Source organism: Carya illinoinensis, chromosome 6 (assembly GCF_018687715.1).
Source record: "Carya illinoinensis cultivar Pawnee chromosome 6, C.illinoinensisPawnee_v1, whole genome shotgun sequence".
NCBI lineage: Eukaryota > Viridiplantae > Streptophyta > Magnoliopsida > Fagales > Juglandaceae > Carya > Carya illinoinensis.
This window is the reverse complement of record NC_056757.1, coordinates 25,107,943-25,168,890: the sequence shown is the minus strand read 5'-3', so window position 1 is coordinate 25,168,890 and position 60,948 is coordinate 25,107,943. Positions and strand designations below refer to the sequence as shown.

Sequence of the window (60,948 nt, the reverse complement as noted above, 5' to 3'; positions counted from 1 at the left end):
TCCGGATTTGAAATCCGGGCCGGAACCCGGGCCGGATTAGCCCGGGTCAGATTTGGGCCGGAACTGGATGAACCTGGGTTTTGTAAAACCCGAATTCCGGGTTCCGAATTGAACCCGGTTTTTTTTTTTTTTTTTTTTTCCTTTTCTGAGGCTTTAAAAGCATAAGTTTTTTTAAAAATAAAATCGAATATCATATTCAAGATTTTTAAAATCAATGTTGAAAAGTATAATTCTCTTTATGTAAAAGCCTATATTTATTATAGAATTTTTTAAAAAAAATGTTGAAAATCCTACTTTTTTAAAAAAAAAAAAAGCCTATATTTTGTGAAAATTTTTCTAAGAGGTAATGTTAAAAAGCATAACATTGTCCAGAATAATAAAATATATAAAAATGAAAAACTTAAATGCATGCAATCCACTATATATTACATTACATTACAAAATATAAAATTACAAAATATGAGTTACATATCAATAACATAGTCTTCCATGTGATTTAATTACGCCAAATAAAACTTCAAGTATATTGGTTGTAGCCACCCAAACGGAAGACAACCGCCACATTAAATTCCTAGTATATTATCTGCAGCCACCCAAACTGAAGAGTAAGAATGTATTTCAACAGAGAAAAACACAAACTATGGAAAAAAAAAAACTAAATTCTCCATTTACATAACTGGGTGAATAAAAAAAAGAGAGATAAAACTAAGGATATCAAGAGAAAAACAATCAAACCACACAAAATTAGTAACTATATTATAAATTCCAAATAACTACTAGAACCATTAAATACACAGGCTGGAGAGAGAAGATTCCTATTATTTTAGTTGAAAATTGTTCTGGATTTATCAGAAGCAATATATTAATAATTGTGTAGTATAAATGGCACATGACGCTTGAAGAAGTTGGAAGTTAGTGTCAATCTGCCTGATCCTTTTATGCTTTCTATAACTTTATCTGTGTTTTATCAACACATAGGACATAAGGCTATCCGGAGTTCAAAAAGGATGGAGAGGTAGTTTTCAAGCCATCAGTTACATTAGAGGAAAAAGAGACACCAAGTTCATATTTCAGGATTGGGGACTACAAATACATATCACGATTCGGGACTGTTCTTAGTCAATCCTCTTCCCTTATTTTTTGTTTTCTAGAACATTAGCTGGGTTTATAGAAACGCCATTAACAGTATCAAATCTATTTATCATGTGCTACACAACAGGAGAAAAAACAAAATGATACATGAAGCTAAGCAAGATTGACAATAGAAATTCTAAGAACATATTTTCTAGTCACTCATGCAACTGCCCGAAGCTAGTGTGCTCCTTATCAAGAGAAAAACAATACATATACACAGAACATAGATACATTGATTGACAACAGGCAATAATTCTCCAGGGTAAACTAAACTGACTTATGGTACTATAATGATTATCTTTTCCATGATATTGACACTTCTTCTCCCAAGCAAATGATGAACATCACCTTCTGATATACACATAAATGCCCACTTCCCTAAATCCTAATTACAAGCTATAAGTTCAATCAAAATATAGATGTTACTTGAGGCCCTCAATCAGCATAAAAATTATATTGCCCCCTTTCAGCTTGCACCAAGAGGAAACTTCACAGACAGAACTAGTAAAATAAATAAGAACATCAATAGCTCAATGAATTCAGTACGAGAACATTAGATGAATATTATATGTAGAAGTGACATATTAGAAGAAGCACATGGAAATAAGAAAGACTTACTTCTCTTTGTTCCGAGCTGGTGTGCACTCGGAAGCTGTGTTTTCGGGTGGTTTCACTTAGATCCTTTTACTACTATCCAAGCATGCCCAGACTAAAAAAGTTCCATTAATATTTACTAAAACACATGTGGATTGGTTCATAAAAATGAAATCAATATGCAAACGGAAGATAAACAACAAATTCATCAATGAAATCACCAGCTCCATTCCATGTGATCTTTAAAGAATATTTGAATCTTCTCTAAATCAATATTAGACCAAAACAGAGCATTTGATAAGTTACTTGAAGCTCACCCTCTGTTCAAGTTTAAGATGCATATCATGCATTTACCGACTAAATATTTTGCACACTATTTTTAATAATAATAACAACAGTTTACAATAAAATTCATTCACAGAAAACTAAAAAAGCACCACCAAAGAACCCCCAATGAAACCTCTTTATTAGCCCAACTGCAAATCATACCAGTGTTACGAAAACCACAAAATAAAACAGCTTTCCAAACAACTGTAGGACACTTATCAGGGTCCACTCAAAACCCATCACAAAACTCAAAACTCAGATGAATAGAACATCCTCTAAGCCGCAGATGAACAGCGTTGCAAAAAGAACCGTCACAGTTCCTCTAGATGAACACAAAGACCCTTGGTAAAAGAACACTCAAATTTTCTACACGCTTGACCTCCAACAGAAAAGCAAATACCCAAAAGTGTCGAGCATCAAATTTACATTATAAAATTTTTTTTTAAAAAAAAAGGAGAAAAATTGACCGAACGGCACACAACAAACTGATGAAGACGATCGCGCGACGTGAGGAAGAAGACGGCACGAGGATGAAGACCAGGCACGCAGATGAAGACGAGGCACGAGGATGAGGCACGAGGTTGAAGATGATGGCTAGGGTTTCGGAGAGAGTTCTGAGACTGATTTCGGCGTAGAGATAAGAGAGAGGGGGAGAGAGAGAGAGAGTGAGAAATGGGTTTTTTGCTTTAGATATATATAAACCCGGGTTAACCGGGTTATAATCCGGAACCCGGATTTCATACTCGGGTCCGGACCGGATACATGCGGTTTTGAAAATCCGGATTTCGGCCCGGATTCCGAAATCCGTAACCGGAAATCCGGTTATCCGGTTTCCGGTGTGGGCCGGATTTATCCGGCCCGTATGAACAGTCCTAACGATTAGCTAAAAAAGTTGAGTATTTGAAATTGAAAAGTATTTTGTATTTGACTGATACGTCGAAAAGAAATTATGAAAATTTTCGAGATTCTTATCTTATCTAAGTGTCCAAACATAACCTAAGTTTCCAAACCAGCCAATCACTCTAAGTCAAGATCAAAACTCTTTTTTTTACCCTTCTTGTTCAACAAATCATGTCCAAAACTACTTACGCAAAAATCCAATTCTAGGTTCTTCTACAAAGTTATCTTACAAGCCAAAGATTTAGATGTATTCGTAAAAAATACTACTTAAATACAATTATTTTATAACGAACCTTTCATCTAATGTTACATCATGTGATGATGAGAGGATAATGAATAGATTTTTTCTTTTATAATTATTTTAAATATTTTGTACATCCAAGTTATCCTATTTGGATCATATTGGGCTACTAGGGTATTATTGTTATTGAGCACTCTCATTGGAATAGACAAAGTCAAATCCAAGTTTTAATTAATATAACATGAATTTGCTTTTACCTGTTCCAGTCACATCATATCTCTACATTAGATTATCTATTTATTTTTTAGATAATAGTAAAATAATATTAATTTAATTTTTTTTAATTTTATCATTTTACCAATTATATGTTAATTGGTAATAATATTATAGCCCTAAAAGAATTTCATGTACCAAAAAAACCCTAGCCAACATTATAATTACATTATATAAAACTCACATCACTCTTCCCAAATAGAATATATGTTCTACCAAAAACTTGTGAAGTCAAAATAATAATAAAAATATTATTAATTTAATAATAATTTTTTTTTTCTAAATTAAGAGCTAGAGGGAAATATCAATGTTCTATCATTAATTAGATTAGAACACATATAGTACAAAAGCTGCACAAAACACCCCACTGAAAAAGAACGTATAACTTACACCAAAAAAAATAAAAAATAAAAAATTTTATTCCTTTTGGTCATGCTAAAGTAACCATCAAATTTGATTCAAAGAACTAATTCACTGTAGCAAAAAGTCATCTATTTTTACATTTGTCTAATCTAATACAACATATTTTTAGACTCTATTAGCCAAACACCACATTGAATTTACATTTATATAATCCAATGAGAGTACTCAGAATGAGAGATTTGGATAATGAGATGAGTTGAGATGAAAATTGAATAAAATATTATTAAAATATTATTTTTATTCTGAGATTTGAAAAGATTTAATTGTTTATTATATTTTGTTTAGAAATTTGAAAAAATTATAATGATTAAATGAAATAAGATAAGTTGAGTACTGAATCCAAGCAAGACAAAAAATTTTGGAAAATCAGAGTTGCATTAGCATTTGGTTCTAAGAGATGCCCAATCCTTTGGGTTGAAGAGCCAACAAACATTCTCTTTAAAGCCCCAAAACAAAGTTTTTTGTTTAGAGTCTAAGGTCTGGTTTGGATAGTAAAATTCTTCAAATTTATCACATCTCATTTTAATATCTAAATACTACAAATAAAAATATTTTTTAATTTCAAATCTTCAACTTTTTTATCTAATTATTTCAATTTTCTAAATTTTCAAATAAAATATAAAAAATAATTTAACTTTTTCAAATTTCAAAATAAAAATAATATTAAAAAAATAAAATTTTAATAGAATTTTAATTTTATAATATTTTTATTCAACTTTTTTTTTTTTTTTTTTATCTTATTTGCCAAAACTCCATAAAATATCTAAACTCAAATCATTTCATTAGTATTTTACTATTATTCATAAATCATTTTATCCCATCTAATTATTTAAACAATGGCTAAAAGTTGAGTAGATAGTGATTCATCAAAATCCCATACTGTATGAGGGAACAAAGGATAAAGCTCCCTTTATCAAAATGGTTCTTCCAGCTTGGGACAAGAATTTAAGATCTCGTTTAATTACACAGTTCATATGAGATAAGATATTTTGTTGAAAATTAAATAATATATTGTTATTATATAATTTTTTAATATTAATTTTGTTTTGTGATTTGAAAAATTTGAATTGTTTATTATATTTTTTATGAAAATTTAAAAAAATTGTAATAATTAAATGAGATGAGATAGTTTAATTTTGTATAACTAAACCAACCATAAAATATTTTAGGAAGTTGACATTTGTTGCTCTTAAATCTTTGGAAATAGGAGGTTTAAATTTGATATTTAAATTATTTTTTGATCATTTTTTCTATGGAGTCTAGAATAAGGGAAAGATGACGAGCATTTGTTAGAATTTAATGCTGTCCAAAATAAATAAATAAATAAATGAAATATTTATACGACTCTTTTAAAAAAGTTCAGGTAGAAAATCTTGAATTTATATCCCCATTTTTTCATATGAGAAATCACTCCTTTTATGCATGAGTCTTTGACATCCATTTTAGAAAAAACCTAACTTTTTTGGAATAAAATTTCAACTCCAATCTAAACAACATTTATGCAATCAAATTGGTTTTTAATCCTTTAAAAACATTTTCCATACAGTCATTTGTAGTGTCTTTCATAACTTAGGACAGGTTTAAGGGTGTGTTTGGGTGTTGAAGTCTCTTCAACACTTCTCAACACTTCTCACTACTATTCATTACTTTATTATTACTTTTCACCTACTTTTTTTACTATTCATTACTTTTTACCTACTTTTTATTACTATTCATTACTTTATTATTACTTTTCACCTACTTTTTATTACTATTCACAACTCTCCTCAACACTTCTCAACACCCAAACCCACCCAGACATTAGATGAGATACAAAATTTTAATCTAATTTCATTATATCTCATTCCATCTTATTTTTGAATATAATTTAAATATAAAATTTTCAAACGAATCATTACAACTCTTTTAAAATTTTAAATAAAAAATAAAAAATAAAAAATAAAAAATAAATCCAAAATTTTCAAATATCTAAATAAAAATAATATTATAAAATTATATTCTTAAAATATTTTAACTTTATAATATTTTTTATTCAACTTTTTTTTTCTTTCATTTTTCAAAACTTAAAAAATAATTAACTCGAATTATCTCACTACTATTCACAAACTATCTAACTACTATTTATAAAATTCTCATATCATTTTAATCCTTAAACCTACCCTTGGAAAACAAACTTTTCTCAAAAGAAAGACATTTTGCTATGACCCATCATTTTTAGTGAAACAAAAATTTATTTTTAAAAATTTTCTTAAAATAATAATTAATTACTAAGAATAATGCAAATTAAAAAAACGATGTGGCAAAATAAAAGTTATAAATGAATATAATTATATTACAATCTAATATAATATTTTTTATTTTGGAGAACTGAATTATATTTTGACCGTAATTATGAATTTTCAAAAAATGTGTAATTCAGCAGTGAAACTTTGTATAACTCTTGGAAAATCCCACCACAGCCTGTATGGTAAAACCTCTCTGCATCCCTCTTGGTAGCGGAAGGAGCAGACTAACGGACTCGCATTGGCTTTATGCTATGCGCATGCGCTAGACTCATCAGGTGTGCCCTCTCGTTACGGGTCCGCCGCTCTGCCTCCTCCTTCTCAGCTTCCTCGCCTTTCCCTCGTAAATTCTCCGTCCTCCGCCATTTCTCTTCCACGCCTCCGCTACTTGCTTCTATGGCCGCCAATCGCCCCAAAGACGAAGCTTACCTTAGTAAGGTCATCCCTAAACGCATCCAGCTCTTCGAGTCCATCCAAGCCCAGCAACTCACTCACCGTCAGTCCTTCCCCGCCGATCCCATCAAGTAAGAAATATATGACCAAAACCCGTCTATCCTCCACTAACATTGCATTCGTTGATTTCGTTGTTTTTTTTTTCAAGGATTACGTTGCCGGATGGGACTGTGAAGGAAGGAAAGAAGTGGGTGACGTCGCCGTTGGATGTGGCGAGAGAGATTTCGAAGAGCTTAGCTTCGAACGCGTTGATTTCGCAGGTGAATGGGGTTCTCTGGGACATGGCGAGGCCCTTGGAGGGCGACTGCGAGCTCAAGCTGTTCACTTTCGATAGCGACGAAGGCCGTGACACCTTCTGGCATTCCAGTGCGCACATTCTCGGCCAGGTATTGGCATTTCCATATTTTCTCGTGCATTTAAGTTACTTCTATCTTATTTGGAAACGACGATAAATTTTTAATGTTTGACTCGGTTGGGATGGTAAATTTGTTGTTATGGTGGCGCAGGCGCTCGAGCAGGAGTATGGTTGCAAGCTGTGCATTGGGCCCTGTACAACGAGGGGAGAGGTAAATTGCCATGTGTGCTGTAACTTAACTGTTTTCTTTGGCAATTTAATCATTGGTAACTGCTAGCATAGTTCTAACATAAACTCTTTTATCGCCCAAATTGTTTTTTGTTATCATATAGCTTTGATTATATTGCTAAATTTGAGATCTTAGTGTCTAAAACAGTTGTAAGGATTGTTTCGATGTAACTATCTTACAAATATAGAGTGTGAATTACGCCTTTTCCTTATGAAATGATGCAAATGATATTACAGGGTTTCTATTATGATGCATTTTATGGTGATTTGGGCTTGAATGATGAATACTTCAAGCAAATTGAATCAGGGGCAATGAAGGCTGTTACGGTATTTTTTACCTTCTCATCCAAAATATGATTTCACTTCAATGTTTCTGGTTCTGTTTTCGATGTTAATAGAAACCGTTGCTCCTAGGGTTGTAAATAAACAAAGACTATCAGTCTATTAGACAACTCGCTTGGGATCGGCTCAGCCAAAATCGAACATTGTCTGGTTCATTTATTAAATGAACTGTTTGCAAACTCAAATTATGATAAATTATTAAATGATGTAACTCGTATAAACATGGTTTTGATTTTTTTAAGCTCATATACCTTTGTATGTATTACTTTTTATAGTAAAAGTAAGTTTTCAATGAGAATATCATAATTATGTAAAAAGATAAGATGAAGTCATGTTTCGAATATGATAGGTGTTTTAGTTCTTATGAATATAATTATTGACATAAAACTACATTTCTAAACTATATAGAGATATTTGCTAAACTCAAAGTTGTTTTTTTTTTTTTGTCAAAATTTTGATAAGAAATCCATTTTATTAAAATTAACTAACTTGCAAAATAGCTCGAACTTATTCAGTAAATAGATGAACATGTTCATGAATTTAAAATATAATTTGGTAAGAAGCTTGTGTTTAAATAAAAATTGAATGAAAAGAGCTTGACCGCCAAAAACTTGTTTGAACTTGACTCGCTGTTGCTCTTGATGGACAAAATTACTTTTAACTATCCTGTTCCTGATGTACCTATCTGTAGAAGTGAAGAAAGTCAGTAACATTAAAGGGAAGAAAATTATCACATCGTGGAGAGGAGCCACGGGGTTGATTTTGAGTAGCCAGAATATCGTCACATTTACCTTTCTGCATATGAATATCTAAGAGTTTTGGTCTACTGGTGACAATGCTTTTAATATGTGTTCATATTGAGTTTTTAGCACGAGTTTTTGTTATCTACAGAAAAAAATAACTATGTTCAAAATGCTTGAAACATATCAAAGGCCATCATCAGATTGTGTTTTGTTTAATTAAATTAAAGGCGACCTATCTACAACAATTTAGGCGGGTTGCCTCTAGGCTTGTTCATACTTTTTCCATCTGTGATAAGTAGTAGACTTGTCACCTGTCACCAGTACCCTTTCAGAAATTCTAGGACCTTTCGTCTCTCTCTGTCTCTCTCTCCCCCTCCACATTAAGATGGATGCTCATTGATGATGGTAAAGCACATTGTCTTTTAAACTTTTCAGGATAAACAACCTTTCGAGCGCATTGAAGTATCAAAGGATGAGGCACTTCAGATGTTTTCTGATAATAATTTCAAGGTGAATAATTCTTTCGAATTTTCCTCATAAAAACCATATAATTCTTATCTTTTCATTTTGTAGTTATTCATTTCTGACATGTAATGCTTTTCAAACTATTTTAATCAGATCGAAATCATTAATGATTTGCCTGTAGACAAGACAATCACGGTGTACAGATGTGGTCCCTTAGTTGATTTGTGTCGTGGACCCCACATACCAAACACATCCTTTGTCAAAGCATTTGCTTGTTTGAAGGTGATGTTTCATGATATGTCAGTGCCTTGCCTAGTTATATATGCTTGCATTATTTTTCAAATATATATGTTTTTAATTCCAGGCTTCATCAGCTTACTGGAGGGGGAATAAGGATCGTGAAAGTTTACAAAGAGTTTATGGAATATCGTACCCTGATAAAAAACGTCTTCAGGTGCATTCCTTTCTTCAGCCCCTCAATAAATATTTTTTACTTATAAAAGAATTTTTTTTTACTTTTTTCACATTTGCTTGTAATTCATAAAAGCTGCTTAACCACTTTGGGTTGGCTCAAGTAGTAAGGGCCTTGGTCTAGTCATGGTGGTATGCTCCCTCTAGGTCTAGGTTCAAACCATTGGGACCAATTTCTAGGGGCCATCAAATTGGAGGAATTCCCCCTTGAATTACCCAAGGTGCACTTCTGGAAACTCTTTTCTGAGAGTTGTGCACCCCTGGGATTAGTTAGGACTTTCCTCCCAGATGCCTCTTGCCAATCAAAAAAATATAAGCTGCTTAGACTAGGCCATTGAGTCTGATTTTATATTTTCCCTCCTGTTCAATTGGAAATTGTACAGTATTCTTTATTTATTTTTTAATTGGTTTAAACATCTAAGACATCACAACTGGTGGCCCCGTAGTGTATTCAGATAAGCAGATGTACCTTGTATGAATTCTGTATCTGTATGTCATTTTGTGTGATAGTATCGTCATCACAACTGGTGGCCCACCCGTTGTTTATTCAGATATGGTAATGGTCTAAAACTGCCTTGTAGACACGGCTTTGTTAGCTCATTAAATCCTTCAAATTGTAGACATGTTTGAAAATTTAGTTGATCAATAATTGTGATTAGATAGGATTGTATTTGTTACACCATGTTGTATATAAGAAAAGTAAATACTTTAATTTAAATTGTCAAGGATTTGTGTGCTTGGGAAAAAATCCCTGTTTCTTTGAGCTGAGATGCTGAATCTTTTATGCCAACAAATTCTTTTGTCCATTTTTTCTCCATAATCAGTTTCTGTGGCTCATATCAACTGAAAAAGTACTTAGAAAAAATATCTTAATTGAAAGTGTCTTCTTTGTAAGTCTCCTCTCCCCTGAAAAGGTACTCAATTTCTTAACAAGAAAAACAAAACTCGTTCTTTTTTGAGAAGCCATAGCAGTATTATTGAACTAGATGAATTGTTAGCAAGCTTGTCAGAAGTTCATGGAATGTATTATTGAGCTCTGTGGATTGAGACCTGATGTAACTAAACAAAATCCAATGGCCCCGGCCAATACACCTGCTTGGCATAGCATGGTGTCAAAAATTATTGCGAAGAATAATTTTTAAATGGTAACTCCAATTTTTGACAATTTTTAAATAATTGTCAAAAATTATTCCGAAAGCATGGGAACTCCAATATCTTTCTTAAAATAGTAACTATTCCATTTTTAAATTAAATATATTTTCGATGCTGTTGTTACGGAGAATAACTCTGAAGCTTTAGTTGGGGAATTAGCATATGGAGGAACTTTTCATGTTTCAAGATGTGAGAAGTGGCATAAATGCGATTTGGATGTGCTCATTGTGCTGAATGATGTAACTCTTTTTTCTCAGCATTAGTCTTTTGTGCAGGAATATATCAAACAACTGGAAGAAGCAAAGAAATATGACCATAGATTAGTGGGTACAAAGCAAGAGCTTTTCTTTTGTCATCCACTCAGGTAGAGTATGGCTTAATATGTTTGATTTTTTTTTTTTAATAATTAATAAGAATTTTATTAACAAGAATAGGCACGGCCCAAGTCACAGGAAGTATACAAAATAATTACCTACTAGACACTAGAAAGCAGGAGACTACGAGACAGAAACAGATTCAGTACATTATCATCATTCCTTACAGAGATCCTAGCCCACAAACTCAAAGTAGAAAAGATAAAATATGAAGATCTTCAAAAGAATGCTTTTTTCCTTCAAAACATCTTCCATTCCTTTCCAGCCAATAAACACCACATTAAACACAGAGGAATCACTCTCCATCTGGCAGCAACACATTTCCTTGCCTCAAAACCACTTCAACATGCAAGGAGATCCACTACATCCTTAGGCATCACCCAATACAAACCTGTCCGACCAATAACCTCATTCCACAAAGACTTTGCCACCTCACAATGTAAAAAAGCATGATTTACAGATTCACCATCCTTCTTGCACATGACACACCAATCAGCTATACACAAACCACGTTTTCTAAAGTTATCCATGGCCAATACTTTCCCTAGAGCAACCACCCAACTAAAGAATGCCACCTTAGTCGGTACTTTCACCCTCCAAATGATTTTCCAGGGGAAAACACAGCCAGAATGACAATTAAGCACCTTATAAAAAGAGCTGACTGAAAACCTGAAATTTCCAGCATGATCCCACAATAGCCTGTCCTCTCTTTCCTGCATCACTTTAGAGTTATAAATTCTTCCCAGAAAATCTGGAATAACATTCACTTCCCAATCATTTACATCTATAATAAAGTCAACATTCCATAGAATATTATTATCCGTACATTGAAGATAATCTGCCACAGCAACATTTTGATCCCTTGCAATCCTGTAAAGAGATGGAAAAGCTGATTTAAGAGTTGATATTTTGATTTTGATTTTGATTATTATACTCATGGTTGCTAATGATAATGTTTTTGTGAATGTCAGCCCAGGAAGTTGGTTCTTCCTTCCTCATGGGGCTCGGGTATACAACAAACTAATGGAGTTCATACGTGGTCAATATAGGGAAAGAGGATATCAAGAGGTTGATTGTCAATGATTAAAGTGTTGTACCGCAGTAATTTTTAGGAACTGTGAACGTGAACCTACTAACTTCTTGGCTTTGGCAGGTCCTGTCACCAAATATGTACAATATGCAACTTTGGGAGACATCTGGTCATGCTGCAAATTACAAGGATAATATGTTTGTATTTGAGGTGTGGCTTATATTTATTGTAGAGCATTGATTTCTGATAGTTAACAACCCTTCATATCTCTGTTCATTATGGAGGAAACCAAGCATTGAGCATTAAGAATAGGGAAGCAAACCTAATGGGTAAACAAGAAAAAATTGATTATTTAGGGCTTCTATTATATTTTGATTCTTGTGTGTGTGTTTGTTCATGGAGCATTGGTCAATGGCAGTTTTTAGCTATAAACGTAGATGTCCGCCAACAAGTAGTCTGTCAACCTAAAGTTGTCTTAACAAGACAGCTTTTGAGAATTATTTGGCTATGGCCATGGCCATTTGCATATGTTCTGTTAGGTAGTATTCTTTTTGGAAGTCAGTTTGTCTGACCACAGTGGAAGGGTGTACTCTTGAAGTGACAAAGAAAATATAACACAATATTTGAAATCATAGAGAAAGACTGGATTTATTGTCTCATGTTTTCTTTTTGTGAAAAAAATCCAATCGAAAGGGAAGAGATTGTGTTCTGTAGAACACAGAAAGTATCCACAGAATTTTTTCATTTTTAGCACATGCTAATATGTTGCTTTGTAGATAAAAAAAGATATTATTACATTCTCTGGTTATTTGGTATGATAATATTTTGTTCTGTCACAGGTAGAAAAACAAGAGTTTGGACTGAAACCAATGAATTGCCCTGGGCACTGTTTAATGTTTCAACATAGAGTTCGCTCATACAGAGGTAAGTTCATTTGCACTAATATTACTCCCTAGTGTAGGGAACAGATATTATCATCTAGAACAGCATCTTATATTTTGTGTTCACTTGGACCCTTTGTCCAAGAACAATGTTATCATCTCTCTATTCATTTATAATGTGAGACTTTTGATGTGCTTCATGATTGAAACAGTCATGGCATATGATACTTTATCTAGTCATTTTGAGTTATAGAAAGATTAAGACTACATCACTAAGTAGATATCATTAATCACTGTATAAGTTTTAAATGATATTCTAAGTGTCCATGATTTTCTTGTAAACTTCCTGTGTACAAGGGCTATGCCTTTCCTCCTCATCAATAAATTCCTTTTTTAATTTTAAAAATAAAGATTTAAATGACAAAATCTTGTTAGAGGAAGGTTTTTTTTTTTTTTTTTAATGCATGACGAGTTTAGTTATGAAGGGCCCATTTAGACCCAGGTTGTCTTAAAGTAACCCTTAAAGCTACTAGAAGTATGAACCCATCTCTCATGTTTTTGTGACATGATACTATCACTATGTGTAAGTTGTTTCGTAGTGTATCTGTTTGGTACATTCTAATGTTGCTGGTATATGGTTGGATTATATAGGTTGATTGGTAACGAGATTTTTGAGTCATGAAATTAGTCTCAATAAAATCATCGTTCAACTTCAACTCTTTCACAATATATAAAAAGAAAACAAGGCGTTTCAACTGTAACGTTGACTAGTCCTTTTGGAATATGGGACCAGATGTGGCTTGAGTCTTCCATGAGTTGTTACAACTGCAGAGACAATACTGTAGGGGTGGTCGGTTTAGTTCATGTATATTGTGTTACAGCTGCCCCATGCCTCTTCCATTTCTTATTTTTATAGGTACATTTCATATAACATTGTAGCTATAATGGTCCCCTACATGAGGCAGAAGCAATACAGTTTATAGGACTTCTTTTTATTGTTGTTGACCTTATACATACCCTTTACCAGAAAGCTTATGTACATTGCTTTGCAGAACTTCCTCTTCGACTGGCTGATTTTGGGGTTTTGCACCGCAATGAGGCTAGTGGCGCACTAACTGGACTAACTCGTGTCAGGAGATTTCAGCAGGTGCCATTTTCAATGTGGTTGTTAATGAACAATATAATTTTTTGGTGATAAAATGCGTCAGGCCTATGCAGGGTTTTCCTAACTTTTTATTATTTTATTTTTATTTTTAAAAAATTAGGGTCTTGCTCTATTCATAGAATTTGAGTAGTTTTTTTTTTTTTTTCAATGGGCTTGAAGGTCCATTAAAGCAGACGTAGTCTATTGTTGTGGTGGACTGTTTTATACTAGTACCTTTGAAAAAAAGAAAAGAAAAAATTGTTGCCTGAGGAGACTGGGAATAGTTACCTTTAACTAATTTTAGTTCAAATATATATATTTTTTACTAACTAACTAAAATTAGTTAAAACTAAAACTAACTAATTTTAGTTCAAATCTTGGTACAGGATGATGCTCACATCTTCTGCCGGGAGTCCCAGGTGAGTTGAATTTAATTGACTTCTGAGGTAACTTATTTTTTTTAGGCTTCCTATGCCTGTTGTTCTAAACATGCTTCATCTAACAGATTAAAGATGAAGTTCGTGGTGTCTTAGACTTCATCAAACATGTCTATGATATATTTGGATTCACTTTTGACTTGAAGCTCTCCACGGTATGCTATTTGCTCCTTATTTGTGCTCACCATATTGTACCTGTTGATTGGATGTTTCTAAAATTGAGTTAATATGCTGCTTAAGATTTCTCCTTGATTATTACTGCCATTTGAATTACAGTAAGGACTTTCTATACCATAACCTTTTGAAGTCACAAGATTTCATCGAAATTTTTCAAAGGTTTCAATACAAGTTGGAGTTGCTTGTTAATGAATATTATGTGTCAATAACTATGTGCCTAGTGGGCACAATGGCAGAAATGACAATATTAACAATGTTTTTCTCACTTTCTGAATAAACCAAAAACAACAATTTCATGATCGAAACTACATTATGAAAATAACAATATTTGGTTATTGTAATGAATAAAACTTCTTGATTACTTCAATAAAATATCTTATTACTTATCAAAAACAAAAAAACTTCTTGATTACCTATCATTAAAAAAACAAAATTTGGTGTGTGATGGTGCAAGGGCAATATTAATATTGGTTTAGAAGGTCTTGGGGGAAATTTGCAAGATTCATCAAATGTGATGGGTGATGGATCAAGTGATTTGGTGCTATTTTTGGTGTGGGGATCAGAATCTTAAGGCAGCCTTCCCAGAATTATTCAACATTGCTTGTTAAATGAAGTTTCAGTTTTACCTAAAAGAGGAAGCTTCAGTTATGGATTCCTTGCAGTTGTTGAATGATACTCCCCAGTGGGCACAAGACTGGGGGTTTAAGCTTCTTACCTTGTTTTTGGATGTTTTTTGTATGGACAGTTGCTTTGGGTGAAAATCTTTACTTTGGATAACTAAGAAAAAAGAACATAATACATTGTTGTGATGGATTTGTAGTTGCATGTGTAGGAGTTGTGAGGTGGTGAGTGCTCTTTGGAATGCTGTTCTTGGTTTTGTTTGGATTAGATTGGGTTATACCTTGTTTTGTGGTGGAACTTTTGGCTTGTTTGGAAAGGGAGGTTTATGTGTCTATAGAGTGAAGCATTTTGGAGGATGATTTCGGGATTTTTATTTTAGTTTATATGGAGACAGAAGTGAAAAAAAAAAACCGATTATGACCGGATGTGTGATTATTTTGGTTGGTTTTCCTTTTTAATATTTTATTGGTAAAGATAAATATAAGCAAGAGTATATGCCCTGTCAACTTGGACAATGATTTTTGATTATTAATATAGTTTAAGTTATTAATAATATAAAATGCAAGTCCTTTATTTCAAAGTTGAATATGCACACGTCATTGTGCCTGGAATACACCCTTCCTTTGTTTTTAGATTGGAATGATGCCTTATCTGTTAGGTGTGGGCAGCCATCTTTTTACATTTGATATGCTGTCTCCATCAATACGCTTTTCCTTTTAGTGTGCATGTGCTTAGTGGAAATGACATTTTGTAATATGTTACCAAATATCTCCGTTGGTATGAATATTTTAGAGGCCTGAGAAGTACTTAGGAGACTTGGCTACATGGGAGAGAGCCGAGGCTGCTCTTACAGAAGCATTGGATGAGTTTGAGAAGCCCTGGCAGGTAAAATTTTCCTTCTTATGCTTAAACTGTAGCTCAGCATCTACCCACTCCTTATCAATGCTTTCAATATGCTACGTGACTATGTTGCAATGCCAAATATATACTATCATCATTCTGCTTGGGTTAGAATTCATCTTCTGCTCTTGTTCAACGTACATTGAGCTTGGCCAAAACTGGATTTGAAACTTTGATCATGCTAAAGTCACCTTTAAGTCAAACAAAATGTAGCTTGAAAATACCAATCCATTTTATGTTTCTTAGCGAACATACCTGCAATTTGAACGAAATCAATGGTATGATACTGTAGTTAGTAGAAATCTAATGACTTGGTGATTTCAGAGGGTTTTCTATCAATTGGATGGCTTGAACTTATAGACTTGATCCATTTGAGGGAAAGGGGCTAAATGCTTATGGTTAATTTATTTTCTAGTTACACATTTCCTTTCCTCTGTTTGAAGTACAGTTTATGAGAGCTTCTATGATTTGTAGAAAAATAATTTAACTGATGGATGTTGATTATTATATGCTGATCTCTGTTTGAGCAGTAGCCCCATTCTCTCAATGCTTATGTTTGCAGATAAATGAAGGGGATGGTGCATTTTATGGACCAAAGATAGATATCAGCGTTTCTGATGCATTGAATAGGAAATTCCAATGTGCAACATTACAGGTTCATGGCGTTCACTTTATTTGTATTATGTCTTCAACAAGATTTGGTATTGCAGGACTAACACTTTAAAGATCAATGCCTGTGGTTGCAGCTGGATTTCCAGCTCCCTGCTCGTTTTGAATTGTATTACTCAGCAGAAGATGAAGCCAAGAGGGAGAGTCCTGTTATGATACACAGAGCTGTTCTAGGATCTGTTGAGCGTATGTTTGCTATACTGTTGGAGCACTACAAAGGGAAATGGCCCTTCTGGCTTAGTCCACGCCAAGCAATTGTTTGCCCAGTGTCAGAGAAATCTCAGCCATATGCACTAAAGGTAGTTTTTCAATGCACTTTTCAGCAGTCATTATATTGGATAATTTTCATGTTTTTAGTAAATATATGATTGCACAGAGTTGTTCTCAGTAGTTGGTAGCTTGAGCTCAAGTTTCAACCTTGGACTTATTTTGTGGATCTTGATGAGTTTATATCATGTCAAACTCGAGGAACTCAAACTTTAAGGTAAAAGATCTGGTTGAGTCAAGTGATATGTTGGTTGAGATCAGCTCATGTATGATATAAACAAGCATTGGGCTGCCAGAGTAAACCCAGTGACAATCGCTTGAATTATTTTTCCCAATTTTTTAAGATCTCAAATGATTAAGCCTTTGTTATTAGCTTCCCAAGTCTTTTTTCAGTAGCTATAATGATATAATTATTTATTGCTTACTAGCATATTAAGATGCGTCTGTATATTGAAGGGATTCATAACTGTTGGAAGCACACCTTCAATGGCGTTGATAATTTATAGTCATGAAATGTATGCATGCTTGTGTAAGATATGCTCTCATGTAGAAGTTATTTGAGGTTTATTTGAAGTTCTTTTCTATACTCTTACTGCTTTCTTGTAGGTGCAAGATCAGATATTTAAAGCAGGTTATTATGTTGATGTTGATACTACAGATAGAAAGATCCAGAAAAAGGTGCATTCATAATTCCTATCTTGCATGTTTTGTTTTTCTATTACACAACCAAGAACTCCATTTCTTGTGAATTCTAGAGAGAAGACATGAGATGCCCCTAGAAAACTAATGTTCTGCCTCGTAGTGTTATGGAAAAGAGAGATACATTATTCACTGTCTCTCTTTCCCTTATACTTCTCTAACGTGCAGCGCCACCCACCCAACCCCTCCCCCACCCCCAGGGGCCTGAAAATAATTGCTACTAATTTTCCAATAATGTGGTATAAGTAAGAGATTCTTTTCATTTACTGATAGCTTTAGCTTCCTGCAGGTTAGGGAAGCTCAGTTGGCACAATACAACTTCATATTGGTTGTTGGGGAGGAGGAAGCCAACACTGGACAGGTTCTACCTATACATTACTAGTTTAGAATTCTTATTTGCTGGAGTGTACCCTATAGACAGTTTAATAGAGAAGGTTTTCCTTTAAATTTTTAATTTAGGTCCATGTACCAATGCATTTGCTGCTCTTTATATATGAATTGTGGGTGAACTGTTTTATTCTCTGCTTGGATTTTAAGATTCAGTAACCATGGTACACAATTTAGGTCATCGATTTCGGGCAAAAATTTACTAGAGTTCTTATTGTTCCAGGTGAGTGTACGAGTCAGAGACAAGGCGGATCATTCGGTAATGAGCATCGAGAACTTACTGAAACACTTTGGGGAAGAAATTGCAGCATTCCATTAAATTTTTGTTCCATATGATATTAACACATGCATTTCATTTCATTCAAACCAGAATATTAAAATGGCCTTTTACTTGGGGTTTAAATCTTGTTGATTAGTATCAATTCTTCTTTTGGGATTGTATCTTCTGTGTGGGAATGAATTTTTGTTTGGTTGACTTTCCCTCTATTTTTATTGCTTGAAAGAAACTGGGAAAGAAAAAGCGGATTTGCACTTTCTTGTCGCTGGCTCTTATAATTCTCCTCGAGAGAGTTTGATAACAGGTATCAAAAGTACCAGAATCTGCTTTATATGTCTTGTAATTTGAGGCATTATAAACCCCGACATCGGCATTCACTTTGTCCAGGTCGTTTTCTTCCGTTACGTTTTTCTTCCTGACATGAACTGTAAGATAACTGTAGTTCTTGTGGTGCGAGGCTGCGCCACCAAGACAAGTTAAGCCTCTGTCTTAAAAGCTCTAGCCTCAGTGGAACCCTCTTTGTAAAGTACGGACCATATCTAACGCTACGAGCACAAGGGAATGAGTAAACACATAGTATAGTTTTCAAATATGAATCAATTCTTTCGTTATTTTAAAGAAATCACTCTAAATTCACGGGGAGAAAAGAAAAATCTCTCAATAGAGGTTTGAGATTGAATGAGTCCATAAAACAATAACCAGTTTGTCAAAAGCAAATCCCAAGTCATTAAGTATGATAAGAATCAAACAGGAAGTCTTAAGTTACTAAAATTGTAATTTTGTATAAATCAAATGGAAGTGAAGAAGTTCGCGCTTCAAGAAGACTCAAATGGTAACTCCCGTTTGGACCAAGTGAATTCTTTGTCTGATGCTTCTTCGATTGAACTTATAGCGTGTTTCCTTTCTTGTTGTTCTTCCTCCCCAAACCCTTTCTTGGCACTTTTAAGTTGATAAAGGCTTGACTATTGGTCTAAAAGTTTCAAAACTACTAGACTTTAAGTTGATTAAGGCTTAACTTAAAGTCATAACATTCCACCATGCTTTTGAATTTAATACCCATGACGGTCTCTTCTATTGATACTTACCTAATAGTAGTCATTTATTTTTTGGCGAATGGCTACTCTACTCATTTATTAGTATTCAATAGACACTGCTTATATATAGTATCAAAACTTTATAATCTTGCCTTAGCCGCTTTTCTGTGACTTGGACTTATGACATTGTCCATACTTTGAGACTAATTGTTAGACTTTTGCTGATATCATGAACATGATCAATGGTAACCCACGTAGAAAACTCTTTAGAACCTCCACGCCACTTAACTAAGAGCTCAATTAACATATAGTTTTGGAATCGAATCATTTGATGTTGAAGTATGTGCTTAGGTTCATTAAGAAAGGCCCCACGAGGATCAATAGAAGACAAAGAGGCTGAGGGTGCAACTGATTGACCCAAATGCTCCTATAAGGCACGACACATGCAAGACCGAGTGGACATATGAACCCGCTAGCAATTTGAGTCAATACGATGCAAAACCTTGACGGGACCATAGTATCTAGCTAGGTGAAAGTTTAAGACTATATATGTTTAGTTGTCAAAGTGATCTCAACCATTCTCAAACCAATTATTAACGGGACTCACTATATTTTCATCTTCTCATAAAAAGGTTAAACTTATCTCAACCTACTTCATATATTTAAGCACATATCTAAACTTATTTACATTCAAGCACATCTCAATAGGACCTACAAAATACCATTACTCACAGAACAACTCATATCATTTGAAATCACTTAAGTATCCGAACATAGCCTAAAACTTTGATAGTTTGGCTACACTTTGCTATATGTACTTTTGCAACTTGAGAAATACCAAATCACCTACCTCAAATTCCCTTTTGGTATCATACTCTGATGCTTCATGGCTAATTGTGCAGACAAAAGGTTCTGCTTCAATTAACAAAAATTCCTCTCAAGACCTTAATTAACAAAAGGTTCATGAAACATATTGCACGAGATTGTAATGCTTGCCAGGTCTTTAAAAACTAAAGTTGGGCCTACACGAGGTCCAATAAGTCTTAAAAATGAATCGGGCCGAGAGTCTCTATCTAGGATGCAAAGAAACCATTCTTATTTCTTGGCATCCGAAGAGACCAAGGTAAATACGAACAAGTGAAGGTTTAAAAACAAAGGCCAATGGGAAAGATGTATATAAAATATAATAAATAATTTAAATTTTTCAAATTTAAAATAAAAATAATATTAAAAATTAAATTATAATAATATTTTATTTAACTTTTAACAAAATATCTTATCTCATTTTATCTGAACTGCGTAATAAAACAAAACCTAAGCCAACTTATAATGGAAAATATTAGCATATTAAATATACTATTAATATTGTAGCAGTTCATCACATCAATTTATATATAAAAAAAAAAAAGATATTAACACTCTTTAACTCTTTCGATAAATATAATAGCTCCTATAATAAATAGTGTATCACACATCTCACTTGTGAATAACACAACTCTTTAGATGGTTTTTAAACTCAAACAGGAAATTAAATCACCCGTCAGACAAGATCACTTGGAGCAACAACTAGGATAAAACCTGGAAACAACAGCTAGAAATTTAATTATAAGCAATTTGAAGTTGTTGCCATGATCAACTAAACTCAAATTGGTTCAAAAACGAGCATTTTTCAAATGAGTAATGCTATATACATTAACTTTTACGTATTTCTTGTACTCTTTATTGATAATTAGATTGGCTGCATCAATTTTGTTTAATACATAACCAATTACATCAATAGAGTGCGCAATAGAGTATGTAAAAGTAATTGTACATAGAATTTTTATTTTCAAATTATTCAAATAAAAGAAACTAAGGAATGATACTGCATGGGGTATAATGTATATAAAGACTACAATCCCAGACGTTATTTTATCTTGGTTTAGCTTCTTGCCAAATCTTTACATCTTTCTTTTGGTGTCATCCTCATTTATCTTAGTTTACCCTTTTTTAATTTTTTCTATTTTAGGCAAAGTCACTTTCATTGGTAAGATGTTTTGTTTTGTTTTATTTATTTATTTTTATTGTGAGTACTTTTGAGTGTTTTTTTTTTTTTTTCTCAAAATGTAATGATCAGTCCAATACCAAGACTGATAAAATAAAGAATTTATTAGGCCTTAATATTTTTAATTCGGAAATTTCTAGGTTTCTCCAATGAGAGGCAATCAATTTCAATTTTAATGTATATAACTTTTATTTTTTGCTTGAGGACTGCAATATCGGGGGCCTATAGCTTAGATGGGTAACCTTTACTGCAAATCCCTTTAATTCGTTTCCTTCTTCCTCTCTCCCGCACACAAACAGACTACAGACGCAACGAATGCATGCATGCACGCGCTCTCACCAACATATTAGGAAAAATCTAATTGTACGGATAATTATGTATTAATATATATTAATATAATGTGATTAATCAAAAAAGTAAATTTTATTAAAAATAATATTAATTTAAATTTTAAATATAAAAAAATTAATATTAATATATTACATAATTTAATTTACTTGTACGTGACAAAACTTAACATATTATTGTTAATAATGCTCGTTCACGAGAACTGGGAAGATCAAACTTACATAAAGCTAAAGCTTAACCTAGTAGACCAGGAACCCCAATGTTAGACATGCATCGAGCACTCAATTCTCATACATTCTAATAATAACCCAGTTGCCGTACCGATAGTTAGTCCTAAAATCCATTATTGCTGTTGGTCCATCGCCGGTTTTCACATTCTAATCTTGGTTCTGATGGAAATGCTTTTGACGACGATTGGCGGCCATGGAACTGCTGCTCTCACCCATTTCGAGTTCAGGCCTATATATCTCTTCATCAATCTCCTCCTTTGCTACTTTTTCCATTTCAATAAATTCCAATGTCTTCTGAGATGATGATATAAACTCGTGTGACTGTGGCGCTGTGGTTGGCGGCACAACTGAGGGAAGCTTGGAGAGAAGGGCTTCAAGGCTGCTCATGGAAGGAGTTATTTTCAAAGGCTGGTTGTATTGGTGATCATAGAATTCAGTTGGGGATGCAAGAGCAGTGCCTTGGAACTGCCATGCTTCTGGGGTTCCGTATCCATCCACGTTGAAAGGGAATGCAAAGGAGGATGGATGGGGTAAAAGCACGCCTGGGATGCTTTCAATGTAGCTGAATTTCTTTCTTAGTGAAACAACGTAGCTCAGGTCTTCAATCACCTTGAATATTATACCAAGAACATTTAAAAAAAAAAAAAAAATGCAGAAGGAACGAGTTTGAAGGACATTGTTGGATTGACTTGTTAAAAACTGAAAACCAAGTGAGAAGAGAGACCTTGTGAATGGCTCCTAACTGAACAACACCTTCTCTAACTGCAATCAGTGCTATGGTCTGAAAGATATTAATTAATTGAATTAAACCTAGATTAAAAGTAGGTCTGGCTAAAAATTTTGGAGGTTATCAGTTTTAAATGGAATACCTTTATACCAGTCTTGAACTGTGCTTCCCATGTTCGAGGTTTCTGCAAAACAAAAACATTGAGTTAGAAAAAAAATAAATTTTACTGGAGGAAACATGGCACTGAACCACAGGATCATTCATTTAAGTGGACAATTTTTTCTGCAAGCAATTACTATAAACTTGTTTAAGCACAAACTTGAAGAAATCAGAAACATGTTTAAGCACTGTTCATCTGGATAAATGATGCTTACTGACTCCGCCGAGTTGTGCCATGCTTTCAAGAAAGTGATTTCTTGGTCATTTGGTTCTTTGTATATCCACTTATGACCATGATCTGCAGCCACTTTTCCTATCAAACTGCTCTATTTGGAAGCAAAGCACATCATATTGCTTTCTTTCTAAGTGATGTATGTATATATAGGGGGGCTAAAGATATAATTCATGAGAGTATATGGATTTATATATAAAATCTTTAACTGTCACTTACCCTTCTCCATAGTTGTAGATCTCATGAGACATCTTGAAAAAGAGCTCTGGTTGCAGCCCCTGGTAGTTTTGAAACTCACAATTACCATAAATTGATGAGCCAGGACCATCCCCCGAATTTACCTCAGCTACTGATGAGGCAGCAAAATTGCAGAAACCATCTTCCCAGACCAATATCCTGACGTAAATGTAAATATATATAATGATACCAAAGACCCAATTTATATGCATAAATGCTAATAATACACCGGCCAGATTTGCTTGGAAACTAAAGGAAATACCAGTTTCTCCTGTTTCCTCTTGACCTGTCACAAGCTCCTTGACCATCCCATCTGTAGTCAAAACAATATAGCATGAAATTTAAACACATAGTGAATCTGTATTTTTGGAATAAAGATGTATGATTAGTCTATGCTTGTGGTGGATTAACATGGGAGTATGAATGCTTGTAAATATATCTTGTTTTTCTTGTTGAAATATCATCTGTTTCTCCTCACTTGGGTGGGGGGTAATTTCTGGGTAGGATTCTCCAGAAGACTGCATAAACCCACTGGGAATTTTCATGAATGCACAGACTTCGTAGGGTGTGTTGAAGGAGATGAGTCACAGCTAATGAACTGAGATGTTCTTCCATATCGACTCCTCACACTAATTCTCACTTTCCCCTATTCCTCTCCTTTGCATATCTATCTTCAAGAAAAGAGAGACGCAAACATTCTACCCTCTTTTTATAAGCGGCCTCTACCAACTATTGTGATTTCTTTTCCTGAGCAAACTATCTAGGAAATTATTGAGACATTTACATCCTCTTTACCCCCCAGATTTTATTTTATTTTTTGTTTCCTTCTAATCCAGCAAATATTTCATTATAGGAAATCAAGACAAATGAGCAGGGGCAGGATTTTCCAACAAACATCCCGTTACAACAAATACAGTGTAAAAGTGAAAATTAATATATTGCCGCATTGAAATGCAACAATGACTACATGTGTTGTACCAGTAATTTTATCACCTCAAGATCTTTTAGATTTGAGTCACCCCATCTCACTATTATCGGTGTATGGACTCCAATCGATATCGGTCATCCTACTGTGTTTCTATTTTCCCTGAGTGAAGATGGTAGGGGATACCATTCTCTTCTAAGAACATCTCGGGATAATAAAATGCAATGCACTATCAATATCCACCGCTTTTAACAGTAGCAACACAGTTTGCACAGCTACATGAACTATAAAAAAAAATCCTCATTCAAGACAGTGCCCTCTTTACCGGAAATGGGTGGAATCAATTTTTGGTCTCAAAATCTCTGTGCTAGTTATGTATCTGTATGGCTTTGGAATTGTATTAATTTTACCTCATCTCATTATTACAACTTAATGTCAAGTTAATTGCAATAGGGAAGAACCTTTTTGTTTTTTTTTTTAATTTTTTAATTTTTAATTTTTAATTTTCATCCCCATTCCCGAGTACAGTCTCTTTTTCAAACTCCATTGAAGATTACCCTCCCATGGACCATGTCACAACCTTTTTCTCGCCAACTCTCACCCCAATTATGAATTATCAGAGGAGGACCAAACCTTATTATTCTCAGACTACATCATGAGCATTCATGAGCAGTTCCATTTATGTGACGATCCGTCTCCCTCAGGCACAGTGATTTTTTTTTTTATCTTTTCTTTATAAGTAGGTACGTATTAAAGCTGCATGGGCTAATATGTAATTTACTAATTAGAATTTAACTTATTGTAAATTAGTTGTTCGAGCATGTTCAGCTCCGGGCATTCCCCACTTTTATCGTTCGCATTCTCTACATCACGTTGACTCGAGCTGTCGAGCGAATTTTCTATTGTCGTAATTTGACTCACCTGGTCCATACTTAACAACACTTAATTAATTTCTACACAAATATTGATTCATGGCTCGATTAATATATACTAGGATTTATCAACATAAATGTTTACATTAACAATATTAATTTCTGTTGAATCCGGTTGAGTGAGATTAATTTGTTTAATCAAAAGACTACTAGATCTGGTCATAATTTGCCCTTAGAGCACCTATTCTTCGTTGGGGTGTCAATTCATGTTCGTGGGCGTGTTTGCATCCGTTTTGATCAGTTTAATAATTAACTAAAAATAAGTCAACATGGCAAAACACATTTTGATCCGTTTCATGTAAATGAGTTAAACTAATTAACCCACATAACCAATTCGACATGATTAACAAAATTTCATATAAAAGTTAAAATTTATATTTATTAGTAGCCATAATTTCTCATAAAGAAAAAAAAAAAGACTATATATACTAACAAAAAAATATCAATATTTTTCATATTTTAACGTATAATAAAACTAATATTATTACAAATATATATATATATATATATATATACACAATAATAACAATATGAGTATAGGTTTAGAATTACAATGCCAACAATAAAATATAAACATATTAAGAAATATCAATATTACAACCTAATAATAATAAAATTATAATTTTGAAATAAAATTTAAATAAGTTATTACGGGCTGATTCCTGGTTAAGTGGATTGACCAAGCCATTATTGACCAATTTATTAATAATATTTTAACAAGTCAACTTGTTTTTACTCAAACTCATTTATAATATTTCTAAATTCAAACTCATTAATTTCATGTCATGTTAGTGTTGAATTTACAAATTATTTCACATATTAAGAGCGTAGTCGATCTTCAATACCTTAGCTATTCATATTTGGGTATTAGTTGGGAATGGATTTCAACCTCTATTTATTCATGATTTGGCAATATGAAGAAGTCCCAAGTGCACGCGCAGGCCAGGGAGGGGTTTTGGTAGGGCATTTTTTGATCATCAAAAGCATCTTTGCCGGAGATATATAAATTCATATGTGAGAGGGTTTTTGACAGGGTCCAATTTTTTTACTCTTTTCTCTTTCTGTTCATGTGTCTAAAAGCTATCGAGATGTATTATATATCATTAATGATGAGAGAAAGGCAATACTCGGTATAGAAGAATTGAGAGAGTGAAAACTCAGAATATATTCCATCAGAAAAGTAAAACAAAGTATTTATATTTACAGTGTGTAATACCTTAATTATGGTGCACGTGCTTACATGTGATCAAGAAGATTAAAAATAATCTTATACACTAATAGCCCCCCTCAAGCTGGAGTGTATAAATTAAGTACACCCAGCTTGCTAAGGAGAACATGAAAACGATCTGTCCCTAAAGGTTTGGTAAAAAAATCACCTAATTGATGTTCAGAAGATACATGTAAGGTAACTATAGTTCCAGCCTGAATCATATCTCTAATTAGATGACAATCTATCTCAATGTGTTTAGTTCTTTTATAAAAAACAGGATTAGCAGCAATATGAAGAGCTGCTTGGCTATCACAATACAGTACAGATGGTGAAGAAAAAGTAATTCCAAAATCAGCAAACAAGGCAATAAGCCATTTTCTTTCATAGCAAGTAAAAGCCATAGAATAGTATTTAGCTTCAGCAGATGATCTTGAGACCGTGACTTGCTTCTTAGACTTCCAGGAAATCAATGAGTCACCAACAAAAATGCATAAACCAGTAACAGATCTGTGAGAGTAAGGGCATGTAGCCCAATCGGAGTCATAAAATCCCTTCAGCTGCAGAGAAGATGAACTAGGAAAGAATAGGCCTTGACCAGCAGTGGCTTTAACGTATTTGACTACTTTAAGAGCAGCATCATAGTGTAATTGTCGTGGTTGGTCTATAAACTGGCTCAAAGTATTGACAGGAAAAGAAAGGTCAGGACGAGTGAGTGTCAAATAAAGCAATGACCAATTAACCTTCTATAAGATGCTGGATCAACAAGTAAAGAGCTAGCAGATTCAATTTTGGACAACCTCAGATTTTGATCCATAGGAGAAGTAGCAGGTTTACCAACTAAAAGATCAGAATCAAATACAATTTCAAGGGCGTATTTCCTTTGAGAAAGGGAAATACCTTTCACAGATTTGGTCACTTCAAGACCCAGAAAATACCTCAAGGTTCCCAAATATTTCAACTTAAAATGCAAGTGCAGAAAATCCTTAAGGTCAGCAACAGATTGTGAATTGTTAGAAGCAATGATGATATCATCAACATATACTAGAAGTGCCATAAAAGAATTACCAGAATGCTTGGTGAATAAAGAATAATCAAATTTAGACTGATTAAAACCATAAGCAATCAAGGTAGTAGAAAATTTAGAGAACCATTGACGAGATGCTTGTTTTAAGTCATACAAAGACTTAAGAAGCTTGCATACCCGATTGTCTCCAGGGTTAGAAAAACCAAGTGGAAATTTTATATAGACTTCTTCATCCAGATTTTCATGAAGAAAAGTATTATTTGCATCGAGTTGATGTAATTCCCAATTGTGAATGGCAGCCAAAGCAAGAAAACAACGAACAGTAGTAAGCTTGGCAACAGGAGAAAAAATGTCAAAATAATCAATGCCCTCACGTTGAGTATAACCTTTTGCAACTAATCTAGCCTTATATCTCTCTAGAGTGCCATCAGATTTCAACTTGCACTTGTAAACTCATTTACAACCAATGGGCTGCTTGCCAGGAGGTAAGTCAGTTAAAACCCAAGTTTTATTAGCTTCAAGAGTAGCGATTTCAGCTGACATTGCATCCCTCTAATGAGGAAATTTAATAGCTTGATGGAAAAATTTAGGTTCATAGAGAGAATCAATAGAACAACAGAAATGTTGGTATGAAGGAGAAAATTTGGAATATGATAAGTATGAAAAGATAGGATATGGTGTACCTGAGTTAGAAGAACCATCAATCAGAGGAGATGGAGTAACTTCATTATTACAAATCAAGGAACAATGATAGTGCTGCAAGTAATCAGAGGGTCTTCTATTTCTTGTAGATTTTCGGGTTGGCATAGGAGCAGGAGAATTTTTTGATGTGTCAGAATTATGGGGTAAGAGTGAAGGAGTATGTGATGAAGAATTGAGGGTAGCATCAAATAGTGGAGTTAGTAAGACAAGGTTATGTGAAGATAAGGAATGAGAGATTGTATCATAAGATGGAGGATTAGTCTTGAAAGGAAATATGTTCTCATGAAAAATAACATCTCTAGAAATGAGAATTTTGTGAGTATGGATATTATAAAGTTTATACCCTTTTATGCCAGCTAGATAACCAAGAAAAACACAAGCTTGGGCACGGGGAGAGAACTTTGTAGATGAACCACCAAGAATGGAGGCATAACAAAGACATCCAAAAACTTTAAGATGCTTATATTGAGGCTTGGTAAAAAACAATATTTCATATGGTGATTTATTTGAAAGAACAGGTGTTGGGATTCGGTTTATAAGGTAAACTACAGTTAAAATACAATCGCTCCAAAAATTTAAAGGAATATGGGATTGAAATCTAAGGGCTCGAGCAACATTTAAGATATACTGATGTTTTCTTTCAACAATAGTATTTTGTTAGGGAGTATATACACAACTAAGTTGATGTATAACTCCTTTGTTGGCAAAGAAAGACTTCATGTCAAATTCCAAAGCATTATCAGTACAAATAGTTTTTATTTTAGAATTAAACTGAGTCTCAACAAAAGAAAAGAAAGATTGTATGTAAGAGCGAGTTTCAAATTTGGTTTTGAGTAAGTATATCCAAGTACACCTACTAAAATCATCAACTATTGTTAAAAAATATATGAAGCCATTATAAGAGGGTATAGAAAAAGGACCCCATACATCACAATGACTGATTTCAAACACATCTTTAGAAGTAGACGTGCTTAAGGGAAAAGGAAGCCGTTTTTGTTTGGCAAGGGGACAAATTTCACAATGAGTATTGTGAGGATATGTAAAATTGGACAAATCAGAAGCTATATCATTTATTCTAGAAGCAAATATATGTCCAAGATGATTATGCCAAAGAGTATAATTGTTTGTAGCAAGATTACAACAAGGAAATGAATCAACTGAAACAGATTTACAAGAAACAGAATTGGTGCCTAGTACTTGCAGTAAATGATATAATCCTTGTGAGCGCTTAGCTACTCCAATCGTCCTCCGATTGGAAAGGTCTTGAATGTAACAAAAATCATGTAAGAATAAGAGAAAACATGATAATTGTGAAACTAGTTTACTAACTGAAATGAGATTGAAGGTAAAATCAGGAACATAGAAGACATTAGTTAGAATAAATGAGTCAGAGAGTCTAACTGTGCTCATATGTGTGACTTGAGTATATGAACCATTAGGTAATTTAACTGAAATATTGACAGAAGACTGTATGTAAGAAAAAAAATGCTAAAGAACCAATCATGTGATCGGTTGCACCAGAATCAAGGATCCACGATTGATTGTGGAAGACATCTCTATTTTGTTTAGAGCAATAGAAGAAAGATTAGTACAGATACTTGAAAATGGACGAACAGATGAAGTAGAAGGTACAAAGGAATTAGATTGTGCATAAACTGTACTTGCTTGATTCACAGATGAAATATTAGTTTGAGTTTGAAGGAATGCAATAAGTTGTTGACATTGCTCTTGAAAGGATGGAAAATTTGGAGTTAAAACTGAATTAGAAATAGATTGGCTAGTAGTGACCTAGTTAGCATTAGTGTTTCGAGATTTTGGTTTGTATGCTGGTGGATACCCATGAATCTTGTAGCATTTATCAACAATATGCCCTAATAAACCACAATGTGTACAGTAGGGCCAATCCTTCTAAGAAACAAAGGGCTTGCCATTTTGAGATCTATGAGATCCAGCAGATCCACGACTAGAATCATGAGTAGAATCACGATTAGAAAGCATGGCAATAGATTCATTGGAAGGTAAAGACTTAGTAACAATTTCTCTCTATTTTTCCTCTTGCAGAATAATGGAAAAAACTTTATTAATTGGGGGAAACGGATCAGACAATAAAATCTGACTCCGTAGGTGTGCATATGTCTCATTGAGACCCATCAAGAACTGCAGAACATAGTCTTCTTGTTGGAAATCAACAATTTTCTTTATAGCTCCACAGGTACATGGAGGCATGGGACGGAAATGAATCATTTCTTCCCAACAACCTTTCAAACGGGTAAAATAAGAACTTACAGAAGCAGTTTCTTGAGTCAGAGATGCAATATTCTTTCAGATCTGAAAAATATGGGGTCAGTTGCTTTGAGCAAACCTTTCCTTTAGATCATTCCACATCTCCTCGGCAAAATCAATGTATATAATAGAGGTAGCAATCTCCTTCGACATGGCATTAAGTAGCCATGAGAGAACAATTGTGTTACATCTAATCCATGCATTGTGCATCGGATCAGAGAGTGGAGGTGGTGGCAAAGTACCATTCACAAAGTAGAGCTTATTTTTAGAAATAAGGGCCATGGACATGGATCGGTTCCATGTTAAGTAATTGTCTCTATTAAGAGGTTGAGAGGCGAGAATCGCACCTGGATGATCATCGGGCTGAAGATAGAAAGGATTGGCTCCAATCCTCGGACGGACGGTGAGAAGTGGCGGAAGAATCATCAGAATCGGTAGGCATGATGAACGACACTGAGAAAATGAATCTATAGGGTTAGGGTTAATTTTCATCTGATACCATGATGAGAGAAAGGCAATACTCGGTATAGAAGAATCGAGTGAGTGAAAACTGAGAATATATTCCATCAGAAAAGTAAAACAAAGTATTTATATTTACAGTGTGTAATATCTTAACTATGGTGCATGTGCTTACGTGTGATCAAGAAGATTAAAAATAATCTTATACACTAATAATTAATCTACTATATATTTATTTAATCGTGTTACGTGAAATATGTATACAATAATTATGGATCTCATTTTAAGTGCATGTCTATATTTTTTTTCGCTTAAAAAGACCCCTAGCTCAATTGTGAACAAGAATTTGAGATAATCTTTTTCATTTTTCGTGCCCCTTGATGCTTCTAGATCACTACGTGCCCATGTGGTGTGGCTGATTTCTGCACAGTTTTATTTCCTATTTAAAAAAGGCCGTTCGATGCTTTTATTTAATTCGAAGTTCAAAAGTATGTGCATGCGCAGTGTAAAGGCAAAAAGGAAAAAAATAAAAAAATAAAATAAAAAAGGATAAAAATCTGTTTTAATACGAAAGTCAAAAGAGTACTCTGGATACCTATCTCCAAGTGTAAATCCAACTGTAATGCATTTTGCTCTAAGGTAGTAGAGCTTAAATGTTATGGGCAGAGGATCTGGTGCACCATCATATATACCATATCGTGATCATTGATCACTGACTATTTGTATATTATCAAAATGTATGCCAACTAGCATGCATTTAATGCCTGGACTTCTTCTCCCATGCATGCATGCGTGGAATTCTTTTTTTTTTTTCCACACGACGTATGTTGACTCTCCATTCTGTAGTACATCTATTAAAAAAGAGTTACTTAATTTGTGATCTATACAGACGAGAGTTTGCATCGGTATCAGTACTGTTATGATCAGCAGGGAGCCAAGGACCCCACAATTAGGCCAGAGAGAGTTAAAAGCACAAGAATCACGTATACGTACATGATTATTAAATTAAGATTATGTTATTATTCTTTAACAGTTCTGATATGGAAAGATCAGCATATATTTAATGTCAAGTCATGTCATGAGAAGGTAGAACACTTACTTAAGCTTTATAATCGCAGTATTTTTTTACGATAAACTTTGTTAATTGTTATATATATTAAATGTCTTGAGTAGTTCAATGATGGCGAAATGGAAATTTTAGTGCTTTTCGTTTCCCCACCCTGACATCAACAAGTTTTTGAGTACAGAATATCATTACTCTCTCTGATCTAGTGTTTGGCCGTCTGGTTAGGAAAAAAAAAAAACTTTCCGTTGAATATAGATATCAGATGCATAAAATAAATGAATTAACCTTTAACGTACATGAGTACTACGTACTGGCATTTGCCATACACCTTTAATATTTGATATTGACAGGCATTGCCATTCATTATTTTCTCTTTGGCTTCTAATAATTCCGGCCTTGACTTGAGATCTAGCTATCAAATAAAGGGTATGATCATAAATGGGTTCTGTTAATTAATTACATTTAAATGTTAACTATGGAGCAAGCAAGTGGCCGATCGAGTGATACTGTGAAATGATAAAAAAAGTGTTAAGGGGACAGATTCTGATGGTGGTAGTGATGTAAGCAGACTGAGAGGTGTTTGAAGCGACGAAGGGATGAGGTTTGGATTTTATTGATGGAGGTAATGGCAGCAGTACTGGGATTATACTGTTTTGGTTTTTTTGTTCTTTTTTAATAATTCTTGCAGGCCAGGCTTTTTTATTTTTATTTTATTTTTATTTTTTATATTTCTACTTGAAGGATGGTATGGGAGGAAGGAATGGCACAAGAGTCTTTGTCGAGATAACAGGTACGTGTTGATTGATGCCCCCACTCTTTTTCTGCACTAGGGAACTGGAATGGCTGATCTCTGTGCCAGTTTCCCATTGATATTCTAAATTATCCAGCCCAACAAAGAACCAAATTAAAGAATTGGCTCGGAAAGTATGTGATGCGCGTGCGCCCCTTTGAACTTAAGATAGAATAATCATGCAATAAAACACAACATTTATAATCATCATGTATTGGGTAGGGCAAATCTGTGCCTCAACTCCAGAAAATTAGCAGAATATTTTATGAAATGGTTGGTGGGAGAGCAAAGAATTCATGTATAGAACGCTAGCTAGTTTATTTCATCTTTTTTGGGGATTCATGTTTGGAATAGTTTGTACTATATTGATCACATGAGTTTATTGAGAGGTAGGGTTAGGTTGCCATTTTTGTCTCAAAAGAAAAATGGAAGGAAGCTAAAGCTCAGTGACTTGTTTGTTATATATAAGTGGTCGTTGTTGATTAGTTATGTATGGATGGTGGTCATGTATACGTGAAGATCTAAAATAAATGCAATGTTTCTTTGGGGGGGATGTAATATTATCGAAGGCCCACTTATAATTAATAAACTATTTATTTCTTTGAACATTGATGCATGGGATCCACATGATTTCCCAAATGGAGACATATGTTCTTATATTTACACACTAGGTCGACGTTGCTGAGAGTTGAAGAAAAAAGGTACTGTGCCAAATTTCTGAAAACAGTACTGATTGGAATTCTATGTGGACAAACAAAACTACAGAGAATCAATTAAAGGAATTGCTGGTCACAATCTTTGGCCCAAAAGAGTTTGTGGACCCATCCAGAAACCCCAAGTAAAGCTGAAAATGTAGGGACTAGCTGCACGTAAAACGGGAAAAATAAGAAGTCGAAAACATTTTAAAGATCATCAAAACAAATGATTTTCATTAGTATTTTTACAGTTATATAAAGAGATTTTATAAAAGTAAATTTATATGATACGTTAGTTTTATTTAAAATAAAAAATAACTTTACAATCCAACGTTTTATATCAAGTCACATTAATTTATAGATTTATTTTTATGAGATCTCTCTTCGTAATTAAAGTATTTATCTTTTCATTATAACGGTGTGGAGACTAAAAAAATGTTTCGAAAATACTTAATTTGGGACAATCGATAATTGATATATGGAAATTAAATATATATATATATATATATATAGGACGACCATGCCACCAACCAAAAGAATTTTGCCACCCATTTTCTATTATATATACAACGTCTACCACAAATTTGTTGGAAGCCTGCATCCCAATTCTGACGGCCAATATCAATTCTCGAACACCAAGTCTCCATGGATCGAGGTAGAAATGATTTTTGCGATGAGATTTGAATTGACTGAACTATTTGAAATGAATCGGTCTCAGCTGGTTAATTGGGTGCATGTCAAAGCATTTTCAGAATAATTAATTATTGTTTATTATTTTATCATTATTTTTCACATATTTTTTTTAGTTATTTTGTACTATTATTCAATATTTTTTCATTACTATTTACAGAATATCTAAAATTATCTCACCACCCAAACAATCAAGTGAGTTGGGACGGATGGTGTATTAATATTTGGGATCATAGAAGTGGAAAAGGGAAAGAGGAGGAAGATCAGTTAGAGTCTATCGGAGTCAAATCCCATATCAACTTGATCAATTGATGATCACCTGTGATCATCAATTGATTGGCTTGGGGTGTTGCGGGGTGTGGGTGGTTGGTTTAGCCAACAGAACATTGAGAGGGATTCAAAATCATAAAGAGATGGAAGGAAAATGATAGAGACAATTATCTTTTTACAACCTTTTTATAATTATTAGGTTTTAAACGAATTAAAGATGTTTTCTAAAATATTTAATGATACTTTTATAATTATTTAGAAGTTATTGTTACAAAATTACCACACATGCATATAGAAGGGATGACGATTTGACAATATTGGAGATGATATATGGATAATTTGGGATGCGTTTTGGCGAATGAGGGTTGAGAACTTGAGCATGTCTAGATTGGAAAATGCTTTGGTCTCGATAATGGTCTCCGTTGTTTTTTTACTTATTATTATTTAACGATTAAATAAATATTTTTTAATGATATTATAATTTTTTAAAAATATTTAAAGGGATTAAAAAAATACATAAAAAAAGGAAAATAAAAAAGGGAGAAAGAAAAGGTGGACGGCGAGTGAGCCTCAGGTCAAGATCACAAGACTTCAAGTCATGAGCTGGGAGATCAATGATCATAATTCACAGAAGGAAAATGATAGTCTTGATAATTCACAGAAGTTTCTACAGCTTGCTCCAAAAATATAATTTCACTGAAAATAAGGGGTGGGAATTTTTTAAATTCAATCATTTAATTTACACACACATGCATGAGTACTCAGCTTATAGGGAAAATCTTTCCTTAGATTCGTGGGGGTTTTGAAGAAGGAAAATGATACTTAAGCCCTCGTTTGTTTTTAGAGATAAGATGAGATGAGATGAGATGAATTGAATTGAATAAAATATTATTAGAATATATTATTTTTGTATTGAGATTTGAAAAAGTTAAATTATTTATTTTATTTTGTATGAAGATTTGAAAAAGTTGTAATGATTAAGATGAGATAAGAGTTTTGTGAAAGCGAACAAGGAGTTTCATGATTTTGTCCTTTAAAAAATACCATTCAATTCTTTTAATTTTTTTTTATAATTAAAGAAGTGACTATTAGTGAAGCTATGCATATATTTAAAAAAATATTTAATAACATTAAAAAATGTTTAAAAAAAGAAAAATATAATTACAATAATAATAAATTTAATGAGACAAAATTATAGAACTGAGTAGCTGCACCCTTTCAAGAATTTGTCCATTGGTTACCAAAATCTAAAACATTCCATCTCATCTCATCTCAATTCATCATTACAACTTTTTTAAATCCCCATATAAAATATAATAAACAATTTAACCTTTTCAAATTCTAATATAAAATTAATATTAAAAAATTATATTATAACAATATTTTATTTATTATTATTTAAAACATCTCATCTTATCTCATCTATATAATCAAACAAGTAAGTCTTCTATTCACAAAAGAAGGAAAAAAATAAATAAATAAAAAAAATAAAAAATAGAAAAAAGTACGTAGTTGTTAACCACCAATTCACTCACCATCATCAGTAGTACTGCCGTCAGGCCATGCAGTACCAAACATCATAGTGTTTTGGTGGGTAGTAGCGTACGATTTCTCATCCAAATATCCCAACCTTGCACAACTAGTTGATCATATAGTACTTTATGAGAGCAAGTAGTTATTTTGTAGTGAAGCTTGCTTTTAGTTTAATTTCCAAATTAAACGAAAATATAGGTTGTTTATGCAGCATGGTTGGGATGAATGAAAATACTACCTGAATCAAATGAAAATTAGTACTAATTTGCTTATATAATATTTCTCATCCTTGCGATAATGTTTACAGCTTCTTATATATCTTCAAGCTTAATTAACAAAGTGGTTTTCTTAAAGTACTACTACTTTGAGGATTATATATATATATATATATATATATGAAATGTGTTAATAATTCACACAACAAATTAGGACGGAAGAAAGAATAATTATCTCCAACCCATGAGGGTGATTTGTGTGTCGATGCAGTAGTGTTCTTTGCTCTTATCCATGGCAGTAAATAATAAATAAGTATATAAAAATACATAGAGAGAGAGACAAAGATATTTGCGTGATTTTACATAAAAGCTTATGTCCTCACGTATCTCTCAATAAAAAGGAGGAATTTAAGATTTCGAGATTTCAAATTTAGGATCTTTGATCTGGCTAAATTCTTGAGTACTATATCTCTAGTCTAGATATAGTCATAAATTGTGTAAACACCGCACATTTCTTTTTTAAAAAAGTAAATACCATTAAAATTTAATTTGTTCATGTAACCAATCCAACATTTAATCAATTTTTAAAATGAGTGTATGGTACTTGTGCACTCTAGAACTGCAAATATCATTTCTCTTCAATAAAATTAAGTCTTTAATTTTTTTAAAATTACATATATATTTATATAATATGTTTGTAAAGCAAATTGGATGTTATGATCAGTACTCAACAAGAGCATAGTACATGATCTGCTTCAAGAATTATTTTCATTTAATATCTTACGCATTGTACAAATATGCACCTAATATATAGTTATAAATGCATAGTTTTCAATTGGCAAACGATAGGATATATGACTCTCAAATGTACTCATTCGTGTATTTTAATTTTTTTTTCTTAGTAGTTAAGGAACTGATTATTAATTAGTAAATTTATAATTTTTTATTTTTTTCTTAATAATTAAGGATGTTTAAAAGATATTTTTTAAAAAAATCCATTTGCACTAGTGTTGCAATTAACATATAAAGGATCATGATCTGACATGCGAACTTATAAGTTACCAACGATTTTGTGTATAATAATTAACGCGGATAGATATATTCGTTGCAAAATGAAAATATATTAGCATCGAGTCATTCCTCCTTCGCAATGACAAATTTTCGTCGTAAACAACAAATACATATTAATTACAACAATAAATGTTGGTTGCAAATACTTTAGACAAATGATTGGCGACGAGAAACGGTATTATTAATTACGAACTAGCCATGATTTCTTCGTACTTAATTAATGGTACTTGCTTGCTAGCTAGCAGCCAATTCATGGGTTAGACTGATGAGAAGTCCTTCTCCGTCCTTGTGCTTCCAAACTTATAAAGAAGGAGCTACAGACTGGGGGGTGGGGGGTGAGGAAGGGAACAAGCCATGACGACTGTTTTCTTCTTCGATCCATCCACAGCCCCTACCATTATGGCATGTATGACTTCCACGTGTTTGATCAGAGCGATTCTAACATGGGGAATGACACCGTTGATTGGGCGCGCGGGCTGTGCGAGCAGCTAGCTGCATGCATCGACAGCGATCTTTGCGTACGTACGTTGGGCAAATTATTGATCCTTGCATGGGGTACTACTACTGATTAAAAGGTTTTAAGTACTTACTGTCTTCTTATCTATCATCTAATTCCCTTTAATTATCAGCTCTACTCATTTTGATTTGTAATCATTATAAAATGTAAGAATTTCTCTCGTCAAAGCCATATAAGATTTATACATTCACCACTTCTCGTACGTATTACGTAAACGTTAAAGCGATAACCACCATTTGTTGCACTAGCATTTCATTCATGTTGGTGGAAGAACTATTCATATTCAATAAATATTTCTACCCAACATCTGGCAAAAGTCTAGTTTCTGCAAGTTGGCTACAATATTCCAATAAACTTTATTGAATCTAAAAGGTGTGCATCCTCTTCCTAAGTTTGCCATTATTTGAAACATTTTACCCTCATTTTGCTTGGTTTTTTCTACTGTCACCAAGTATCCTGTCTGTTCACTTTTCCATTCTACCGGCAGACAAAATCAACGACAAGGAATTAAAGTTCTGTTGGCTATCTAATTTCAGGCCATGGCCAATCTCATCGAAAAGCAGCACAAGCTGGACGGCCTAATGGATGGCAGACAGGACCTGGCCTGAGCTTAAGGGTGTACATATTGGGGGACTGCAACCACGTCGGTTTCTACTTTTTAAGTGAAATGGGTCCAAAAATCATGTGGCTCTCATGCTCTCTGAAGCAGTAACTTTGCCTGACATCAAAATTTTACATGAATATATTAATAATATTGATATCACCGAATTAGATTGCTGGACATACATCCAAGGAGTGCCTTCCAGAAGATGATCAAAGAGTGGAAAACAAACATATTTGTCAGAGTTCTAGCTAGCCATTCAGTTGGAGGAAGACCCAATATATTTTTTTATCTTTACTATAGTTTTTATGGGGAAGGAGGGCGAGGAAAGGATGGCGTAATCAATAAAGCAAACAATCTCCTAATGGACAGATGAATGATCTTGTGCAATCAATCAAAATCTTGCAGAAGCACAACAGCTAGCATTAACATGTTCAAAGTGCTGCAGAAAAGCTAGCAGCCTGATTATTTGACAAATAGTACTGTCTACTGCTATGAAATTTCGACCACTTAAATTTTATCCCATCAGGCGACAAGCAAGAAGAGAAAGAAGCACTGTTACTTATAATAACTGAGAGCTCACTCTTTCCAACAGTGGAAGATATGAGACTGTTGAACTCAAGATTTCAAGTTTCATGTGATTATAAATCTACACATGGATTTTGATGATAACAAATGAATTCAAAGAATAAAGAAGTCTCAAGCTCAAGTTGTCTACACAATGGAGTCAAGCACATCAAGAAAACAAGCATGAGCAAGAAGGGAACAAGTTCACATTAAAATTATAGAGTAATGTTGTAAATCTCTTCAAAATTCGAAATTAGGATTAATGCTCAAAATTAATATTTTATCATAAAGCGTTAAAATACATTTTCCACATGTGCATGAATATTTTTGAAAATTAAATTTGAAAATTTTGAAAGATGATTGATTGTCATCTTTTGCATGTGCATGCCTTGATTAAAGGGTTGAACTTTGAAAATATTAAAGATGATTGATTGTCATCTTTCACATGTACATGTTTTATTTGAATATTTTCAAAAGTGATTGATGCTTTTTTAGACTTATACAAAAAGTAAAAGATTAGGTTTGAATTTTTTGAAAATGAAAGTGTGCTCATTTTGTCATATGCCAAAAGTAAAAGATTAGGTTTGATTTTTTTGAAAAAGTGAATGATGTTGTCTTTGACAATTGAGAAAGAAGAACCTTTTATTTGAATTCTTTGAAAAAGTGAATGATGTTGTCTTTGACAATTGAAAAAGAAGAACCTTTTATTTGAATTTTTTGAAAAAGTGAATGATGTTGTCTTTGACATGTGAATCTTTTTAAATTTGAATATGAAGTCTCATATGCCTATAAATAGATCATTTGAGAGCTTCACATTTACAACACCAAGAGCATACAACATTCATTCAAAGCTTTCATTCTCTCTTCTCTAAACATTGAGCCTTAATCCTTGTTCATTTTGAGAGATATAGCTTGCGCTGTATTGTTCTTATTTCACTCGTTGAGGAGTGTTTTCTGATAACCTACCCACTATCAGCTTTTGTATCAGAAAAAGGGTGTGTATAACCCTTGTGTGTGTAGAAAGTATTCTACACAGGGAATAGTTGAATCACCACGTGTAAGGTGATTGCAAGTGTAGAGGGTGTTCTACACGGATCCTTTGTAGCGGTGTTGTTCAAAGGTGTAATAGGTTTCTATCTCCACCTGAAGGAGGTTGAATAGTGAATTTGGGAATCCTCAAGGGGTAGCTTGAGGCGAGGACGTAGGCAGTGGGGCCGAACCTCGTTAACATACTGAGTTTGCTTCTCTCTTACCCTTACTCTTTATATTTATTGTTATTTCATATTTTGTTTATATTTTATATTATATATTTGATTTATAATTGTTATTTTTTTAATACAACTCAATTCACCCCCCCTCTTGTGTTAGTCATCTGGGCAACAATTGGTATCAGAGCTAAGAGCTCTATTATAAGATTAACTATCTTTTGAGTTAAGATCTTATGGCTAACATTGCAGCTTCATTTGGTGAAGGTCAATCTAGTAGTCGGCCTCCACTCTTTTGTGGAGATAATTACTCATTCTGGAAAGTTAGAATGAGAATATTTCTTCAAGCTCAAGGTAGAGAAATATGGAAATGTATTGTAAATGGACCTTATATTCCAACAAAAGTTGTTGGTGGAGTAAAGGTCAAAAAGGAAGAAGAAGAGTTTGATCGTGAAGACGATAGACTTTATACTTTAAATTTAACTGCTATGAATTTATTATATAATGCTCTTAATGGAAATGAGTTTAATAGAATAATGAATTGCGCTACGGCAAAGGAAATTTGGGATAACTTGGAAGTAACCTATGAAGGAACTTCGCAAGTCAAGGAATCAAAAATTTATATTCTTACTCATGAATATGAAATGTTTAAGATGAATGATGATGAATCTATTTCTAGTATGCACACTCGTTTTACTAACATCATAAACAGCTTGACAGCTCTTGGCAAAGTTTATTCCAAGGTGGAGATAGTAAGAAAAATTCTCAACTCTTTACCAAAACGTTGGGAATCAAAAGTTACAGCGATTCTTGAAGCTAGAGACCTCAAGAAGCTCGAAGTCAATGAACTCATCGGGTCACTTATCACCCATGAGTACACATTGAAAAGAGGAGAAGAAGAAGGAAAACCAAAGAAGAGCTTAGCACTTAAAGCTGTTCCTCATGAAAGTGAAAGTGATGAAGATGAGGACAATGACGATAAAGATGAAGAAGTTGCGATGATAACAAGAAGAATTCAGAGGTTCTTGAAGAAAAATAGAACTTCTCCGAGGAAATCTTTCAAAAAGTTTTCCAAGAAAGATTCAGGTAAAAACGACACTTTAATTTGTTATAAATGCAATAAACCTGGTCATATCAAGCCAGATTGTCCTCTGCTAAAGAAAGATCGAAACAAGGGCAAGAAAGCAATGAAACCTACATGGGATGATGATTCAAGTAGCTCAGATAGTGAAGCAAGCAATGAAGAATCAGCAAATCTTTGTCTTATGGCTAAAGATGACATTGAGGTAACAAATCTTGATAATATTGAAAATCCTTCATATGAAGAATTGCAAAATGTTTTAGAAGAGATTTATGAGGAATTTGAAAAATTGGGTATCAAGTATACTGTTTTGAAAAAGAAAAATTCTTCTTTAACAAACGAAATTGAAATTTTAAGAAAAGAAAGTATCATTTTGAAAGATGAAAATCTTGAATTGAATAAGAAGAAAACCGATTTAGAAAATATTATTGAAAACTTTACGAATGGAAAAAGAAATTTTGAAAAACTTCTTGGTAGTCAAAGATGTGTTTTTGACAAGGCAGGTTTGGGATATATGCCAAAACAAAAATACAAACCTTATAAAAATTTCTTTGATAATCATTCTACCTCAAAGACTAATATTCAAAATTCTTTTCATAAAAATAATTTTGTCAAAAAAGGATATTATTATAATCATTCAAGTTTTTCATATATGTCACATGCTATTTGTAATTTTTGTAATAGAAATGGTCATAATTATCATACTTGTCCTATTAGAAGAAATCATACAATGACTATTAGGGCCATATGGGTACCTAAAAATCTTGTTTCTTCTAATACTAATAAATAAAGGACCCAAAGAACTTGGGTACCAAGAAAAATCATTTTAATTGTTTTTATAGGTATGCATGAAGTCATCCACAAGCAAAAATAAGTGGTTTTTAGATAGTGGATGTTCAAGACACATGACGGGAGACAAGACTAAGTTCTTTGATCTTAGATCTAAAGAAGAAGGACACGTGACATTTGGAGACAACTCGAAAGGGAAGATCGTGGGAATAGGTAAAATTGGTAATGAATCTTCTCTCATAATTGAAGATGTTCTACTTGTTGAAGGTTTAAAACATAATCTTTTGAGCATAAGTCAATTATGTGATAAAGGATTTACAGTTACTTTTAAAATGGATAAATGCATTATTTTGAATGATCATGATTGTAATATTTGTTTTATTGCTTTTAGAAACAATAATGTTTATACAATTGATTTTGAAGAAATTACCTCACAAGATGCTATTTGCTTGTCAGCTCAAAATGAAACTAGTTGGTTATGGCATAGAAGATTAGGTCATGCCAACATGGAACTTATTTCCAAACTTTCAAAAAATGATCTTGTGAGAGGTTTACCAAAAACATATTTTCTTAAAGACAAAATTTGTGATGCATGTCAATTTGGTAAACAAACAAAAACTTCTTTTAAAACTAAGAAACATATTTCCACTACTAGACCATTGCAACTGATACACATGGATCTTTTTGGACCAAATAGAGTTGCAAGTCTAGGAGGAAAATATTATGCATTTGTTATTGTTGATGATTTCTCTAGATATACTTGGGTCATCTTTCTTGCTCATAAAGATGAGGCACATAATGCCTTTACCAAGTTATGCAAGAGAATTCAAAATGAAAAGGGCTATACTATTTCAAGTATCCGAAGTGATAGGGGAAAAGAGTTTGTTAATAAAAATATTGAAACATTTTGTGATGAAAACGGTTTTATTCATAATTTTTCTGCTCCTCGAACTCCTCAACAAAATGGGGTAGTAGAGAGGAAAAATAGATCTCTTCAAGAGATGGCAAGAACAATGCTCAATGAGAACAACTTGCCTAGTTATTTTTGGGCCGAAGCGGTAAGTACTGCATGTTATGTTATAAATAGAGTTATGTTAAGGTCTAAATTAGATAAAACCCCCTATGAGCTTTGGAATGAGAAAAAGCCCAACATTGGTTACTTTCATGTATTTGGATGCAAATGTTTTATTTTGAATGACAGAGATAATTTAGGCAAGTTTGATGCAAAATCTGATGAAGGTATTTTTCTCGGGTATTCTACTAATAGTAAAGCTTATAGAGTATTCAACAAAAAGACTTTAACTGTACAAGAATCTATGCATGTAGTATTTGATGAATCTAATTCTCCACTCTCCAAGAAATCTATTGATGAAGAAACAGAAGGTATAAATAACACAGAAAGTCTCAATCTCAACAAAGAGAAAGCAATAGAGGAAGTTCAACATGGAGCCATCAGGAAAGATCATCAAAATTTAATACAAGATGCAACCAAACAGTGAAAATTTGTGAAAGATCATCCAGTTGAACAAATTTTGGGAGAACCTTCACAAGGTGTAAGTACTCGATCATCTCTTAGAAATATTTGTAATCATACTGCTTTTCTATCTCAAATTGAACCCAAAAATATTGATGACGCACTTCTTGATGAATCTTGGATTCTAGCTATGCAAGAAGAGTTGAATCAATTTGAAAGAAATGATGTTTGGACACTTGTTCCTAGACCCAAAAATTATACTATTATTGGAACAAAATGGGTTTTTAGAAACAAGAAAGATGAGTCTGGAGTCATTACTAGAAATAAGGCTCGACTTGTAGCCCAAGGTTTTAATCAAGAAGAAGGAATCGATTATGATGAGACATATGCACCTGTCGCAAGATTAGAAGCTATTCGAATGCTACTTGCATATGCTTGTTATAAAGATTTCAAACTTTTTCAAATGGATGTTAAAAGTGCTTTCTTAAATGGTTTTATAAATGAAGAGGTATATGTTGAGCAACCTTCAGGTTTTGAAAATCATATTTCCCCAAATCATGTTTTCAAACTCACAAAAGCACTATATGGACTTAAACAAGCTCCTAGAGCTTGGTACGAGAGACTCAGTGGTTTCTTGATTGAAAAAGGTTTTTCAAGAGGAAAAATCGACACAACTCTTTTCATTAAATATGAAAATGATGATATTCTTTTGATTCAGATTTATGTTGATGATATAATATTCGGTGCTACTAATGAAAATATGTGTCAAGTTTTTGCTAAGACTATGCAGGAAGAATTTGAGATGAGCATGATGGGTGAACTTACATTCTTTCTCGGATTGCAAATTAAGCAAACAAAAAGTGGGACATTCATCAATCAATCAAAATATATTAAGGAATTACTGAAGAAGTTTGGGATGGAAAATGCTAAGGAAATTGGAACACCAATGAGCCCATCAACTAAACTTGATAAAGATGAATCCGGTAAGCCAGTTGACTCGAAGATATATCGAGGTATGATTGGTAGCTTATTATATTTAACAGCCAGTAGACCAGATATTATGTTTAGTGTGTGCTTATGTGCACGTTTTCAATCATCTCCAAAAGAATCACATTTAATTGCAGTTAAGCGCATTCTTAGATATCTTAGTGGTACAATTAACCTAGGGTTATGGTACCCTAAGCACACATCTTTCGATCTAATCAGCTACACAGATGCAGATTATGCTGGCTGTAAAATAGATCGAAAAAGCACTAGTGGAGCATGCCATTTCTTAGGTCATGCATTAGTTTCCTGGTTTAGTAAAAAACAAAATTCTGTTGCACTATCTACTGCTGAGGCAGAATATGTTGCTGCGGGTAGTTGTTGTGCTCAAGTTCTCTACATGAAGCAACAACTTGAAGATTTTAAACTCATGTATAATCACATTCCAATCAAATGTGATAATACAAGTGCTATAAATCTTTCAAAGAACCCAATACAACATTCTAGAACTAAGCATATTGAAATAAGGTATCATTTTCTTCGAGATCATGTGCAAAAAGGTGATATAATGTTAGAGTTCACAAACACACACGATCAGTTAGCAGATATTTTCACAAAACCTTTACCAGAAGATAGATTATGTATGATCAGAAGAGAAATAGGTATGATGCATGCTATGAATATCTCTTAAAAGATAGACCAGAGTCAATAAAAATAGAGATAGATTTTTTTTAATACTTTTACATAAATTTGAGATTCTTAGCCTCATGTTTGAGACGCTCATTCTCTTCATACAATATCATGTCATTCTTATTCATGGGAACCGGCAAGCGGAATGAAGAATCTAATAAAGATTTCAACTATTTATTCTTCTGCCGAATGATTCCTTCCCTTGTGTGAGACTCTTGAACAATTTGTTGAAGTACAACAATTTGTTCTTTGAGCTTTTCAACTTCGTGATTTTTGGCTTGTAGCCGCTGAGAAAAAGCCACAATAGAGGAAGAGTAGCGAGTCCCAAGACTCACCAAGTCATAAATAGCATCAGAATCTGACTTATTAGTCAGATTATTATTTTCTTGCTGCAACATGGCACCAATGGTAGCTGCAGAAAGAACAGGAGGTTGAGATGCAGAATGCCTCATGGATGGATCTAGAGAAATGTTAGAAGAATGAGCCATTGAGAAAAGAATAGAAGGCTTAAAACGAGAATGCTGAAGGAATGCAGATGAGTTATAGAGATGAGATGAAAACTTGATGCGGATTAGATGAACTTCAGGACTGATTTTATAGAGATAGCATAAAGAATAAGACAAACTATTTTATCTTCAAATCTTATTTAGTCAAAAGAAATACAAGATATGCTGGACACACATTGTCAAAAGTTTTCTTACTAAGCCAGCGAGATTAACAGTAGATTGTCCCTATTTTTCTAGTAAACGATGAACCTCTGCTGTTATCTGCCGATGTTGACCTTGTATCTGAACCCTTTCTCGTTCCAGCTCTTCTATTCGTGGTTGCAGATCATGAGCATACCAATCTGCAAATTTTTTCAACTCTTGGTTTTCTTGCTTTAGCCTTTTATTCTCACTATCCTTATTAGCAAGCTTCTGTCGTAACTCAGATATTTGCATGTTAAGATGATCAATCTCACTCACCCTCGCCATTAACCTTCGAGACATGATCGTAACAGAGGCAGCATATTGATTACTGAGCATTCTTGATTCTGCAATAATCTCAGAATCAGCCTTACTAGAAAAACGGTTCACTGCTCCTATCATGGTATTGACGGCCTCAGGAGAGAAGATTGATGATTGATGCGTCAAGGGTTCCTGATTCAGGTCTGGAACATTAGTGGAAGAGAATTGCTCAGCCATTCTATCGTTGTGGAAAAACAGAACTCAGGTCAAGAAGTGATTATTTTTTTGGCATCCGATAGATGAAAATGATCATTTTTTTTATGGAAACTCGGAGCCTTCAATCCCGTTTGTCAACAACATCAGGCGATTGTTTAAATCTTCAGCCGTATTAAACTCATAGAGTTAGGCCTCGAGGCTTTGCAGCACTTGTCGGGTCACGGACGGCTCCATTTTTCAACTATCTACAGTGACTATTAAACGCATCGTTTTCTTCAGTCCATTTACTTGTTGCGGATCCTTTTTAATGATGCCAAAAGGGGGAGAAGTGTTAGACTAGAACATTAACATTGTTTAAATTGCTAAACTTGTTATATATGCTTGGAATTATATTTATACTTTTGCTTGAAAAACTAACGCATATTTTCAGGGGGAGCTTAAGTATTAATATAGGTTTCAAGTTCTATCAAATATTTGTCATCATCAAAAAGGGGGAGATTGTTGAACTCAAGGTTTCAAGTTTCATGTGATTATAAATCTACACATGGATTTTGATGATAACAAATGAATTCAAAGAATAAAGAAGTCTCAAGCTCAAGTTGTCTACACAATGGAGTCAAGCACATCAAGGAAACAAGCATGAGCAAGAAGGGAACAAGTTCACATTAAAATTATAGAGTAATGTTGTAAATCTCTTCAAAATTCGAAATTAGGATTAATGCTCAAAATTAATATTTTATCATAAAGCATTAAAATACATTTTCCACATGTGCATGAATATTTTTGAAAATTAAATTTGAAAATTTTGAAAGATGATTGATTGTCATCTTTTGCATGTGCATGCCTTGATTAAAGGGTTGAACTTTGAAAATATTAAAGATGATTGATTGTCATCTTTCACATGTACATGTTTTATTTGAATATTTTCAAAAGTGATTGATGCTTTTTTAGACTTATACAAAAAGTAAAAGATTAGGTTTGAATTTTTTGAAAATGAAAGTGTGCTCATTTTGTCATATGCCAAAAGTAAAAGATTAGGTTTGATTTTTTTGAAAAAGTGAATGATGTTGTCTTTGACAATTGAGAAAGAAGAACCTTTTATTTGAATTCTTTGAAAAAGTGAATGATGTTGTCTTTGACAATTGAAAAAGAAGAACCTTTTATTTGAATTTTTTGAAAAAGTGAATGATGTTGTCTTTGACATGTGAATCTTTTTAAATTTGAATATGAAGTCTCATATGCCTATAAATAGATCATTTGAGAGCTTCACATTTACAACACCAAGAGCATACAACATTCATTCAAAGCTTTCATTCTCTCTTCTCTAAACATTGAGCCTTAATCCTTGTTCATTTTGAGAGATATAGCTTGCGCTGTATTGTTCTTATTTCACTCGTTGAGGAGTGTTTTCTGATAACCTACCCACTATCAGCTTTTGTATCAGAAAAAGGGTGTGTATAACCCTTGTGTGTGTAGAAAGTATTCTACACAGGGAATAGTTGAATCACCACGTGTAAGGTGATTGCAAGTGTAGAGGGTGTTCTACACGGATCCTTTGTAGCGGTGTTGTTCAAAGGTGTAATAGGTTTCTATCTCCACCTGAAGGAGGTTGAATAGTGAATTTGGGAATCCTCAAGGGGTAGCTTGAGGCGAGGACGTAGGCAGTGGGGCCGAACCTCGTTAACATACTGAGTTTGCTTCTCTCTTACCCTTACTCTTTATATTTATTGTTATTTCATATTTTGTTTATATTTTATATTATATATTTGATTTATAATTGTTATTTTTTTAATACAACTCAATTCACCCCCCCTCTTGTGTTAGTCATCTGGGCAACAGAGACCACCATTGAAAGATTTGGAAGTAAGCATCTCAAACATTAGTAAGCATCTCAAACATTGCTAATACTGCTTTCGAAAAGATTTGAAAATTGAGAATTCATGATCGCCACAAGCTCATTCTATGGTAAATTCTTTGGGATATAATACCTATTAAAGGAAGACTAAAGAGTTTTTTACCATCCATGCCCTCTCTCAATTGCCCATTGTGCAACGAGTAAGAAGAAACGCTATTTCATCTCTATATTGAATGCCATTTTTCAAGAATATTGTAGAGTCAAAGTAAGTGGTCTCTAAATCTTTCCTTCTTGGAAATTACTACAATATAGGATTGGATTGCTCTTATACTCAATCCAAAACAAAAGTAAGTGGCCTCTAAATCTTTCCTCCTTGGAAATTACTACAATTTAGGATTTGATTGCTCCTATACTCAACCCAAAACAAAAGCTGGGACTAAACTCACAGGATGTTTATCATTTTTAAATATTTGCGGCTTTAATAATGGATTTTACCTGGCGGATGAGAAATGATATAGTCCACAACCCGTCAATCTTATCATTGCAGAAAGCAAAAGAACAATTGGATTTCTCCTATCAAGAGAATCTATAAGTCTGGAAAATGAAAAGTACTCATCAGATCATACTTCCTTGGAAAAATCCTAAACCCAATCACATAAGTATTTCCTTTAAGAGTTTTGCTATATACAAGCACAGTCGCGTACTAATCTGTGTACCAATACTGATTCATTCATACTTAAAATTTAAATTAATACTGTTTTCAATAAAATCTACTTTTTGACTAATCACATCATATTGATATACAAATTAGTGTACAATTATGCTTGTAACTATATTTTTCCTTCCTTTAATGCAGCAGTCAGAACTTCATCTTTATGGGCTTCTATGGTAAGTTGCAACCCTAAAGGGAATGTAATACAAATATGGGTAGAAGAAATTGACACAACAATCTCAATAATAGCCGAAGTACTTGTAGCTAAACTAGCCATTAATAGGGCACAGCACATTAAATTCTCAAATGTCACTTTTGAAGATAATTCTCTCATTGTAATATCAACCAATCCTTACATTGGCAAATCTATCACATCTCGGATAACATAGCCCGTATCTTAGCTTCTCAGAAAGGATGGTACTTTAAAAAAATAAATCAATCTCAAAATTGATTTATGCATTTTGTGGCACAGTGGGCAGCAACAAATGGTGTTATTGGTCGCATTCCCATAGCTATTTTACCTTCTAGTATTGTTATTATTGACAGTGGCAAAAACCCTTCAACTGTAACTTAAACTTATATTTTTATATATGCAAGCTTGATTAGAAAAATAAAAAAAAACCGATAATCAGCATGAGAGAATTTTGCTATTTACAAATCTAGTGTATTAACATTGATATATTATTTATGGAGGGATTCATTATATTCATGAAAAAATTAAAATATCAATACTTTTTCATCATTGTGGGATAAAACTTGAATGTTATGTTGGATGCTCCCAAAATAGGCTTGTAAATAGATTTTTTTATTTATTTTTATAATTTTAATATAATTTCATTTTTTTTAGTTCAGTTTTCGTAGCACTTGTAACCTACCCATCAGTCGCCGCGGGCTTGAGTTGTGGCCCTTCACTTTTTATCAGACCGAGGCGAATGTGGGCTTAATTGGTTATAGACTGGACTTATTAAAATGAACCGAATGAAAGAAAAAAGTTTGGAATATGGATATTATTGGTGGATGGTCCAATCCTTTGTTCCATAAGATTCGGCTTTCAGGCCCCGTTAGGATATCGACAGGCAACAGAATGTGAACTAATACAAGAAACAACGTACTTTTATGACTAATTTATTATAATTAAAATATTATTTAAAATTAATTTTAATTAAAAATAATCATTTCGTTAGAATTAACAAATCATAAATAAGTAGTTTTCTTGTAATCTAAACTGTAGGATAGGGTGCACAATTCGGGTGAAAATTAAAATGGTAGGACCCACATATTTTTTAAATCTTAAAAATTAAAAATTATCTCATCTCATCTCATTATCTAAACACATATTTTTTTTATAAATTATTTTATTTCATCTTAATTCAAAAATTTCATTATTATTTAAATTATTTCACCTCATTTCATCTAAACTGTATATCCAAATGAGGCCTAATGGACATTGCTATTATCTCTACAAAAAATAAATATTTATAAATATATTAATATTTATAAATATCTTCAAATATTTATAAATAAAAATAAAAATATTAATTTATTAATAGTTACTTCTTTAATTATTAAATAAAAAATATTAAAATAAATAAGCGATCAAAAAGTAAGATTTTGTACGTAGTATCATTTGCAGCACAAACAAAATCACAAAAAGTAAACAAAATCAAGCAGTAATTCAAATTTTAGAAGTCCGGTACGTAGAGGAGAATAGTGACGTGCACCATATATATAATCTGCAAATTTTCTTGTCTTAATTATATAATATATATATATATATATATATATATATAATGTTTTATGAATGTCATGTCTTCTCTTCCCGGCCACATGCATGCACCCAAACACAGAAATAAAGTCAAGTAGTTCCACATCTTTTCGATCCTGACTTGACTCTGGAGAAAGTATTTTTGGGTGATAATGTACCGGGTACATGTGATCTTCCGATTAGATAGGTCATGGAATTGGTCCATGTTTTCTTAATTATTTATGGACTCGCAATGTGTCCTTTGTCACCATATTAATGGGAGAATATGTCATAAAAAAGTTAAAAATGTTCCATCATCATAACTTCAATTACCTACCTAGACCATTCCTTAAAGATAGTGACAATACTCCTGCATATAATATAAATTTCATATAAATAATAATGTTGCATTATGATCTACACATTACAACAAAATTGGACAGTTATTACTAATTTCTTGTAACTCATTTTAATAGAAAATAATAATTTTGGTAAGAAATAAGTAACAATAATTATTTAATTTTCTTGTAATGACATATATATGTGTCAAATACAAAAATGTTATGCGTCCTTGAATATATATTGAGAATTTGATGTAACTGAAAAGAAGAGAATATGGAAAGATTGAAAAATTTATGTATGTAGTGGAGGTATTGGAGGTAGCCTAAATTTCCATACATCATATTGTCAATAATGTTATAAATAATGTATAATATTTAATTAAATGAAGGAAAAATTTAGTTGTAAATACAATTGTGTATTAATTTATGCACAAATATAATGTGATTGATCAAAAAGTAGATTTTATTGAAAACAGTAATAATTTAAATTTTGAATATGAAGAAATTAGTATTAGTACGGAAATTAGTATGCGATTTTACTTGTTTGTAGTCATATTGTCAATAATGTTATAAATAATGTATAATATTTAATTAAATGAAGGAAAAATATAGTTGCAAGTATAATTGTGTATTAATTTGTGTACCAATCTAATGTGATTGGTCAAAAAGTAGATTTTATTGAAAACAGTGCTAATTTAAATTTTGAATATGTATGAATTAGTATTAGTACAAAGATTAGTACACAACTTTATTTGTATGTAGCAAAATTCTTAAATGAAATAATGTGTAGAATTAGAATTTAAATTTAAGAATATCTCTAATTTAATATCATATGAAATTAATACTATCTGTTTTAAAAGTTTAAGTTGATGAAAAGAAGTTTGAAAAAAAAATTAATGAAAAGAGATAAATTTAATTATTTTATTTATGAAAGATACAATCTAATAACTAAGTTGTAATTGCCAATTAATCTGATTCTGACTTAAGCTCATGTGTGAAATAAAAAAGACCGATGTGACAATTGCCAATAATCGAAGCCGACAAAGAGGCCCACAACCATTTAACACAATCCTTAAACCACAAGGGCCGAACCACCATTTTGTCTCTTTGGAGCTAACGCCCTTTCGATGACTTGTACTCGTCGAGCCCATCAACCCTTCAGATGCCATAGATTGGTTTACGTTTGAATGTTCAAATAATTTTAAATAATTTGTAAATAATAATAAATAATTTCTAAATAATTGTGAATTATTTGTAATTAGTAGTGAAGTAGTCTCAACCTAGTCTAACCCTTTTATACTTTAAGCTTCTATAATCTTCTCTATTAAGGTCCCGTTTAGTTATATAGATGAGATGAGATGAAATGAGATATTTTTTTAAAAGTTGAATAAAATATTGTTATAATATAATTTTTTAATATTAGTTTTGTTTTGAGATTTGAAAAAATATAATTTTTTATTATATTTTATGTGTGAATTTATGAAAATTATAATAATAATATGAGATGAGATGCAATGAAATAGATAATCATACAGGACCTAAGTCCTCAATTGCTCTATGATCATTGAAATAAATGTAGTAATTATTAGGTATACTTGTGGTACCAACTCATAATACTCTTATCTTATTTATAAAGAAAGGGAATCAAAGGAATTACTTGTCATAGAAGTGTTATAACCATAAAGAAATTTTATAAAAAATAAATTCATAAATTGACATAATTTTGTATGTTATATTATATCTATTTTAGAATAAAAAATAATTTTATAATTTAATACATTACATCAAATTACATTAATTTTTAAATTTATTTGTAAAAACCTTTCTCTATCTGCAACTACTACAGCTGTTGTTGAACAACTTGCAGGTGACTTTTATCCATATAAGAGATGAGCTGGACTGGAACTAAATATTTACAGAAAAGAAGTTTTAGACCAAACAAGGTAAGACAGTGGCAATTAACGATTTACAAGTAGACCCAATAGCAGGCATTTAAATTCCAGGCAGTCCCCTAGCTAGCAGCTAGTCCCTGCAGAAGAATTAATGCCACACATGATACCATATATATAAATATATATATATATATATATCTGTATGGTAGCCATTACAACAGTGATGGGCCACTGTTTGCAGTACTGCACTGCACAATTGGGTTCAGTAATCGTCCTAATATGGAGTAATGTTCTTTTCATAAACCTCTCTTTTCTGTTCCATATATTAATCAGCCTCGGATGTAGGTTTATTACATTACTGATTTAAAAAATATAAAACTAGGACTATGATCTATATTTAAATTACTCTTTTTAATGGCATAAATTTTAATTTTTTTACTGTTTATTTACTGTTCATCATATGAATATCACTTTTATTGTAATGATGTAAAAATCATCGAGCTTATCTTAGAGCTGATAAAGAAATTAGATCTTGTTGGTGTTGGTGATGGAATCATATCATCAAATGCATTTCAAGTTTAATCCTTATTTATTGCTAATAGCAGCAGAATGATCTCTTTAAATAACATCATCCAGAACATATAAGTATTTCAGCCAACAAAGTAACTACGTACGAATTAAGATGAATGCAGTACTGCCTGCCCATTATTTATTGATTTTTAGACCCTAATATTCGGAAAGCCCCCCACCAAAATGGGACCTATGCCTTGAGAGCAAGATCATCCATCTCCTTGAAGTTTTTGACAACGAAATCCTTAATGACATGTGGGTCTGGAACCTCGTCGGTGGCCTTCTGAAACTCACAGAGCCATTTCACCGTGCTCCCATCTCCCTTGGGTGTTACAGTAATGTGGCATCTGAAATGCTTGTAGAATTTCAGGATATCACCCTCCACCACTGTATATGCCATCGTCTTGTTTGCTTCATCAAAAGCGTCGATCTTCTCCTTGGAAATCTTGACAATAGGTGAACCTAGAAATGAAAACAAATCAACCAAACCAATTTAACATGGTATTATAAGCCAGATTTTGAGTTCAAATCCTGTGTAATTGAGGAAATCGTCTAATCCACACGTGAAAAAGATCGATAAAGGAATAAATGTCAACACAAATACAATTTACAGATTGAATCCAGCATGATTACTACCCATGAACAAGTTATATAGCAAGCATGCAAGAACAAAAGGATTCTAGCATATCATATGCACACTTCCAAAGTGATAAGAAAATAATCCTCAGCTAGTACTAAATCTAAACCTTTTAGGACCCTGAAAGAGGAGCAAGGGCATTATTGCAATGTTCTACCAAATTATTACTAGTTTTAGGCAAGAATTACCCCAATATTACCTTCTCCGTAAGTTACAAGACGAACAGATCCAACAGACTTTCCATCGCCCTCAAGAACTTCAATGCTCTTGTAATCAATAGGGAAAGCCTTAGGAAGGACAGTCACAGACTCCCTTATGAGTCCCCAGAACTTATCTGCATGAGACTTCACCTCAACTTCCACATCAAGCTTATCAATGGCAGCCATTTTTTTCCCCTCTTGGTAGTGGAAATCAAAGTGAAAATGAGAGAGAACTTGATCTTGGAGTGATGCAGTTTCGAACCAGGCGAAGGCATGTATATATAGCGAAATGTAGTGGCACAGGGGTGGGGCTTCTGTTTTCAGGAAAAAGGCTAGGCCTTAAATTCACTAGGAACAAGTTCAACTGCCACTTCGTAGGGATCTGTATCAAAATTGTCATGGGAGTTACAACGATCACCGACCTCTGAAGAAAAATGGACCCCATCATTTAAGTGGGTCTGTCAGCTACCCAGAAATGCAAGGTAGGACCAGGAGGACAACTACAATTTATTTATTTTTTCTAATCAAGCATGTTATATATATATTGATACTACAAAGTACAAATACAGAACTAGTTCAAGGTGGATAAAAAAAAAAGAAACTGAAAAAACTATCTAGGGGTATGCTTCCAAAAACTAGGTTGGTTGCTGCCCATTACGCTACAGAATACGCGCATCGATTTGCAGATCGATAAATTTTTACAAATTTTCAAAACCTATGACTTGTGTAAAGATGTTGAATATCCTTGATGATATGGGAAATGATCCAGTTTGATGTTGAGGATGGTTCTGATATTGCTGAGAAAACCATTAGAGAGTTTCCTTCAAACAAAACTCGAGTGTGCTTGGAAGATGCCACCATTTTTGTGGTAAGGAGAGTTGCCGTTGCTTCAGCCACTAGAGGATTCTGGGATTGGGTTTTTTCAATTTGAATTTGCTGAATATTACCTGTGTGGTCTCTGCATATAACTGAAATAGTGGAAAAATTGTCCCTGATTGCAGCATCAAATGAGTAACTCAGGAAAGTTGGTGGTGGAGGTTTCCATATTTCTAGCTTGTCCTTATGCTTTGTTTTCCAAGCTTCTTGGTAGTTGAGATAGACGTGGTTCAGTTGGATTTTTGCTTCTTCGAAGGAGAATTGGAGTTGGTTGTGCACTATGTCATTTCTTTGTTTCCAGATAAAGTCTAAAGTTATAACTGCAAAGAGTTGAAAAGAGTGAATTTCTGCTTCTTAAAGGCCTAGTTCTTCCTTTGGGGAAATAATCATTTTGATCCAGTCTGAAATTGAGTAGATTGGGAGATTTTCTAGATTTAAAGGCCAGGAGTTTTGACACCAGAGTATTCTCATGATTGGGCATTTGATAAAGAGATGAAGTGCAGTTTCTTCAGCTTGATTACACATCAGACATTCTTCTGAAACTAAGTTTGAGATGACTTCGTTCACTCTTGCTTTGGTTAGAATAATGTTCCATAGCAGCTTCCATATCAATAGTTTGTGCCTTTCATGAATTTTCAGCTTCCATATTGACTTGAATAAACTTTGGGATGCACTTTGGTGAGATGTTTCTTGCCCATTGATTATCACTTGGTATGCTGATTTTACTGTGAATTTTCCATTATGAGATGGGGCCCAAACTGTTCTGTTTTGGTTGTGTGAGAAGATTGGTAGAGGGATTTTCAAAATTTCGTTGATGCTCTCTTGTTCAAATAAGTCTTGCATTTTCCTTATACTTTTAATTCTGGGTGGGCTTGATCCATTCCCTGCAATGGGCTAGGTTTGAAGTTCTCCATAGTGGGAATCCATGGTGCCTCCCATATGTTAGTTGTGAGACCATTATTTGTCTGAACACATCTTCCTTTTCTAATTGTATCTCTTGTTTGTAGAATTCCTTTCCAAAAGTAAGAATCTGATTGTCGTTGTTGTACTTTCCAAAATTCCAAGTTTCTAAGGTATTTGGCTATTAAAATTTCATACCATAGTCCATTCTGACTTTCACACATTTCCCATCCCGTTTTTGCTAGAAGTGCTTGATTCATGTTTGTCGTATGTCTTAATCCAAGACCACCTGAGATTTTTGGTTGGCAAATGGATTTCCACGATTTAAGGGTCAGATTATGGGTCTTATCTTTTGGGAATCCCCACCAGAAGTTTTTGAAGCTTGTGTCTAAGATCTTACACATTGTTTTAGGGAGTTGAAAGGTTGACATGCTATATGTTGGAATAGGACTGGCTATAGATCTGATTAGCATTGTTCGGCCCGCCTGTGATAATAATTTCATTTTCCATCATTCTAATTTTTTCTCCACTCTGCTTAGAAGATCTTTGAAGTTTTCTTTCTTGTTTCTTCCAATAGTAGTTGTGAGACCCAAATACTCCATTTTTTTAGGAGACTTTGTATGGAAGCCAATTATGAATTGATGACTTTGCTTCAGAGTTGACATTTCTTGTAATGAAGATGGTGGATTTTTGCATGTTGATCTTTTGCCCTGACCATTATTGAAATTTTGATAAGTTTTCAGAGATTACTTGGGCATTGTCTGTGGTTGCCTTTGCAAAAATAATCGTGTCATCTGCAAACAATAGGTGTGAGATTGGTGGGCTTTGTCTGCTTAATTTGATTCCTTTCAACTTTCCTCTTGCTTCTTCCTTTAATAAAATCCTTGATAGCACCTCTGTCACTAGGATAAAGAGAAAAGGGGAGATTGGATCTCCTTGTCTTAATCCCCTTTGAGAATTGAAAAAACCCTGAGGCGAGCCATTTATAAGAATAGAAAATGTAGCTGTGGTGATGCATTCTTTAATCAAGTTGATCCAATCTGGGCTATAGCCTACTAATTTCATAACCTGAAATAAGAAATCCCATTCTACCAGGTCGAAAGCTTTTTCCATATCTAGTTTTAGGGCTATCAATCCTTTGTTTCCTTTTTTCCTCTTGAGAAGGTGAAACCGTTCATGTGCAATCATAATATTTTCCTTTATATTGCGCCCTGGGACGAAATCTGTTTGCAGAGGGGATATAATGGCATCTAATATTACTTTGAAGCGATTGGCCATTATTTTGGTTATGATTTTGTATATGACATTTGTGAGACTGATTGGGCGATAATGGCTCGGGTTATTTGGGTTTGGAATTTTGGGAATGAGAGCTATGTTGGTATGATTGATTTGTTTCAACAATTTACCCATTCTAAAGAAATTCTGCACTGCTTCCATCACCTTATTTTTAATGATACTCCAATAATGTCTGTAAAACAGCGCTGTCATACCATCTGGACCTGGTGCTTTATGATTCGGGATTTGTTTTAGGGCCCCAAATATTTCTGCTTCACTTGGTGCTGCTAGAAGATTCACATTGTCTTGGTCTGAAATTTGCTTCTCAAATAGATTGTGTTGAACCCAAGGTTTCAAGTTTCATATGATTATAAATCTACAAATGGATTTTGATGATAACAAATGAATTCAAAGAATAAAGGAGTTTCAAGCTCAAGTTGTCCACACAATGGAGTCAAGCACATCAAAGAACCAAGCATGAGCAAGAAGGAAACAAGTTCACATTAAAGTCATAGAGTAATGTTGTAAATCTCTTAAAATTCAAAATTAGGATTAATGCTCAAAATTAATATTTTATCATAAAGCATTAAAATACATTTTCCACATGTGGATGATTTTTTTTTTTAAATTAAATTTGAAAATTTTGAAAGATGATTAATTGTCATCTTTTACATGTGCATGCCTTGATTAAAGGGTTGAACTTTGAAAATATTAAAGATGATTGATTGTCATCTTTCATATGAGCATGTTTTATTTGAATTTTTTCAAATATTTGATCTTGTGAGAGGTTTACCAAAAACATATTTTCTTAAAGACAAAATTTGTGATGCATGCCAATTTGGTAAACAAACAAAAACTTCTTTTAAAACCAAGAAACATATTTCCACTACTAGACCATTGCAACTGATACACATGGATCTTTTTGGACCAAATAGAGTTGCAAGTCTAGGAGGGAAATATTATGCATTTATTATTGTTGATGATTTCTCTAGATATACTTGGGTCATCTTTCTTGCTCATAAAGATGAGGCACATAATGCCTTTACCAAGTTATGCAAGAGAATTCAAGTATCCGAAATGATAAGGGAAAAGAGTTTGTTAATAAAAATATTGAAACATTTTGTGATGAAAATGGTTTTGTGCATAATTTTTCTGCTCCTCGAACTCCTCAACAAAATGGGGTAGTAGAGAGAAAAAATAGATATCTTCAAGAGATGGCAAGAACAGTACTCAATGAGAACAACTTGCCTAGTTATTTTTGTGACGAAGCGGTAAGTACTGCATGTTATGTTATAAATAGAGTTATGCTAAGGTCTAAGTTAGATAAAACCCCCTATGAGTTTTGGAATAAGAAAAGGCCCAACATTAGTTACTTTCATGTATTTGGATGCAAATGTTTTATTTTGAATGACAGGGATAATTTAGGCAAGTTTGATGTAAAATCTGATTAAGGTATCTTTCTCGGGTATTCTACTAATAGTAAAGCTTATAGAGTATTCAATAAAAAGATTTTGACTGTACAAGAATCTATGCATGTAGTATTTGATGAATCTAATTCTCCACTCTCCAAGAAATCTATTGATAAAGAAACAGGAGGTATAAATAACACGGAAAGTCTCAATCTCTACAAAGAGAAAACAATAAAGGAAGTTCAAAATGGAGCCATCAGGAAAGATCATCAAAATTTAATACAAGATGCAACCAAATAGTGAAAATTTGTGAAAGATCATCCAGTGGAACAAATTTTGAGAGAACCTTCACAAGGTGTAAGTACTCGAGCATCTCTTAGAAATATTTGCAATCATACTGCTTTTCTATCTCAAATTGAACCCAAAAATATTGATGACGCACTACTTGATGAATCTTGGATTCTAGCTATGCAAGAAGAGTTGAATCAATTTGAAAGAAATGATATTTGGACACTTGTTCCTAGACCCAAAAATCATACTATTATTGGAACAAAATGGGTTTTTAGAAACAAGAAAGATGAGTCCGGAGTCATTACTAGAAATAAGGCTCGACTTGTAGCCCAAGGTTTTAATCAAGAAGAAGGAATCGATTATGATGAGACATATGTACCTGTCGCAAGATTAGAAGCTATTCGAATGCTACTTGCATATGCTTGTTATAAAGATTTCAAACTTTTTCAAATGGATGTCACTACAACATTTTGTGGCTTTTTCCACAGAGGAGAGTGGTCGGAAAAAGCTAAGATTAAGTGGCAAACAAATTTTTCTCACCAAAATTTTTCATGGGACGTTGGTGGCATATAATAAGTGGCGAATACTATTTTGCCACCAATTTTTTTTTTCATGGAAAAAGGAACATTTTTTCCACGAATCCAATTTGTGGTAAAAACTAGTTTGGTTCGTGGCAAAAATTGTTTGGATTTAAGCCCTTATGGTCCTTTAAATTTATTTACCCACTAATCTTTTTAGTCGGAAATAATACAATTCTCACGATAATATTCATGAAAAAAATGGTGGCATTAAGTTTTTTGTGATGTATCTTTTTGTGCCAAAAACATGTTTGTAATAGATTTCGTGGTGCCAAAAATAACACAATGATTTTTTGTTGTCCAACTCCATCTTTTCTCACCATCTTGTATGATTGCTAATGTTCATTTTTCACGAAAGTCTACAATTTGGTGGCAAATACATATTAGCTACCAAGCATATAGTGGTAAAAAGTATATGCCACGAGTTACATTCATGGAAAATGCTAATATATTTTAGAAAAAAAAATATACAAAAAAAAAAAAAAAAACAGATAAGAAGAAGAAAAAAGAGAGATTTAGCCAAAAATAATCATAACAAATAGTCTAATATAGGCTTAAATAAATGTATTCCAACATTAGAGATCAAAATTGACACGTACAATAATTTAAAAAGAAAATATTATAAAACTTTACATTTGTTTTTACAAACTTATCCATTCCCAATACATTCAAGTTTTAGAAACCAATACCAAATCATGTCATACAAACTCAAAACTGCTCCATCACTTAATCCCAACACTTCAAAATATCTTAGCATTATCCAACTCCATTCCATGCTCAAACATCAACACAAATGAAGCCAAATTACCTGTAAAATAATGGGTGTCTAATCAGCTTGACCTACAAACAACTAAAGTTCAGCATTTATCAATCAAAAAGAAACTAGCAAAAAATGAAGGGGAAAGCAAATGCATAGAGAAAACAAATGCTACTTCTTCAACTACGTTTATAGAAGGGGAACAGAACCCAAATTAGTGTTACAGAGCAGAACCCAATTCTTCAAAGTAGTGTTACAGAGCAGAACAGAACCCAAATGGAGTGGACAACCCTGAATCAAGAGCTACTTTGGAAGAAACATCAATGCCTAGCTGTTCAAACTCAACTTCTAACTTATATCCTGCTCTGGTACATGAATATTGGAACTTCTAAATTAATATAACATGCTCAACTAAGCTACTGCTTCTCTTGTTTATTTTCTAAGGGTGCATGATAAGTTGCTTCAGGAGAGTAAATAAATAGGATTGATCTTGCTTTATAAAAATCACCAAGCTAACAGTTTGATCCCATAAACATAAGCACTACAATAAAATGCTAACCTTGAGATGCCCTCTTTCATGGAAAACCCATTTGCTAAGTTCAGTAAAAATGCTTGAAGTGTACATGAACCTGCAATTTTCAAGACAAATTATACTGCTAAATAAAACAGCTGCCAGTATTCTTTAAAAAAAAAAAAATACTAAGTTGTCAGCCTAGTA

The 60,948-nt window shown here is 33.2% G+C and overlaps 3 protein-coding genes and 1 long non-coding RNA gene across 5 annotated transcripts in view; 1 reads left to right on the top strand and 3 right to left on the bottom strand.

Annotated features, from left to right (window-relative positions):
* Positions 1-6,354: 6,354 nt before the first annotated feature.
* LOC122313788 (threonine--tRNA ligase, mitochondrial 1-like) lies at positions 6,355-18,444 on the top strand. The gene is made up of 20 exons (XM_043129023.1): positions 6,355-6,698; positions 6,776-7,013; positions 7,134-7,193; positions 7,448-7,537; positions 8,731-8,805; positions 8,914-9,042; positions 9,125-9,214; positions 10,659-10,747; positions 11,729-11,825; positions 11,911-11,997; positions 12,627-12,711; positions 13,721-13,815; positions 14,199-14,231; positions 14,318-14,404; positions 15,840-15,932; positions 16,510-16,602; positions 16,694-16,915; positions 17,490-17,561; positions 17,872-17,943; positions 18,193-18,444. The coding sequence occupies exons 1-20, from the start codon at positions 6,424-6,426 to the stop codon at positions 18,286-18,288; spliced, it is 2,178 nt and encodes a 725-aa protein (XP_042984957.1). The 5' UTR covers positions 6,355-6,423; the 3' UTR covers positions 18,289-18,444.
* A 3,384-nt stretch (positions 18,445-21,828) lies between these two features.
* Positions 21,829-24,108, bottom strand: LOC122312975 (protein RICE SALT SENSITIVE 3-like). Of its 2 annotated transcripts, none has more exons than XM_043127665.1 (7): positions 23,736-24,108; positions 23,520-23,570; positions 23,240-23,416; positions 22,926-23,109; positions 22,772-22,813; positions 22,627-22,683; positions 21,829-22,511 (listed from the first exon to the last, which is right to left on the bottom strand). In XM_043127665.1, exons 1-7 carry the CDS (start codon positions 23,870-23,872, stop codon positions 22,050-22,052), a joined length of 1,110 nt encoding a protein of 369 aa, XP_042983599.1. In that variant the 5' UTR covers positions 23,873-24,108; the 3' UTR covers positions 21,829-22,049. The 2 variants fall into 2 exon arrangements, with proteins under 2 accessions (XP_042983599.1, XP_042983600.1); XM_043127666.1 differs by having other exon boundaries at positions 23,004-23,109; positions 23,736-24,090.
* A 29,195-nt stretch (positions 24,109-53,303) lies between these two features.
* On the bottom strand, positions 53,304-54,416 carry LOC122312889 (MLP-like protein 423). The gene is made up of 2 exons (XM_043127560.1): positions 54,144-54,416; positions 53,304-53,769 (listed from the first exon to the last, which is right to left on the bottom strand). The coding sequence occupies exons 1-2, from the start codon at positions 54,328-54,330 to the stop codon at positions 53,498-53,500; spliced, it is 459 nt and encodes a 152-aa protein (XP_042983494.1). The 5' UTR covers positions 54,331-54,416; the 3' UTR covers positions 53,304-53,497.
* A 5,710-nt stretch (positions 54,417-60,126) lies between these two features.
* Positions 60,127-60,948, bottom strand: part of LOC122314089 — a 2,892-nt gene continuing 2,070 nt past the window's right edge. Inside the window, exons 3-4 of the long non-coding RNA XR_006243599.1 lie at positions 60,790-60,859; positions 60,127-60,281 (exon numbers count right to left, since the gene is read on the bottom strand). This is a non-coding gene — a long non-coding RNA (uncharacterized LOC122314089). The remainder of the gene's footprint in view (positions 60,282-60,789; positions 60,860-60,948) is intronic.

Coding starts and splice junctions, on each gene's coding strand:
- LOC122312975 (XM_043127665.1), bottom strand. CDS start 23,872: ATGGAAGAACATCTCAGTTCATTAGCTGTGACTCATCTCCTTCAACAC. Junction 23,417..23,519: donor AGAGGAAACAGGAGAAACTG/GTATTTCCTTTA, acceptor CATTTACGTCAG/GATATTGGTCTGGGAAGATG. Junction 22,684..22,771: donor AGTTCAAGACTGGTATAAAG/GTATTCCATTTA, acceptor AATATCTTTCAG/ACCATAGCACTGATTGCAGT.
- LOC122312889 (XM_043127560.1), bottom strand. CDS start 54,330: ATGGCTGCCATTGATAAGCTTGATGTGGAAGTTGAGGTGAAGTCTCAT. Junction 53,770..54,143: donor TCTTGTAACTTACGGAGAAG/GTAATATTGGGG, acceptor TTTCATTTCTAG/GTTCACCTATTGTCAAGATT.
- LOC122313788 (XM_043129023.1), top strand. CDS start 6,424: ATGCTATGCGCATGCGCTAGACTCATCAGGTGTGCCCTCTCGTTACGG. Junction 7,194..7,447: donor CCTGTACAACGAGGGGAGAG/GTAAATTGCCAT, acceptor ATGATATTACAG/GGTTTCTATTATGATGCATT. Junction 7,538..8,730: donor GGGCAATGAAGGCTGTTACG/GTATTTTTTACC, acceptor TAAACTTTTCAG/GATAAACAACCTTTCGAGCG.